The sequence below is a fragment of the Thunnus albacares genome, chromosome 9, assembly GCF_914725855.1.
Source record: "Thunnus albacares chromosome 9, fThuAlb1.1, whole genome shotgun sequence".
Taxonomy (NCBI): Eukaryota; Metazoa; Chordata; class Actinopteri; order Scombriformes; family Scombridae; genus Thunnus; species Thunnus albacares.
This window is the reverse complement of record NC_058114.1, coordinates 27,148,124-27,220,212: the sequence shown is the minus strand read 5'-3', so window position 1 is coordinate 27,220,212 and position 72,089 is coordinate 27,148,124. Positions and strand designations below refer to the sequence as shown.

The 72,089-nt window shown below is 40.6% G+C and overlaps 1 protein-coding gene and 2 long non-coding RNA genes across 9 annotated transcripts in view; 2 read left to right on the top strand and 1 right to left on the bottom strand.

Annotated features, from left to right (window-relative positions):
* The window catches only part of LOC122988353, a 10,619-nt gene extending 180 nt beyond the window's left edge, over positions 1-10,439 (top strand). For both annotated transcript variants that reach the window (XR_006404778.1, XR_006404777.1), the window contains exons 2-4: positions 673-746; positions 1,712-1,879; positions 10,115-10,439. This is a non-coding gene — a long non-coding RNA (uncharacterized LOC122988353). The remainder of the gene's footprint in view (positions 1-672; positions 747-1,711; positions 1,880-10,114) is intronic.
* A 17,433-nt stretch (positions 10,440-27,872) lies between these two features.
* On the top strand, positions 27,873-31,477 carry LOC122989119. Its single transcript, XR_006404944.1, has 3 exons — positions 27,873-28,255; positions 28,610-28,681; positions 30,882-31,477. It is a non-coding gene; the product is annotated as an uncharacterized LOC122989119 (long non-coding RNA).
* Positions 31,478-34,007: 2,530 nt separating this feature from the next.
* On the bottom strand, positions 34,008-70,809 carry prdm5 (PR domain containing 5). 6 transcript variants are annotated; one of them, XM_044362267.1, is made up of 21 exons: positions 69,696-70,809; positions 68,996-69,080; positions 68,763-68,806; positions 66,365-67,980; positions 65,470-66,192; positions 63,567-63,915; positions 62,712-62,795; positions 61,964-62,086; positions 60,136-60,304; positions 59,326-59,503; positions 58,715-58,807; positions 58,417-58,538; positions 57,536-57,615; positions 55,665-55,749; positions 55,405-55,562; positions 54,849-54,942; positions 53,068-53,228; positions 50,001-50,094; positions 42,537-42,622; positions 37,551-37,655; positions 34,008-35,675 (listed from the first exon to the last, which is right to left on the bottom strand). In XM_044362267.1, exons 6-21 carry the CDS (start codon positions 63,663-63,665, stop codon positions 35,511-35,513), a joined length of 1,896 nt encoding a protein of 631 aa, XP_044218202.1. In that variant the 5' UTR covers positions 63,666-63,915; positions 65,470-66,192; positions 66,365-67,980; positions 68,763-68,806; positions 68,996-69,080; positions 69,696-70,809; the 3' UTR covers positions 34,008-35,510. The 6 variants fall into 6 exon arrangements, with proteins under 6 accessions (XP_044218202.1, XP_044218205.1, XP_044218204.1 ...); XM_044362270.1 differs by lacking the exon at positions 68,763-68,806; XM_044362269.1 differs by lacking the exons at positions 68,996-69,080; positions 69,696-70,809 and having other exon boundaries at positions 66,365-66,446; positions 67,646-68,953.
* Positions 70,810-72,089: the final 1,280 nt, after the last annotated feature.

Sequence of the window (72,089 nt, the reverse complement as noted above, 5' to 3'; positions counted from 1 at the left end):
TAGATGACTTGCTAAATTGAGGGTTTTGTGAACTGCACAGGTTCAGTGCAAGGATCAAGGCTAAGGTTAAGCTAGCTGTTGATGGTCAGCATCCCCAAAATGAGAGTCTCTGCTGGTAGCTTTGCAACTGTTCAAAGCCAAGAAATAGTCTGGAAAATAACTTGCTTTAAAATGTTATGTTTTTATGTTCTACATAAAGTAGAGTAGAGTTTTACAGGTTGTGGTGTGTGGATTTTGTAACCAGTTTCCAAACCAGTTTCCAGTCTTTGGATAAAGTTAAGCTAGCCAGCTGCTGGCTGTAGCCTTACACTGTATTTTATATATCCCAAACTATCAAATCATATGATGTAGCTTGACTAAGTAACGAAATTGAAGCACTGTAACATAACTAATGTCATGAGTATTTGATTACATTTTTTAAGTAACTTGCCCAGCACTAGTGATGTAATGTTTAAAGTTAAGGTAAGTTTAGGGTTATGTTAAGGTTAGGGTTAGGGGTTATGGTTAGGCATGTGGTGATTATGGTTACGTTAGGATAAGTCTTTAGGAAATGAATGTAAGTCAATGTAATGTCCTCTGAAGTGATGGAAACACCACTGTGTGTGTGTGTGTGTGTGTGTGTGTGTGTGTGTGTGTGTGTGTGTGTGTGTGTGTGTTTGGTGCAAGTGGCAGGACCCCCTGGATTATGTGGAATGTCTGTTCACCTAAGGTAGGAGCTGGAGAGGTTGTCAGGAAGTGAGGACAAGGTTAGCAAGAGGAGCCTGCAAGAAAATGTAGCTGCCATAAAACAAAGCGGTGTCTTAAAATACTTCACTGATGGATTTACAAACTTCAGGTTGAAGAAAAGGAAGTTTGGTGTATTTGAGATGTTTTTTTTTTTTAGTGTGGCCACAATATATACGCAAGAAAAATAATGTTAACTACAGGGTGCCATTGTTAAGTACTCAAAAAGTTGGGGGTGCAAGAAGGTCAGTGAGACTTTCAGGGCTGTAAAGGAGGAAATTATTAACTGAAGGTCATGTGATGAACTGTGAGTGTGTGGTTTGCCCCTTTCTTTTATCTTCTTACACTTTAGCCACAAAACCCCAATCCTCCACCTAGAGCTGTGCATAAAAAATGTATGTGACTCTCCGCACCTTTGATTCTACGAATTACTTCTGTTGAAGTAATAACCTACAACTGTTAAATAAATTCATAGAAATAATGATTCATAAGAGCTTCCAGATTTGCTGCTGAACACCTACAGTATGAAGTGGTTTCTATGTCCTGGGAATCCTAGAATGTGCATAACATTTATGAGATTAGCAATTATAAAAGGCTAGAGGAAACATTTTAAATAAACATTTTCTATCTTTCGTGCCAAAAGTAAGTATAGCTAGTCTCAATTTAAGCATAAGGTTACATTACTCTAAACACACCAGAGTCTGAGCGTGGATGCTGACAGTTTAATCTATTTATGGAAAATTTTTTGTAACTTTAGCCTCATGAATCCAATGAAAGGTTTATTCTGAAGATGTTTATATGGGTGATATACTGTATAGTAAAACGGTAAGCCATTACTATGGTTTATGTTTAGCAATAAAAGCTAGACCTGTTCATGGCGAATATGGAATCAGTTTATGCGGAGGAATGTGGAAAACTCCATTTGGTCACATGGTCTTGTTAGTCCAACACATTTAAACATTTTGTTATTTATGATGTTGGATTCCAGGGTTTCAGCGCTCTCTGGGACCTCACCTGCCGTCTGGGCCAGCAGGAACCCTCAGACCCGACTGGTTAACCTCTGGCAATGTGTGACAGACAGAAAGGAAAGAACGGTCTCGCTGGTGACGACAGCTTGGTTTCGTGTGAAAGCGGGGCGATGGCATGACTTGGGCGTGTAAGTACAGAAAGAAAAAAAAAGCTGACTTTGTAAGAAAAGAGCACTGTGCTTTAGCTTGGGAAGGGTGGTCAGCCTTTCCTCCTACTTCCCCTCACAATAACCGTTCTGGAGAAGTGGCTGCCAAAGCCGCAGCTCTTATAGAGGAAACCGTGACCAGCTGTGACGCAGCTGCCTGCACTTGACACTCCAGCATCACTGAATTATTGCATTCAACATGGTGATCTGACCTGGACATTCAAGCCTTGATACCGTCGATTCATCTGTGGTCTACATGTTCTCAGCTTGGTGTAAAACCCTGTCTATTATCTAACACCCTTTTACCTTGGCACTGCATCACCGCCATGAAACAGTGAACAGCATTGTTTAGCATTATGTGATCCATGCCCACTTACAGCTGTCACCAGAAAACCACATGGAATTCCCCCGTGCTTTGGTAAATGTCATGTCTGAAAAGGGAAAGCTCAGAGACATGACTTTTACTCTTCGGCAGGCTACTGTGTAGATATAATCCGTTTGTTGTTGCGTCCTTATAGTCTGTGGCCTGTTGGTCAACACTGCACAGGATATGATGTGTATTTTTGTCAACCAGTGATCAGTGACCAACCTAATTACACACTAATCAATCAAGTGTAATGAGTCTGTGCCTGGCCGGGTGTGGCCTGCTCCACCCCTAATCCGCTGCATCTGTTTAAGGGTAATTCCACAACCCCACTTGTTTAACTTCACACGGCATACTATTTTTTTTTTCAGTGTTTCCCATACGACCTTTCTATCATGTATGCCCTGTGTTTTGGCAGGGAGGAAATTGAGGGTTTTGATCAGCTTTTGATGGAGGACAATCTTGGGGTAACACAGGAACACAGAACAGAGCTACACAGTTTATTACAACTGCACTACATGCATAATCTTCTTTAGTTGAGCTTTTATTTCTGGACTACAAAGCCTACAGACATTCTTTCCCACGGTGCTTTTAAAAAACTGATCTGTGTCTTTACTGTGAACTTGAGGGCCATCCCTCAGTGAAATGATTCGTGAAAAAATATATGACATTCTTACTAACGTTTTTAAGCTGCAGCACAGCAAGGTACATCTTAGAACAATGAATGCATTAACCTCATGAAACATCTCAGTTTGGGGTCATAAAGAAAGACAATAAGAACTGAGAGGCGGTTTCCTCCATTTCCAATCATATATCCCAGATCTTTTCCTACATTCTACAAATCTCCATGAGACAACCTCTGTAAGGTTCTCTTATGTGCTCTTTTATTTTCCCTTTTCTTTCAACTCCACTGTGCTAGTGTGGTTCTTTCATGACATTTCTGTAATTAAAGCCAAATGGCATATCCCTCGATTAGCCCCGCAGCTGCTTGCATTTAATTCCATACAATCAAAGTGTCCTGTTCAGCTGCTCGCTGTCACAGCTACCAAAGCTATTTGTCACAACAGAGATAAAAGAAACATTTGTGACCCGTAAAGATATTGCTCATATTGTTTTACTGAGTAAAGGCATATTTAAAAAGGAAAGAAAGACATATAACATTTCAAAAATAGTGGTAGTTGTAGATAATACTATTGTACCCGCAGAAACCACCTTTCAAATAAATTTCTACCGTGTGGTGCTGGTGGAGCCACAGAGTGAAGTGTTAAGAGTCAAAGACAACCCTGTTGGCGACTTAAGAAATGAAACCCTGTCAGACACATATGCACATACAAGAGCTTAACATTTCCAAAGTTGACACTTGTGGAAAAAATACAACCTAAGTGTTACCTGATATTCTGCACCCCTGTGTCATAGGTTCCTCCAGATGGGCTTTTTTTCCAAAACCTCGTGACCTTTAGAAAGCGGCAATGGTGTGTGATCCCATGAACACCCCCAAAAGTCAGAGCACAGGCTTGTTTTTGTTTTTGGGCCAGTTTCCTTATGTTTTGACTGGTTTGCATGTGCACCAACTATGGAGTGAGCTCATACTTTAACATAAATGAACTCATCAGTGAAGCTTATTAAGCCACAGAAAGTGCAGAGTAACTTAATTGTTTAAGAGGAAATGCCTCTCTTCTATACCATGATTGTCTTTTGCATCTGCTGAATCACATCTGGTGGTTTCAAACACCATGTTCTCTGCATAAGGAAGGGTTGCATAACATTGTAAGAATATTTTTTGCTCTGTTTCTCTCTTTATTTCTTTTTTCTAAAACCTCCTGGCCTTGTTACATATGAGAAATAGTGGAATACAGGGGTTATAGGATAGAGAAGCACATCACAGAAGGCCTGTCTCTCAGAATGAAATACATTTGTTTTCATAAAAAGTAATATAAAACTTTCCAGCCTCTTAAAACTGTCTCGTCTTTTCTAGACTGTGGGCAGTTATATTCCACAGGGAAAATTATTTCATTTTTTGGATGCAATTCTTGATTTTAAATGCCATGAGTAAAAGAAAGCCAAACTGATCCTATTTCTGGAAAACAAAAATGTCATCCTGCATTTTGGCATTTAATGAAAATAAATATGCATTAGCATTTATATAATTTGTTAAATTCTGTTTTTACTGATCATTTCCAATAGTGAAGACATGAGCTGATTGTCAGCCCATTGTGTTGGATGCAGTGGGGAAACTCTCCCACTCCAACGCCAGGCCTGCTCTGTATCCCAGAGACAAGAGGCCTAAACACTTCAGCTTGAATTTAGTGCAATCATTATACTACTATACTGAAGTGATTATGAGCCATTAAATGAAGAGTGGGATTGCCCTGTCGCCAGTGGAGCAAAAAGTCACTCCACATGAAGGTGATTTCAGAAGACACAAGGGCCTGTGTGCCCTGGCTGCAGGCCGAAGAGAGGTCTCCAAGCCTGCGGACCTCACACACACACTGTGGAACTCTGAAGGCTAATGACATGAATGTTCACCAAGGCTGCTTAACATTCAAGCATTCATACATGTTCAAGTATACACACAACGACACGATCAAACACACATCGCCCATCCTTCTCTAAGAGGACAACTATATCATCTCATCAGAATTCGCGAAGCATGATGATTTAGTTCAGTGTCACATTAAGTGAACTTGCTCATCTTTCAGTCTGAATGAGGCCATTAGGCAGCAGCCCAAACACACCACTCAGGCTTTTAAACTCATCACACTTCTTAGCGGGTCACATAGCCCTGAGATTGCAAATATTACACTATATATTCAGATATACATTGTACAGATAATACATCACAGTATTTATAATCACCGAGGAGACTACATAGGTATTTTATTATACGCCTTTGAGATGTGGCTTCTATAATTAAAATAACAACAAGAGACAGATGCAAGAAAAGACCCAGCTAGAAAAGTTAAAAATACTATTTAATTTTTTTCCCATGTAACCAGAGAAATATGAATTGGAGATAGATCAGTCAGAAGGTTAAAAATATGCGATTAAAATACAGAGTAAAATTGATGATAATCACAAGAACAGCTACCAAGAGGGCTGGGAAAGAGAAAGCCACCAGGGTAGATTCACTTACCACACCACTACACATTCCCAAGGTCCTGCTCCTTAACACACACACACACACACACACACACACACACACACACACACACACACACACACACACACACACACACATTCGCTATACAGAAAAGTGCTGTTAGGTGCTAGAGTAATGCATGGCTCCATGCAAGTGAAAGGGAGTAGAAAGGAAAGCTACAGCCAGCAAAACCTGCAGTATGACCACACCCTTGTTCCATAGCCTGATTCTTTAAAAATGGATCCTTTTTAAAGCTGCTGTAATCATTTTCTTAAAAAATATCAACAATGGATCAAATGACTATGTGCATGTAAAAGATATGACAAACCCACCTGACTCTGCAGTTCTGCTCAGCTCTATGAAGTTTTCTAGTGTTTTTTTAAGCACATTGTTTTGGTTTTCCAGCTTGCAACTTTACTGTTTTGGTTCGCTCTCATAGCTCTCATCAGTGTTGTTTTTGGTAGCAGGAGGCAGCTGTTGTCATTGAAAAAACTCCCATGAGGCACTAGCACTACCTGCCAAACACCAAATGACTGACAGACAAAGTTAGCAACTATCTAGCGAACATAGTGGAGCATTTAGCAGTTTAAGAGCCAGATTATTTCCCTCAGGAGTTGATGGAGAACAAAAAAAGAGCTGAGAGCAGAGGGAATATTTCATTTACATGACTCAGATGGCCAGAAACACAACCCTGAAAATAATAATGATAATAATAATAATAATGATAACTTTATTTGTATACCACCTTTCATGCAAAGATGCAGCCCAAAGTGCTAAACAAAACAAGATCAGATGAAAATAAACAATAACAACAGGTAAAAAAAAAAAGTTTGATTATAAACAATGGCAATAAGTTAGAGACAAACAAAGAAACAAAAACAGTTAAAGCACAATACAATAAAACAATGATACCAGAAAAGCTAACCTAAATTAAATGCCAAATTAAAAAGATAGGTCTTTAATTTCTTTTTTTAAATTCTGGTGGAGTTTGCTGTTCTAAGATCCAAGAGGAGGCTGTTCCACAGTTTAGGGCCATAAAAACAGAAAGCCGCCTCACAAGATTTGTTGTGGGATTATTTAGGAACTTCTAAAAGAAAGGCAGAGGAAGATCTGAAAGTTCTTGTTGGGACATAAAATGTAAGGCAGTCGCTGATATATGAAGGTGCTAGATTATGTAAGGCTTTGTAGATAAGTAAGGACTTTAAAATCAGTTCTAAAAGATACAGGGAGCCAGTGTAATGATGAGAGCAGTTATGTGATCTCTCTTTTTGTATTGGTCAAAATCCTGGCCGCAGGGAGGCATTAACTATAATTTTCTTAAAGACTTTTTAGGGAGACTAGTAAAAAGAGAGTTGCAATCATCTAAGTGGCTTGTAATAAAAACATGTATCAGCATTTAAGCATTGTTCGAGTTAAAAAAGTCCAATCTTGGCAATGTCCTTCAGATGAAAAAATGATGTATTTGCAACCCTGTTAAAATGTCAAATAAAATTAAGAACAGAGTCTAAAATCACTCCCAGATCTGTAAACACTGGCAAACACTGACTGTAGTCTCTGCCTTTCAGCTTTTGAACAAGTAGAATTTGTTTTCTCCTCATTTCTTTTGAAAAAATGTTTTACTCATCCAAATGTTGATATCAGTGAGATAGGTAAAACAAGCTTTTAAAGAACTGGGATTGTCTGGTGAAACAGAGATATATAGTTGTGTATCATCAGCGTAACAGTGATATTTGACATTAGGGTAACTAATTATGTTGCCCAGAGGGGGCATGTATAAAGAAAAAAGAATGGTACCTAGAATGCTTCCTTGGGGAACCCCGTATTCAGTGTCAAATGTCTGTGACACTAATAAGCACAGAAGCACTCAAATGTACTACCTTTAACAAAGCAGTTTCAGTGCTATGGTTGGTCTGATAGTTAGACTGGAATTTATCAGAAATATTATTAGTATTCAAATGATCATGTTGTTGGTCAAATACAATCTTCTGGAGAAGTTATCTGGGAAACGCAAAATTTGAGACAGGCCTGTAATTAGCAAGGTCACTAATAACTGTTCATGTTGCACTGTATCTGTTGGATGTGGAAATAGGCTAGTGTTTGCTAGTGAGTTTGTGATGTCAGCTGATAATATGTTTGTGTTGTGTTTACAGCTTGTTGTCCACTTTATTATTATTGTAGTTTAATGTAAAGTACAGTTGGCTCAAGATACATGTTTGCAGAAGGAATGTCACACATATACACTCAAAGAAATAAAGTTGAAGCGGTGTTGAAGGTGACAAAGTGGTCAAACTCACAACAACTTGACACTGACTGACTGCATGTTTTAATTCATGTTTAAGCCAAGAGAGAAAGTGAAAACTCATAACTCGATCCCATCCTGCGGTTCATGTAGAGCAGCAGCAGCTAGGCCTCTCAATTAAAACGTCAGAGTCGCTCAACCTCAGTGACATCTTATCTGATTTCCTCCTCGCCCCTAGTGTCAGACGTATAGGGATAAGCACTCATTCTGCTTCACCACTCAGAAATGTCTTCTTCTCCCTATGGAGACGGGGTTGGGAGTTGGAGTTGGAGCTGCTAGTGCGATCAGTGAGTCCCCATGCTTACACGGCGCTGACCGCAGAGAAGCCGGTGCAGACTACCGGACAGATGTGTTTCATTTGGCTTTATCTGTTGACACATCCTGTCTGCGTTGCATGCGAGGGCAGCATTACACAGCGGCACCAAGGGCAGAGGCAGAGACACCAGACTGAAACCTGAACTCAGCAGGGAACATTTCTCTCTGTACTGCTGTCTTACACCACAGTCATCTAACATCCCTACACTTAGTCCACATGAGGAAAAATATATCATTTGGACTAAGTTTTTTCTTATAAAGAAGAAACATTTAGCTTCAAAAGTCTTTCCTCCTCTGCCAGGTCTGTGTTTTAGGTTAACACTGAGCTAAATTTGTTTGAAAAGAGACCTTTTTTTTTTTTTTACCACTCTAGCAGTGTGTCTCTAGGGATGGCAATGCTGGTCTGTTGATCCGTCCACCATTTTAGTCCAGACTGAAGTATCTCGACACCTATTGGATGGATTACCATGAAATTTATGTACAGACAGTCATGGTCTGTACTTTTCATCTGGGCAAGGCAAGTTTATTTGTGTAGCACATTTCAACAAGGCAATTCGAAGTGCTATATGTAAAACATAAAAGCCATCTAGACAGAATATAAAAGCAACAGAAGACTATATAAAAAAACATTCAAATACAATTAAAATTAAAGCTAGTTCCCCCAGCAGGTCAAAGTTTTCACTTATCAAGTGAAATGCCTCAACAGTGGATGGACTGGCACTCATGGCTCTCAGATGATTTATCCTAATGACTTTGGTGATTCTTTTTTTGCCATGAAATTTGGTTCAGATATACACTCACCAGGCCACTTCGTTAGGTACACCTGTGCAATCTAATGCAATCCAATACAACAGCTCTGCCATAAATTCTACTTTTACGAAGCTTCTACATTTTCAGATTTTGTTGACATTGGCAGAAATTTGATAATTCTACTTTATGTTTTTTATTTAGGTCGTAGTGGGTGGTGGTGGTGTACTGGAGTGCATTATATTGAAAAATGTTCCTAATATTTTGCCCTCCTCATGTATGTTAATAGAGTGGACAAAATATTAGGAACACTTTTCAATAATAAAAGTGGCCAGTGTATATTCATTCATATTTTGGTGATTCCCTGAATTTTCATCTAATGCCATCATTAATTTGTGCAAAACTTTGGTTTATGACTAATGATTTTCTCATCAACATCAACATCACTGTGCAGTGCTGATTAGCAAATGTTAGCATACTAACATGCTAAACTAAGTGAACATAGATAACAGTATACCTGTTAAACATCAGCACTGACATTGTGATTATGTTAGCATGCTGACATTAGTATACAATATAGCTCAAAGCACATCTGTTCCAAAGCCACAGCCTCACAGAGTTGCTAGCATGGCCGTAGACTCTCAAGGTGTGTTCAGACAAAAAGCAAATCAAATTTTTAGCCTTGCGTCATTTGCCCAAACTTGACCTCTGGGCCGTTTGTGTTTATGTGCCCCAAGCAACCAGTGTACCAACTATAGCTTTAATTTAGCTAGTGACGGATGCACAGAATGTTTATGTGTGTGTTCAGCTCAGCCTCTGACTGAACTCAGATCTCAACACAGACTCCACTTCTTTTTTTGTTTTTATTTTGAATTTGCATATGATTACGTCTCTCCATTGACTTTGTATACAATTGCACCACCGCTTCTTTAGACCTCAAGGTTACACATTACCATTCTTTCAACAGCATTTCAAGAACTATATTTCAGTGTGTGGGATCAGATTTATATTGAAATACAGTATATGAAATTATCTTTAAACAACATTGACAGTCTAAAAAGAACTTTTACTTTTTCACCAATAGCCTGAACAAAGCTAGACCTTGAGCTACAAATTTCCAAATCATTATTTGGCCTAGTAGTCTAAAATGTTCACTGCCGATAATCAAATTCAGATACAGTACTTTATTACATAGGAAATATCAAACAACAGTGGTATCTTTTCTCACGGTGAAAATCCTGCTGGCTCTGTGCTTTGTTTTGATTTCATGTTCTTCAATTACATCCTTTAATCTATATTTATCATAAACTCTGCATGATCCTTTGCTTCTCACTGTTCTGTTCTTTTCAACAGAGACAGTGGTTACCTCGCATATGCATGGAAGTCTTGGCTGAACAAGAGCCAACCTAAAGTTCTCTGATGTGGTGTCGGGAAGTGACCTGCCCTCCCACACGCATGCCTCCCCTGCTGGTCACTCATGAATATGGCTCTAATTGAATTCACTGGAGACAAACGAGTGTTAATTGGGAGGATAACGATAACCGCAGCCAACTATTCAGAGGCCAGCCTTCAGAAAGGGGAGACCTCCTGCCCACCACAGGCCTGTTCTTCACAGCAGGAGGGGGTCTGTGGGGGGCTGAGGGGAGGTCGGGGAGGGAGGCTCTACAGTCCTTTGTGCTCCTTTTCTTTAGGAGGAAGCAATAAAGCAATAAAAGAGCTTGGTAGATGAGTCCTCTGTGCTCTGACTCCCCCTACGCTCCAGTATGAAAGAGGGGGCCCTGTGACAGATCATAACCACTAACAACTAGGTCTGTGTGTGTGTGTGTGTGTGTGTGTGTGTGTGCGTGTGTTTAGTGTTTGATTTACTTCTGTTTGCGCTGCCATTATAAACATTATCACATTCCCGGAGCAATTCTTCAATATAAAGTTTTTATTCTTATCAGGTTGCAAATGCAGAGCAGGTATTGTATAAACATATCCATTATTAAACAGTTAGGCTCATTTGTCTGTTTTCTTATCACCATGAGCCAACACACACACACACACACACACACACACACATGCACAAACACAAACACAGGCATGAATGGCTGACTACGGATATCAGTTTTCATTTCATACAGAATTTGAATTGGCCTGCAGGCCAGTTGCGTTAAATTACTGCCGTTTCCTTTATTGCAATCCAACAGTAGTCTGTCAATATTAAGAAAGTATGAAGGCAAAAGTCTTTACACTCACTTGGCATCTTCATATTTTATATTGCTTTATTATAAATTCTTTATGAGGTAATATGATCATAAATGCTAAAACACATATGGAGATAAACAACTACTGGAAGTGTTTATTCTTTTCTGGCACCACACTCTAAGGCCTAAAATCAAGATTTATTCAAAAAACAAAAGCAACATTTATTAGATACTTGCAAGACCAAAACCTGTGCCTTTGTAGCAGTGGGATCAGTGGAGACCACTTTGGTCCAGACTGAAATATCTCAACATCTGGATTAATTGCCATGAAGAATGAATCCAAATGACTTTGGTAATTTCCTGACTTTTCATCTAGAGCCATCATCAGGTCTAAATTTAAGTTTGGCTACTTTGGTTAATGACCAAAACCTGCAAAACGGATGGCATTCCCATTGGCCTTAGCTTTACTTTTTGCTTTGTGCTAATTAACGAATGTTAGCATGTTAACAAGCTAAACTAAGATAATGACTGTGAAAATGCTGCTTAAGATCTCCTCCAGACATATTTTAAGACACAGTAGCCTCTTAACAGCCACCCCTTTTTTTTTTTTTTTTTTAGAATTTTTGCCCATTTGGCATACCCAAATGGAAAAGCTTATAACAGAAGAACTGTGAGGCCAAAATGCATATATTAGACTTCATTTGAAAGGTAACATCTTCTAGTTTCTGGAAATGTGCTGTTGTTTAGCATGTGGCTAAAACACAACCAAAACTACATCAGTTCAAACATGACTCAAAAAAGTGTTTTTGGTTCTCTTCTACGATGAGTCATATTTGAACAACAATAACTAGGACGTCCTTTATGCCAGAACTATGCAAATCACCACATACCCTCTACATCTTGTCAACCACACCTGTATAAAATTCCAGACCTTTAGACCTAACCTTATCAGATCTAGGGAGTTTTTAATTTGTGGTGTCACTGGTGTCCCCGAACCTCTCCAAAATGTCTCCAAGTGGCCAAATTGTGCCAATTGCTCTGTGATGCTAAACTGTTTAAGCATGTTGCCGGCGACCCGGTGGAGGATTAAAAAATCCAGAATCAATGAATATGCCAATGTGTTTTCATTTAAGAAAAAGATTGACTGTCCTCTACTTCAATGAAAAGTCCACTCTCAGTGTATGTGCGCTGGAGGCTTCACATTTCCACATCACACTTGTGTAATTTGCATACTGGACCAGGATTGGCTCTGAACTGCATAGTTGCATTGTCAGAAATACTGTTGGCAGGTACATGCCCTTAAGCTCTGATTTGAGGTAAACTCTGCACATACATCATATCATTCTGCACAGTGAAGCTCAAACATTCAACTGTAGTACTGTAATAAAGAAAACAAAATTTTGACTAGAGCGAACTTTAAACTGTACAGAAATGCTTAAATGTTAAAAAAGACTATTTGTTACATCTCTCTATCTTGTTTTTCGTGTCACCCAACACTACATATGATGTCACAGAATCTCACAAGGTACTTCAAATGTCGGCATTTCTGCTTACACTATGCTGACACTAACAAATTATGTAATACTATACTGCCCGGCACATCCTTCACACTCATGCTCACAACATAATAAACCCTCTTGTTTTACGCTGCCAAGAACTTATTCTGACACCACCCTCTGGTCAATTATTATTACATTTACTTCACTACAACAGCCAAACATCAAAAACACATTTTGGACCTAAACTCTAGTCCATTAAACAGCTTGATTTCCTTCACAATGAGCGATACACACCTTTCCATTTCTTGTTTATTACCTAGACATAACTTTTATTACTGTCTCAATTTTATGAATGCTTCAACTTTGCAACAGGGACACTGTGGTACAACTTTACACAAGCTGTACTGTTAGTGTGCTAGGTGGTTTTTCCGTGACTCAAGGCAGTTGCATTTTTTGAAGTGGAGGCTGATGTCCGAGTGTATTGCAGCAACCTTGGCTTGAGGTATGGCCATTAAGATCGTCGACTTCCAGTTGGCTCACTGAAAATAAGTTCTCATCCCTTTCCCCTCCTATGGGAGCGCAGCAGCACTCAATCACCCCCAACGTGACCCTGGACTGTGGCATGAGTTCAAAACTACACTTGGCCTCTGCATCACCCAGAAGAATCTGTCCAATCACCTCTGTGTCCCACTGCCTCCCTCGCTGGCATCTGTCTTCTTTCCATATATCACAGGTGAGCGTGGGCCATAAAGGAGATTACTCCGCGGGGAGACTGTGCATCCATTTCCACCATTAAACTGGATTCAGGTGCTGCCTCTTCTGCTCTCCATAGGCATCCAGTGAGTAATGGATACCCTAGTGCCTCTTGCTGCCCTTTCTTATCTGCTGTATAGCCTGGAGACGCTCACTGACTCACACAGACAGAAAGACACAAGCACACACTCACTTTCTCAAACAGGAACTCTTAGTCACTTATTTCTCGTCTGGCGGCTTTCAGGAGTTTTATAATATCAGTGTTCAAAAGAGGAATTTTGGATCTTGACAGATTGGCCTCCGCACTGTAGCACGTCCTTCATCCCCTGTCCTCGAGAGGACGTAATGTACTCTCCAGAATCTTGCCAAAAAGTCTCTCTGTGTTTAATCTGTTTTATTTTACTGATCACATTCAAGAAGGAACAGAGTTGATTTTACTCTTTTCAAAAAAGAACTGGGGTCTTAACATTGCTACTGGCGTCTGTGTATTGAGTAGCTGTGAACTCTAAGACCATGCTGGACAGCTGATAACGCTTCATTGATCTCACAGTGCTAAAAGCCCATGTCACAGGCCTGTATCTAAACACAGGAATGATTTTCACGGCTGAGAGGATGACGCTCCAAAGCAACTTTAGTGGTGGAAGACGAGATGAAGGAATTGCTTTGTTTTGTTGGGTTTGTTTACAACTCACAGTGAGCAGAGAGAGGATGGGAAAAGATACAAATAGGAAGGATACAATGACATCAGGTTTCAACTGTCAGGACTGAAGAAAACATAGTGAATAAAGTCTTCTGCCACATTGCTGAATCTGAAAGTAGATTAAAGTGAAAAGTGTTTCTTGAGTATTTTCCGGGAAAAAAACTGCTAATTAGCCTTAAATGCAATTGCCTTTTAAATAAAGCTTTGGATATTCTTATATTCTTATTTCTGTCTTTAACCCACTCATTTAGTCTGTTTTTCTCTTTGGAATGACTTTGAAATGTCTTCAAATGGGATTACGTATTGCCAACTCTATTCCATTTCCTCATCGTCCTAACATCTGCATAAATTAAGCAATTACTTTGTATTTTTCCAAAATGTGATGTTAACCATTTCAAAAGTAAAAATCCCAAACTTAGAAGTACTACTCCAACTTTTCTGAGACCTGTATTTTTAGCCATGCAATGTCAGTCTATCTGTCCAACACTTTGGTCCAGACTAAATTATCTCAACAGCTATGGGATGGATTGCCATGACATTTGGTACAAATATTCATGTTCCCTAGAGGATTAAACCTACTGACTTACCTCTTACATACCTCTTATTTTGTTCAATACTGTGGTTTATGACCAAATACCTGCAAAACAAATGATATCCCCATCAGCCACAGCTGTACTTTGTGTTTTAAGCTAATTAGTAAGATGTTCAACATTATACCGGCTAAACATTGGCATGTTAAAATTGTCAATGTGCGCATGTTAGCATGCTCATCTCAGCATTTAGCTCAAAGCACTGCAGTACCTTAGTACAGCCTCACAGAAGCAGCTGTAGACTCTTATTCTTGTTAAATACTGTGATTTGCTCTTCCATGGTTAGAAAAAAGTGAATGGCAGTTATATGTTGTGGCTCATCATACTGAGCAGGCTGTGATAGCAGGTATGGAAAATGCTGATGGCAATGACATAACTGTCTAAAAGGAACATTAAGTAAAACCTTTGCATAGGCAATAACTCAGTATGTTGAACCTTTGACAGGTCTCTTCCTGTATTGGCTGTACAGTGGCAGTGCGCCTCTCATCCCTCCACTCCACTCTCCGTGTCTGCAGTGCTTTGAACACAATCCTCCTGTGTTCAGTCACTGGTGCTGAGAGCTCGATTTCAACAATTCGTGTTGAGCTGATCCAAAACTCAGGTGATGTGAAAGGCACTTGGCTGAGATGTAATGTTGTCATGAAGTGTGGCCTGTTACATGCATCCATCTGTTGCATGATGTCATGTCTGTGAGGATCAACACTGTAGTCCCCAGCATGTCAAAAGCAAATTGAACCTGTGGTGTGTGTAGTGACATTGCGGTGAGAGTGGGGAAATTTTGATGGCAGAGCTTTGAGCAAAGGTACAGGGCAGTGAAATAAAACTCTCCCCTGGAGGAGTGCAGTCCAGGCCATGTGTTTGGCGATGTTTCAGGAGTGTTAAATTATTCCTGCACGAAACTCGATCTATTCCTCTATCCCCTATTGTCACTCCGGTTTGGTCACGTTTGATCCTGCCACCTCAGTTTTAAGTGGTTCTTTTTGGAGGGCTGCTGTTTTTTCCACTGTATCCTCCTGTATTACAAGTAAACAGCCATAATAATCTATCTCTCCTGCTTCTGGAGCAGAAAATCTTTGATGACTGAAGCAAAGTTTCTCTCAGGGGCTCAGATTATCCATCAAAGACCTCCAGCAGAACCATTACCTTGCTTGAACAATACACAAACAAAGTTGTGGAAAAAGCTTCTGAGATATTCCATATAAAAGCTTGCCTGAACACCTGAAGGAGCAGGCAGCACACACATATGGGAAATTCCCATCTCGTTAGAAATGCATGGTGATGTATCCCGAGGGTTGCAGGGAGCACCTCCTAGTGTGTAATTACTGGACTGAAATACTTGGTTCATTATACTCCTCAGACCCCACACACTGTATCAGTGTCACCACAGAGATGAGAAAATTAGACATTTATTGTGAATGACAAATGAAGGAAGTATTTGTAAAATAGCTGCTTACAGTGAAGACAAATGGATCTGACAGTTTGTTAAATTCATGAGTGTGCTTTACTTTTGTAAGAGCAATGTTTCCTTAGTCAATGTGTAATACAAACCATATGTACACTGCAGTAATTACATTTTTAACATTTACTTACTTTAGTCTTTCTTAATACACATGGCAATGAATCAAGCTTGAAATGAATTTGTCTAATTAATAATTGTTATTATTAGAATTAGAGTAATTTATATATTTGTTTTCTAATTTATTTAAATTGAACAGAATTCAAAATTAATTTTCGCAAAGAAATCAGCATAAAATATCCTTGTATTTGTTAAAACTTGTGTACTTATTTGGTCATAGTTGTAATTACTTCCTAAGAGATACATTTTTTTTTAATTTATTTTTCTGCAGTGACAGTGCCCCCTGTATTAATGTCCTAAATAATGTTCTCCAGTGGGCATGAATTTTTGGTGCAGACCATGGATGAAATGGATACTGGAAGGTGACCCAAGAGGGTGCCAATGGTGTAATCTCACTTAACTTCCTGTCTAAAGCTGCCTGTAGACTGTGTGACAACAAAGAACATGTAAGATTATTGCACATCACATTGTGTGACACGGCTTTAATTTGCCGTTTAACACAATTTTGTTTGCAATCTGTGTCAGACTGCACTTAATTAATTTGTGGGATTTCACATTGTACGATAAATGTGTGGCAAATCATACTGCTACAATGTAAATAGAGAAAAGTATATGAAAGCAGAGGTATGCCATCAGTCATACCTGACCTCATGTCATATATGCACTAAAAATGCAGCAAAGTCACACAAACTTCTTTTTAATTTCAACTCTATTGTTGCGGATCATGTGTGTGTTTTTCCCCCATACTTGATCTAAAAATGTCACTTACGAAATGTCACGCCAGCCAATGTATTCTGTGTCACTTCATATCATATTCTGATTGGTTGGTTTGTAGATGTGGGTCGTGGCAGCAGTCACACTGTGAGAATTTGGTCCTAAATTTCTGACACAGTCAGAGTTTTGCCTCAAGCTGTCTTTGGACACCAAAGCTCCAAATCACAGTGTGATCCAGGACCACTGTTTTGGATTGACAACCAAAGATTTTACCATAGTTTCTTTCATGATTGTCAACTTTCATCTCAGATAGCCCAAACTTGTACAGTGTAAAGGGGTAAAGGGGCCTTAATGGGCAGTAAGGGAGAGGTGAGTTCACAGGACTACCCCTTGCTATGAGTTTTGACAGTCTGGTCAAGGAAGTACATCTCAGTTGCCAGTCAATCAATGCCAGGGGAAATGCCACCTTAGAGACTTGAAGCTTAGATGATGTTCCCTCAAATATGTTTGTCTGTTTTGAAAAATGTAAAACTCTGCACAGTAGATGTAATTTACTGTGTATGATGAAATTTCAGTTCAACTTTGAATGTGTATGTAGTGTACATTCAGTGTCTTGAAAGTTGGGATTTGGGCATAAAGGGGACAACTGAACAAAACTAAGGTATATATTGTGTGTTTGCTGTTAAGGTTCATGAGGTTCATAAAAAGTCTGTTGAGGTTTTCCATATTGTCAAGAACAAATTGTGATAAACGGCCTTTGTGAAAGTGAGGAAAACAGGCAAACTTGTCTTCAACAATGTACAACACAATGTTCAACGTACACAATGTTATTGCTTTTGACTTTAAGAACACGTGGAAGTTTAGTTGGCGACGACAGAAGCTGCGTTTGTGGATCTTGCTCTGACTCAGTGCCAGACAGCAGGGACAGAGGGCACCTCATGACATGTATGAGAGGTGACTGGATGACAGACGCTAACGGCGGGACCTTGTGTAAACACGCTCATTGAAGACAGTGTCAATCAACACCCCAGATTAGGGCTCAGGCTATTAGTCAAGTCAGACATCCTTCATCTCTCCTTGAATAGAACTTCAGCAGAATAGCGCGCTAATTGAAGTGCCGGCGGACTGAATTGACCTGCAGACAACAAAGTGATAACTCTGAATTATGACAGATTAGAGACTCTGGTGATGTAAAGCCGAAATAACTTTGAGATAAAAGTTTTACCAAGAAAGTACTCAGTAGAAAGCAAACCAAGGCCAAATAATCTAGCCATGACTTTCACAGCCATTATCCAAGGAGCCATAGTCTGGGTTGATGGTGGCACTACAGGAAACATCACAGGGTCACCAATACCATTAGTTTTCAAGATATGTTGATGACATACACACAGTCATAAACCAAAGTATTTGGACAAATTAAGGATTTGACCTGCTGGTGGCACAGATGTAAAGTCAGGGGATCTCCAAAGTCATTATGATTCATCCTCCTGGGACCATGAATGTCTGTAAAAATTCAATGCCAATCTAATGTTTATTGAGATATTTCAGTACTGGCTAAAATGGTGGACAGGCCAACTGCAATCCATGGAGCCATGCTGCTAAGATAGCTAAATAACACTAAGAGCCTACAGCCACAGTACCAGCTCTGTGAGACTGTATTTTGCTACAGCAGTGCTTTGAGCTAAATGCTAACATGCTAAAATGCCAGAGTGTCACCAAAGTCATCAGAATTCATCATCTGGGAACCACGAATACGTGCACCAACTTTGGTGGCAATCCATCCAGTAGTTGTTGAGATATTCCAGTCTGGTTCAAAGTGGTGGGCAGACTGACTGCCTGACAAACATTGTTATTCCTAAAAAAGTACCTCTATTGTGCAAAAATCCCAGTTACAGGAAACTCTTGTTTATTCTGTGTTCAACAATGACATTTGGGTTTATTACTGCATCCTGGGTAAAATCAAGGTAGTGTAATTGGTGTTTAAAGCATCTGGTCTGTGTGCAGCGCATGAAGTCGGACTGACTGACTGTCTTGAGCAATTCTCCTGAGACTCTCACATTGAGATCTACGCTGCTGTTTGTTTAGAGGTGCCTAGACTTTCCTCTCTTAAGATTCTGGCAGCCATGGAAGAAAGACTGAATGAATGAATGAATTACCATTCAGTACCTTTGTAGAGCAGTCATGGTTGTCTGTGATCATAAAAGAAGATGAAGCCTACAGCTTGGAACGGTTCTGCTGTCTTGTTACTGAATCAGAGGAGTGAGAAAGAGATACAGAGAGAAAGTGGGGGTGATGTCATCTGACAGAAGAGGTCATTCTCTCATCTTGTCACACATCACATCCACCAAGGTTTATAAAACCTGCATGCTTTTATTTTTTCCCTCTTTGTGAGTGTTACGCTGCATTTCAGCCCTTATTTTTGTTTCAGTAGATTAATCTGACTGCTAGATTAGACGGTTTGAATGTTGTGCTGTGAAATCATGCTGGTGGTTGTAAAAAGCCTTTGTCTTGCTTGTGTCAAAGTAAAGTGATGTTCACATCCTCTGCAATTGTCAGCAGGTTTGAGTTCGTTTGTTAGGAAGAGCGACTCAAAACATTACGTGGATGTTGTCACAGCAACCACACCAACCACAAAAAACATATCTGTGCCCACATGACAGTAAACTAAATGATATCAAAAGGCTACTGTAATCAGATTTGGCTGGATATTTTATTTTCACTGTAAACAAAGGTGACTTAGCAACATAAAGTTAGATTGACCATGAATAGGTATGTAAGACACACACACACACACAAATACAGTACAGTGTAGTGTCAGAGGCTAAAAGTGCACATATGATTCCTATTTCCTTGCACAGAGTTTTGTTTTACAGATGCTTTTTCACTTGCGAACCTACAGCTGGACTCTGGGTGCATTTTCACAGAAAGTGAAATCATCCATTTTATGCATTTCTAGATCGCACTCCAGCGACACTTGTAAATGCAACCTCTCTCTGTGGAGGTTTTTATTGTGTAACCTGATGATTTGCTAGAGGAGCCAAAACAGATTTGAGATCTTCCCTAATAGCTTCATCTGAGACGGAAAGATTGAAACGCTGTGTGAAGGTGCTGAATTGTTGAGTATGATTCGAGATGGAAACAGGAACACAGTTGGAAATCCGCTTATTTGTGTTCTTTGCTGAGAGTTCTCATGTCACTACTGAAAAAATGAACTTGGTACAAAGTGTATTATTTGGTACAAATCACTACAAAATACCTATTGCGTTCATACGAATACAACTGACTTTCTGAAATTCTATTTGACATTGTCTTATTACTTGCCAATTTGACACCAGTAACATTTGTCTTATTAGAGAGTAATGACTGCTGAAGATGTATACCCATTTCCAAGATGCACAGTCATTTGCTTTATATATATCTTTCAGTTAATATGCTGAAATTTATAACTGTCAGTGTTGTCGTCCTTTCTGTGGAACCAATGACCCGATCAGTTCCCCTTCCGACAGTGAGAGCACATCCGTGGAGGAGATGGTGCACAGGTTTCATGCAAGTCAGAGTCAAATGCTATGTTTCAATTATGGCAACACTCTGTTTCTCATTCACACACATCCTATTCCAGTTGTAGGCTGAGTGCCTTGCTCAAGAGCACCTCATCAGCAGTTACTGAGGGAGGGGAGAAAGTTACTCATTCACTTTCTGCAGCCAAATATTCCCAGCCAGAGTCAATTATAGTGCCAGCTCCTCAGTGCAGCAGTGCTGGCATACGACCATGTACATTCATACACAAACACTGACATTCCTGAGCCTCTGGAGGCTCCTCTCGCCTCCTCTACACACTGAACTGGGATATATGATCCACCGCTTATTAAACTGAGCTTACTTGTAATTAAGCCTCCCAGATGGGTTTTGCTTGAGGTTCACTTTAAGCCTCTCTCTCCTGCTGTCTTCCTAAAAGCGATGAGTGAAGAGTAATATGTTTCATAATGTGCCATAGAAAAATGACAGACTGTTGAAAAATGAGCCGTGAGAGCGTGTGCTCAACAAATTCAAGTAAACCAAACACATCTTGGTTAGTCCTCAACTAGTGTTTTGAAGTGCGATCATCGCTGTCCTGAACTTACCCCTCCAGTTGCATTGTATGCATAGAGACACTAAAGTGCTGCTTCAAAATGATTACACAATATGATCATTGCACTGTCTGCACAATAAAGACTGAAAGGGGAAAAAATACTTTTCCGTGTGTTTCTTTTTAACCACACAGGAACATTTGCAGACAAGGTCTCTGTATAAATCACTAAAAGGCAAAGACATTATGTAATGACTTATTGCTGTTTTTTGTTTGACTCAACCACAAAAAGCAGTTCTGCACGATATGCTTGTTTAACAGTAAACAAAATCTGACAACACGCAACATGAAGAACAAGATGGGCAGTCTGAATATGATGTAGCATGGTGCGGTGCACAGCTGTGCAGGGAGGCAGGAAGCCAGGTGTCCAGCAGCAGCGGTCCAGGATCCTGACGGCTCCCTCTGATGCATGTGTAGGCCTCCAACACCTCGCTATGGACCTGCGCCACGCTAACGGCTTTTACAGAAACATCTGGCAGACGACAGGTCTTATGCTCCACTTTCTTGCCAATTAGTGTTCCTCTGCCCTCCTCTCAATCCTATGTAGCGTGCACACACACACACAGACACACACATGCACACACACATTCTCACGTCTCTGTTTTCAACCTGCCAGCTCCTGCCAGGTCGGACACACGGCGACGCAAAAAAACATGAAAAGAAACCAATTTAAAAGGGCTAATCTACCCATTTTTGAACATGAAGTTTACTTTTACAGTCTCCAGCTGGTGCTGCTTGGAGTGTGTGGAAGCAATCAGGAAAAACAGAAAGAGGGAGAGAGAGAAATTATGTTCGCAGATTCAAATGCCACTAAGCCTGGAGGATAAACTGCAGAAATGTATAAAGGCCCCATTGAAACGAGTTCTGATCTGACTGCTTGGGCAATTGCCTCCAAATAGATGTCGCATTTTGTTTTTATTTGCTAAATAGGAGGTCACTTTGCAAAAAATAGAAACGTTTGGCTCGCGAGACCGATCATTAGCCCTCAAAAGCCACATCAAAGCGTGCTGGTGTGTGAGTCGCTGAGTGGGGAAACACAAGAAAAAGCGCTGATGGTTTTCACGTCTCTGTGTCCGTTTGTTTTCATTTATCAGGCCTATAAGTATTGTCTCGCCACCATGTGCCTGGAATTATCTGGCCTTGCTGTGAGCATTTATATATTTTAATGGTGTTGTTGCTTGAGCAATGATGTTTTTATTGTCTGAATGATCTCTCTGTTGCGTGTCTTCAGGTGTTTGAGGAATCAGGGACCAAAAAGAGAGGTTTTGTCAGAGATTTACACAAAAGAGGAACCAAACTATCTGTGTTCTGCCTACTATGTTATTTAATAATCACTGCTTTTTTTGTAGAACCTCATAGATTTTCCTGCTAATACATAAATACATAAACGTCACAGGCCACTGCTGAGGTGTTTGTGAAGCCCAAACCCTTCCTTCGCCCCGTGGATGACTCTCCTCTGGCCTCGCCGTTTGACATGTTGCTCCTCTGATGGATGTGCGCCGTCTGGACAAGGTGGCCCTGTGCTTTCATCAGGCCCTCAGCAGCCAGATAGGCCGAGGGAGCGGGACGAGCATCCCATGCCTCCACATGGGAGATAAAACAACCGTCCCATGTCACCACGCTGGAGATAAAACAAGGCTCCTCTTCACAGATCGTACATCAACATTATACTGTCTGACGCCAGGAAGCGGCAAAGCATGCTGGGTAGACAACACACCTACACAGAAAGATGGATCTCTCTAATCTGAGCAGTAAACACATAAATTATCAAGGGATATTCTTAACCGTTTGCAAGGGAAGTTGGTTTCAATTTAGCTGAGACGTATGCAGCCTGCAAGATTCTTGTCTGATGGTTGAAACAGATATTTTGAATTTATTTCATGTTGTCAGAGAATCTTTTAACCTTGCTGAAATTCATTACAGTGTGTGTGACAGTGACATGTCACTACCTCGCTATCCTGCTGGGACTGGAAAGCCTGACAAATAGCATCTATAGCAGCTTTCCTCGTCACACTCTTCATCTGGGAATCAAAACACATCATCCTCACGTCTGTCCGGAGTGCTGCATGGCTCTGCAGGGGCGCATCTCTTTAAGATCGACCGAGACCATGATGATCTGTGAAGAGAAGACAGAAGAATGATTGTAAGTGTATTCATCTCTCACCCCAGCATAGATCAGTCTTTCTTGATAGATTCTGTATTTTTTCTTTGCATGGTGATGCCTCTCATCTGAACTTTTTCTTCATCTTTTCCACAGTTGCATTGAGTGTGACGCAGTTTGATCCTTCACCTAGCCAAAGCAGTTTTCAGTTGAGGTCTGACAAACACTTGACATCAGAATCTCATTGTATCACTCACTCAGTTCCTCCTCTGTTCTCAGCCTTTCAAACCCGATTACATGTGATTGTTGTGTTATCCTCCAAACACGGTCGAGCCACCTGTCATCCTTCTTTCCACTTAACTAAATGTGGTTTTCATCTCTCTAGCATGGTTTAGATTTCTCCTCGGAGCTGCGCCGCCTTCTATTCTTTCCATGACCGTGATTTGGCCCGTTTGGTTTATGGCGTTCAGATGCCCATTGGCTTGCAGGGGACTGTTTATTTGGAGAACTGGCACTCACACTGTCTCAACAACCTCCCAGACAAGTGCACCGCAAGCTTTAATTACTGGAGTTTGAAATGAGGCTCCATTAAAATGAATGACCTTCATTAAAGCGGTATTAAGGGACAGATGCCTTCACTGGTGGGGTGAACATGTAGAGGAAAGGGAAAAGGGGGGTGGGGACCACTTGACCAGACGTACAAGTGCCTGAATAAACAGCTCAGCAGGTTTTTCTTTCTTTTGCTCTATTTCAGCGAAGCCCCGCTGCGACTGCCATCGAGATTACAACCACCTGGCCATGCGTCCTGCTCGCCCCCTACCCCAAACATTTTAATCATGGATAAAATTCATTTATATGTTGCGATAATTGTGCCTAATTGTTTCTTTGAAGGGGAGTGAGGCCAGCAGCATCTGGCCGACATATGGCTCCATGTTTGTGAGAGTGATTTTGTGCCCAGCAGGAAACTGTGGGCCTGATCGACTCTGTTGCCCATTGAGCCAGAATGGCCTGGTCCAATGAAGCCGATCTGGTGACTGAGTTGGACGAGGTATTTAAGCACTCAGCCTCCTTCCACATGTTTTTGAGCCTCAGTGAAGGTGTATCACCGCCAGAATTTGGCTGGACATGTTCTTCTCTTTAGGAATTCAGCAGCAGCTTCAACTTCCACAGCTGGGTTTCCCCTTTCTGGTTGTACAGTACATTCCAGATGGCCCACAGACCCTGTGATGGTATGCACAAACACATACTGCACTTAAGTGTATCTGTGTAGTAATGAACACACAAGGATGAACACATTGACCAGACACATGCTGTCACAGGCCAGAATCCTAGAAAATAGGTTCATCATGGACGATTCTGCACCTTGTGTCCAGATCTGAATGTCGGGGTGGTGGAAGGTGTGTAGCATGTCCAGCTTTCATCCCGGAGACCTCCTGTCACCGACCTTTCAGGTTTCAGTCCTGTTTGTCAGAAATACAACAGAAGAGCAACTGGTGTATCTGTTTACAGTGCAGCCAAACAAAAGAATGATGTTGTAATCGGTAAGTAATAATTGCAACAGTGATCTGATTTCATGCTGTTCACAACAGCAGGGCACAGCAAAGTTGGCTACCTTGCTGAGGAGTTGGAGGTGCTCTTCATCCAACTGTGGCTGCTGCTTCTTGCTCCATTACTCCCTTGCAAAAAATAAAAAATGACCTGCTGACGAATGACCATGTCTTGTTTCGTAGATGCATTTTTGATGAACAGTCTCTGCAAAATACATTGCATTGCCTGTGAATGCTTCACAATTAAAGCCACTCCGTGTTTCGCCAGTCGAATATTTTTAATGATAACTAGCAGCTTTGGGAAATGCTCAGTTTGCAGCAGCAGTAACTTTATACAGCTCTGTTATGGTGTTGAGAGAGTAACACTAACAATAAAAACTACTAAATAGAGAGGTCATTATAGAATTTACATACATTGAATGACTATTTCTAAAAAAAATGCAGACCACATAATATAAAGCATAACAGGAGTTGATTTGGTGAAAATCTTAAGGATTATAATGTCTGAATTTTTATTAAGCATAATAAAAAAACATGATCTTTTCCAAACCTTAACCATATAGTAGTTGTCTTGCACAAATACTGCAGAATACCAGAGTTTTAAAAACATTGTGATTGGACATAAAAATGTTTGTATTGAATGTAATCTGGGGTTTTGAAGAATGGTCCAATATTGACGTTCTTGTCTGGCGACGCGGTTGATTCTCAACATGCAGAGGCAAGCTCATAAATGCAGAGTGGCACCAGCTCTTCTGTGATTAAAGGATGCATATGTATGTGTGTGAGGGAGACGAGCACACACACACACTCTCATTTCAGCTACAAGGCATATGTTGTCACTGACACATGCACGCAAACCTGAGTGCAGTCAATTCACATATAAACATAACCTTCCTCAAAAACAATCTGGAGATACAAACACGGGTTACCATTGAAAAGAAGATTATTTTTTCTTTCTGTCCCTGAGTGATATTCTCATTCACACTGAGAGGCTGTCAGTCAGTCACCCATCCCACGTCCCACCCCCCCACATACACACACCTATTCCCACCTCGTCATTGAGTGTCGTTGATGCTGACATGTCACATCTGGAAGCTCTTCCCTACATGTGCTGCTTAGACATTTCTCTGCTCACTCTCCCTTTCCCAGGAGGCCTGATTGTGAAGCTCCTGTAATGATGTGAAAAAGGAGACTGAGATTTCAACACAACAGCTTTGAGCTATTGAATGCATTCTGGACACATTCCTCCCCCGACGTTACAGGATCAGTTTTCTCAATAGGTGGAGAATAAAGGGAGATCAAAATGGTAGCAATTTGCTGCGAGTCCCAGATTCTGTGCCAAGTCTTTAACACCTTGTTTGTTCTGAGGGGTTCTTTGTGTAAGGTCAGAAAAGTGAAACCTATTTTTAAGTTGACAAGGATGAGATACTTTGTGGCATGTGTGATATAGCACGCTAGCATCTACTGTAAGTAAAGCATGAAATTCGAAAGATGTTTGTTGGACACTTGACACTTGTTAGCTTTGTGGGCGGCAACAAAGCCACTTCAAGCCTCTGTTTCCTGTGGAAAATCTATGCTAAGTGTGCTGCTGTGTTACAGGCGGGGTGTTTCCTTGGCAGCAGGAGAGAATGAAATAATCATTAATATGTCTGAAGGGTAAATGATGTCATTCACAGTGAATAAATGTTGCTGTCAGACCCTGCAAGCCATTTATAGAGAAAGTGACACTTTGGGCTATAGTGTTTCACAAGCACAGTTATGTTACACAATGTAACATACACTGCACCCACACACCACACACACACTCAAACACACATACACGTGTAGCCCAGTCCATTGATGAAGGGTAGGATGATCTGCTTCCAGTTAGGTTGCACAGTGTTCCTGTTCGGCGAGTGTACAAAGAGATGGATCCAATTTCAAGACATGCTTTTAATGAAACTCAAACTGAAACACGTTTCTGATTGGAGAACAAAAACGGAGAATCAAAAGCTGTTGCAGAGGTGACCTGGGCTAAAGCGTGCTCACAGCTCTAAACACCAGCTCTTCACAAAAGACCCAAACTCCAAACAAGGCCCCTCCGAAGCATCCTGTTCCCGCAACACCGCAAAGCAGCCTGACGAATGTAGCCAGACTTTATACCTTTGCTATCTAGAATTACAATTTGTTTTGAAAACTCTATGACATATGGATAAACTACAATTTAGGTTGCTTATGACTTCCAGAGATGTAAGGGCCAACAGCTCAGGCTACTGAAAGCTTGGAAGGCTTTGAAGACAAGAAACATTTTGAAAATCAGTCGAATGAACTGAAATTTCAAACATATGTTGTCATATGCAGCACACACATGAAAAATGTACATAGGTAATAAAAACAAAAAGTACTTTCTCAGACAAGAAATTGTTTAACTGGATAAACAGAAAGAAAAGTTCCATCTTGAACATAATTTTATTCCTGTGTAAGTTATGAAGTGAAATTGGCTATGTTTGAGGCAATAGTTTGACATTTTTGGAAATACGCCTTTTCGTTTTCCTGCCAAGAGTTCCATGAGTAGATTAATACCACTTTTATTTTTGTCTGGTAAATATACGGATATGGCCAGCAGTAGTTTAGCATTAAGACTGGAAACACGGGGAAACAGCTAACCTAGGTCTGTCCGAAGGTAACAAAATCTGCCTACCACCACTTCGAAAGCTCACTACTTAACATGTAATACCTTGTTTGTTTAATTCGTAAAAATACGAAGTGTAAATATGTAAGGGACTATTTCTTGGCTGGTCGCAGTAACTTCCTGAAGAATTGTTGTCTGCTGCCAAGAAATATCATTGTGCATAACCCTCCATAAAACTTGTCACAAAGCCAGACTAGCTCCAGTCTTTGTGCTTAGCTAAGCTAACTAGTTCTTGGCTGTAGCCTTACATTTAAGGACAGATATGAGGGTGGTTCCTATACTATGGGCTACTATTCTTTTTAACTTTAAAACCCAGACATCTCTTTTAATGAGTACAGTGGGAAAAAAGTAGAGTAATTGTAAAAAAGTAAATTCTCCTTTGCTCTAATACTGCCATTTATGAAATTAAAACCAATTACTTAATCCTTTGAACCTCAACTTAGCACACAAGACTACATTTACAACACAAATCCCGTTCAAATGATCCATATCAGCTCAGGGAGTGAAAACCTCCAAGCGTTGATCTTAAATCCATTCTTCCAGTCAGACCACGAGGAAGGTCCATTATTTTCCCCACAGGGACTACTGTGTTTGGTGGTCCACTGCCCCGAGGTCTCTGAGCTCAGCCTGCACCTGTGGCTGGTCGTGTCCAGAGCTGAAGAAAAGAAAACAAATACAGTAAATAACTCTGCCTAATGGAGCTTAAGAGTGGCCTCGCTCATTTGCCGTGAAGAACATATCGGTCTGAAATGACTTTGAATGAGCACAATGCTAGTGCTTCGCGGTGTGAGCAGCCTCCTGTTCTGCTGTGCTTGAGTAACCTTGTGATGGTATCAGTTTAAACCGTGTGCTAGGAAAAAAGGGGGAGATGTGAGATCAACGACCGTAGGTTTGGTGCAGAGGTTAAATATACGGGTTGCCCACATTTGCCAGGAGAAACAAGCGGAAAGTCCTACACAAACATCATTGTCTGCTACTGAGGCACAAAGACTGAGGGGTAGTGCATCAAAGACTCATTCAAGGACATGGAGGTAAACTGTCTCAGACCACAACACAAGCTGAAACCTGAGACAGTAAATGAGGTCTTTCTCCATTTACTATCTGGTTATTTTCATTTTAAAAGAAAAAAGCAGCATTTCTCTCTTTTATGTGTAGTTTTTACAGGTATTATCTCGAAACGTTAGTACTATTGCACAGTATCTGTAGACAAAAGCATTATTCTCTGTACTATGTATTACATCCATTTTCACGGTGGCGAGCAGAAGCAGGATTTTACCTCTTCTTTGCTCTGCAGACAGGATTTTATTTATAACAAGGGTGTAATTTATGAGAATCTGAAGGCCCTGACTACTCCATAACCCGAGTCTGACTCACTCATTCTTCAGTGTGACAGGGCTGGGCTCCTGGAGTTATGAGATCAAGGCTGATGTCTTACAGAGCACCGCTCGGGGGAACAGGTATCTGCACTTCCTTATTTTATCAGCTCTCCAACAAGTGAACATGAACACGGGCCTCTATAAATCATTTGCTTCTGATGACAGCCTAGAGGCAGCAAAGCGGAGCATTGTCTGATGTTGTACATGTGTGCTGTCTTTTTTTTTTTTTTTTTTTGTAGCTTCGTAGCAATGTTGCATGACAGGCTCCTCATGCATCTGTATGTGTGTAATACACCTGCAGATTTTGAGGACTAAATGATGGCACTGTAGTTGTGCTACATCAATGATTAGGAGCCATTTTAGCTTTAGTGCGTACCGCCACCTTAAATGGGCACTAGCATCAACAGCTATTATCATCACCTGATATATGATGGGCTCTTTTTTTTTTTACACATTTCACAACACTGCCTGTATGCATGCACGTACATACAGTATTGCATGTGTTCATACAAGCTACTGACAGCTTTTGTTGATAGAGTGCCAAAACTGAATGGGTGTGGGAGTGAACCAGGCTGCTTTTATGCAAGAGGTCCATGACCTTGATTCTCTTTCCGCTCTACTGTTTCTGTTAGAGAGAGTGAGGAGGAGAAAGTGAACACACAAACATGCATGCATGTTTTTCAGCGTATGTATATCGTCTGGGCTGAGTGGGTTGTGTGTGTGTGACAGATATGGTCACGGTCAACAAGACAAGAACAACAGATTCATTACATTTGTTTGACTGATAACTTCCTGTGGAAGATAGATGTGTTTTGGCCCAGGCAGCTGTTCACTCTGACAACAGTCACTCCCCTCGCATGATGTCCCTGTATGGTGGGGGAATTATCATTCAGTGCACGTACGTGAGTATGTTTATGTGTGTGTGTGTGTGTGTGTGTGTGTGTGTGTGTGTGTGTGGTCTGGGTTAACAGGTTCAGCGTGGCTAATTCAGAGGGCCCAGACAGAAACCTTGTCCCACCTCACACTTTTCAGGAGGGCCACAGACACTGGAGGCCTTTCTCCATGAAGTTAGCATCCATGTACATGTTTGTCTGTGTGTGTGTCTCAATATGTGTGTGTGTGTGTGTGTGTGTGTGTGTGTGTGTGTGTGTGTGTTCGGCTGTTCATTGGAGCAAAACCTAAATCAGCACATGAAAGGTGTGTATCTCAGTGTTACTTCTCTTGCTGCTCTGACAGGAAACAGACCCTTACTGTGGTGTTTGGTTTCTCCAAACTCACACAGGACTCCATTTCAAGCATGGTGCAAAATTTGAAACAGAAATGTAGCATGAGACATTAAGGCCAATATTATGTCACTAGTTAAGTTTAATTCCACTGATTGCTCACTGCTGTTCCAAATATATAAATTTGGCAAGAATAAAAAATAAAAAAAAAAGATAATTTGCATGTATTGAAATTTGCTTTTTCTTTCATCCAATGCACCAATGTTTCACATTTACTTCAAATGTTCTTAAGCAGAGTTTAATAATTTCATTTCACAGCGCTGCGGTCTGTTTGGAATGAATGAATCCTCCTCTCAGTGTTGTCTCTGTGTGTGTTCCTGCAGTGAAACATTTGCAGTCATTAGCCCTGGCCTCTCTTGTCCTAACTGGTTCGCCAGCCCAGCGGGAGTTCTGTTATTTGTGTTGGGCCGTGTGTGTAACGCTGGTCTCCCAAAACGGCAAGATTATGGGGGCTGAGACAATAACAGTGCAGGGAGGGGGAGGATGAGCAGCAGTCTGACCAAAGAGAAAAGCGAGGAATTATGGAGTATCTCTCATCACATTTGCGCAAATGTTTTGGCTAGACCAGTTGAGTCTTCTCTGTCATCACTAATCACCTAACAAGAAATCCCTGAGCAGCACTTCGGTGGGAAGGAGAGAACCAGCAAGACGAGTGTGGTTGCAGGAGAGGCTGCCTTTTCACGCAGCAGTTTCAAATATTCACAGACTAATAAAAAAGAATGGGTTGAATTTGGTTTCTGGCAGCTCATCATAGACATTTTCCCCTTTGTGGCTCACACTGAACCTTGGCAAAGGTCAAAATCTTATTGGATTTTCTATTTTGTTGTATGTTTTCTGCCAAGTTGAATTTCTGCTTTGACAGCTGAACTTGAGCACAACATCAGCATCGTTTCTTTCACCCCTGCAGGCTGCTGTTGTCGTTTGTGGTCCATTTTGTAAGATCACACTTTATAAATGGCCGACCTTGTTTGACTTTGAAATCGGTTCTGTTGCTGCAGAGCATGGCCACGTAACAGAGACACGAGACATCCACCCAGCGTGTATGAAGTGAGGACAGCCCCGTAGTTCCTAATGAGACTGAGGAGTGATGGCACACAGCAACAATGTGCTGACAGAACTGACCAACACTAAAGCTCCAGAGGTGGATCAGCGCACTGACTGATGTCATCAACCCTCCAGCTTTTCAGAATGAGCCTCTATGTCCTGTAACTCACTGCAGTGGCCTTTCATCTCCTGTATTTCTTCACAGTTAGAAAAAGTCAACATTCTTGTTTATTGAAGTAAGCAGCTATACACTGCAACCACTGAGCCATTCTTAGATGTTATTATCTCCTGAGGAGGACAAAACTGGGAAAAGGAGACAATTCTCCATCATTCTTCTGGAGCGTTTCCTGGCCAGCTTTTCACCTCTGTATATTGTCGAGTTCTTGTCTCTCTCACGAGTCTGTGTCCAAGGCACCATTGTGCTCCAATGTTTCAAATGTGGTTCCATTTCCTGCAGGCAGTTTAAACATAAACAATCAGAGCACGCTGTTTCACCATCAATATACATCTACTCTCATTTTTACAGGGTCTTTCTGCATGGAAAATAAAATTTGATGTAGAATGACAGGACATGTTCCCAATCTTTGTTTACTCTAGAGGTGAAACAATTTTTCACGTTGAGTCGTAATAATTTAAAGACTAGATTAACTGATTTTTTGGCCACTTGGGGGCAGCGGAAACAAGCTGTACACACAACATTGATTTATTATTAATTAGCATCTTATGAAGTCATTAGTAAATAGTTGCCACCACAAGGCACAAAGCAACATTCATTAGGAGTACTGTTTCTGTCCACATGATGAATGTAAGTCCAATATTTATTCTCTTTTAACTCTGTTTGGCTCTCCACCAACTTCTGAGAAAATATCTGTCTCTATCCGTTAAATACTGCTAGTTATTAACTTTGTCTGCAGTTTGGTGCAAGAGAAGTAATGTACAGAAAGTTCAGAGCTTTTCACTGAGAACAGCTGCCTGCTACATGTGGAAACATTGATGAGAGCAGTGAGAGTGAACCAAAACAGTAAGGTTTGGTGCTGCACAACCAAAACAATGAGCTGAAAGATCCTAAACCCTTCAGTACAGCTATATATATATTTCTCTGTGGGTTTGTTACTACAAGCGACACCCTTCACATACACACAGTCATTTGATCATTATCAATATAAAGTATTGATTATCGCAGCTTTAAAAATTTAATTGTCAAACTCTGTAATGCATGACTAACAAAAAATCTTCAATTTCACAGACAATTTTGTGGTGTCTTGCTAAAATGAAGGTTTTGAGTATGGTGGGGGTGGGCATGTTAATGACAGTTCCTCTCCCAATTTCCTCCTAATGAAATAATTCCCGTCTACCTGAGCTGATACACCCCTCTCTTGCCTGGAGTGGAGTCTGAAGATTAAATTAGAAACATCTTGTAATTCAACAAGCAAGACAGAGATACCATGAGAATGTTGTGTGTATGTGTGTATGTGTTTTCTTCAGGCTAGATTTCGGCTCAAGCCCTATGGCTTGTGTCAAGCATTTGACCTTTTGCTGGTTTTCAGTATCAAGGCTTTTTAGGTACTCAAGTGCCCCAGTCTGTTTCCATAGAAATGTGGCTTTAAGGGAATGTCCATCACTGCTGAAAGGGTGACCCAGAATACCCAAACACACCCTGCCTGATCGTATTAAAATTCTTTTGGATGGCACTCTTCTCTGGGCACACATTCCACCTTCATTGGTCAAGCGAACTGGAAGGGAACGCTACCTATTGCTATGGCAACAAAGGCCAAACAGAGAGGTCAGACAAGCGTGTCCGTGTCATTCCTAACGTGACAGTGGTCTGCCATAAACCCAAGCCGGCGTGGTAATGATACTCCTGCGCAGTGGGCAGGGCTGGCGTTCGGCTTTGTGGAAACTGGTCGGGGCCCAGTCTGGCCACACTCACAAATGGGGAGGCAACACAGGAAACCGGGGCTTCCAGTAAAAACATGTAATTAGAAACACATTGACTGGGAGCTTTGGCATGATACACCCAGCAGGAAGGGAGAGACACATGCAGTAAGGGATGCACGCGGCGGAAAAAAAAAGGGGTTTGATTGAAGTGGAGGACAAGATCACTGGGGTATTGGGTCACTGGAAAGTCCCATGAGAAAATCATATGTTGTGAGGCAAAACTGGAAAACATGGACCTAGACATGGACAGTGACAGGCAAGACACATCATTACAGACACTGATCAATGAAAACCAGGAATATCTCAACACACAAGTCAGACATCTCAGACCTGTCAGTTTAGGACAGACAAGACATGTGGCAGACAATAATATCCCACTGTTGGAAATCCCTACTACTACTACTGTTTACAAGACGCAATATAAGTGCCACTGTATTTGAGAGTGCGTCAGTATGGCCTGGAGGCCTCACCACTAAAGAGCAGGCGGCGGGCAGCACGAGCCCAGTGGGCAGCGTGGCCGTGTGGCAGGAGCCACGCCCTGCATGGCCATGCGGTGAACCAAGCTCCAGAGGGAGAGCAGGTCAACCTGGCCACATGTGATCTGAGGACCAGAGTCATCACTGACCACACTCTTCAGGAAGCCTGACAGAGACTGATAGGAGTGCGGAAACATGCAGATTTTGACTGAGCAACAGAGATGAAATGTAATCTAACACGAGCAATAGTAATTAGTTAATTGTTCTACAAACGGTGCACACTCAAAGATGTGAAGACAGACATATTGCAATAGTTATGTGTTTTTAGGAAGCCAAAGCCACACGACACAAGATTTATTGAGTTTGAACAGCAGCCCATTTGACAAACTTCACAGAGCGCCGATGAGAACGACTCACAGTTCTCCCACTTTCAGTTCACCACACATCGGATTCTCACAGAGTTAAATCCTGAGATACCGGAGAGCGTCTGCAGGGGATGGACGTGAGAAATAGTCCCCGCATCCACAGAAGAGAAACCATCAGAGGGACTCTTTAGTGTGTGGCTTTACAGATCAGGCGAGTGTTGACTGTGGCCTCAGCAAAAAAGAAAGGGCCTTAATTAGCCTTCGCTCCCAGCAGACTGCCAACCCAAGAATAGAGGTTAGATTAACAACAAGAAGTGAACACTTTTAATCAACTCTCAAAGCGTTTCCTTGTACCTCTAATGTCAACAGTTCACAAACACGTAATTAGAGCAACCAGAGGAAATGGATGTTTGGTAGGTGATGATGAGGTTTTATACATTTCAAAATACAAACGTGTGAAGTGACAATTCACAGTCTACAGATGCAGAATGAACAGCTGGGAAATGTGGAAAGCAAATGAATCTGGATACAAAACAGGACAGAAATGCACTTCTATGGAAATACATGACATACTGTATTGAACAAAGATGAATGAAGAACTATGTAAACACATACTGTAAGGAACAATATCCCTGGGCCATTCATATGAAAACATGCAACAATTCATTACAAAAGTCAACACGCACAGTACTTTGGATTTGCTTTTCATCCCTTCTTTTGGGGACACAGCAACAGTAACATATGTTAAGCACCACTGGTCTTCACGCAACAGGTCATGGGAAAACACTTGAACCTATATTTTTTAGAGCTCATACACTAACAGGGATCCTGTAGGGGGTTCTTAACAAAATAAAAAATAGCCAAACTTATTCTTAAATTAATGATGTGGGTCAGTATTCCACGGGTTGTTGAACCAACAACAGTTTGAAGTTGTCCACCAAATTATGTCTAAAAACAAAAATCTTCATTCCATGGTGCAACAAACACCATTCATTTTTCTCAGCTGGTTCTCTTGGGGTCATTCATATCTCTTCAAAAGTGAAGGCTCTAGTAAATCTGACAAAGAGGCATGAGAGATATGTTTACACTCTCTGGATTTCACATAAATAAAACCTTTCTGTGTGTGCTGTTTCAGATTTGGTTAGGTTGCTGTTTTCTGAGGCCCACCTCTCCTCAACCATTCTGTTTTAATACTTTAAGATGGTGAAATTTGAAATAAAAAAGGACTTACAGTATGCTCAGTTTGGACACCAAAGAACAGGTGTTCAATGTATCAGAAAGGTGTAAACATGCAAAATGCAGTTAAAACAAAAAAGTGCACTTAAAGGTCTTTGGTCGCAAGTTTTCTTTAACACTTGGCAACTGGCCACAAATGTACAGTAAGGTATTGGTCAGTAAATAGTACAGTGGAAGAGGTCAGGCTGTAACAGTATGAACAGTAACACTGGTTAAAGGACTACAAGTGAAATGTCACAACATTTAATTTCCTCCGTGCCCTCTGAGCAGACCCAGCGGCTCTGGAGGCAGATCAAACAGATCTGGAATTTTGTTTGTTTGAAATATCCAAAACAATATCTAAACAATATGACAAAAAAATTACAAATGTACAGTCTATATTTCAATTTCAAAATACTCGCCCTAATGTTTTCCATATTCTATGTGTGTATTTTTAATAGCAACATTTCTGCTATCTATCCATCTGTGTATACAGTATGTATAGGCCAGACTGGCTGCATGAAGCACGAGACTGAACTTTATCTGAGGAATCAGATATCATTTTCAGTCAGTGCTTCCATAATTGGCTCTAGCTCTCTGTTTCCCCGTGGACGTTCTCCATATGTACTTTGAGGTAGTCGTTCCTGGTGAACTTCTTGTGGCAGAGCTGGCACTCTGCCATGGGCCGGTTAGGGTTGTGTGTCAGCTTATGCCTGCTGAGCATCTTCTTCAAGCTGAATGACAGATCACACACCTACAAATCAAAAAACATGAAGCATTTGAATCATTATACTTAAAGCGCACACACATTTTCCTGTTTACCAAAATCATCTGCTTAATATATAGTTGTATAGTTTTCATTTCAAGCTGTGAAGCCTTATCGCAAGCACAGCCGGAGACACAGAATGATTTGTAAATCACACGTGGCGGACCTTGGCGACAGAAATCCCGTTTTTCTTTTTTTTTTTTTCCACCAGTAGCGAGAGGGAATGCATGAAACTTAACATCCATCATAAATGAGCCATTTTACACTGTACAAATGACTCCATCGTCCTCTATCAATCATGGTAATCCGCCACTGGCTGGTGTTCAGCTGCAGTTCAACACACTGCTCTGAGAATCACAGCATGTGTCCTCCTCACTCCATCTGTGAAGACCTTCAGTGCAATGAATTACATACAGAAAATTTATATCTGTGGGCGAAAAATAGAAAGTATCAATGGAGGCGTTTTGAGATTCCTGTCAGATTATAATGCAGAAAGAATTTCTGATTTCAAACCACTATGTGGCTCAAAGTTGGCTCATTTCACTGCAGCCTATCTAGCATTACGAATACAACTAGAATCTATCATATTATCCATACTCTTATGGATGTGCTATCATGTTCTGGCTTTACTATCCAAGTGGAATTAAATGTATTTCAAACAACCTACAAATCTGATCCAGTGTCAGTAAAATATTGCACGGAGTGAAACGGTGACAGGAGTTGATGAGAGAGGGGCCTCCTCGTCTCATCGTAACCCAGATGTTACTGGATGCTTCTACAACATTTTTAATGCTGTTATGACAGACGCAGCTTATAGAGCCCTGTAGCCTGCTGGAAAACGTTCCTGGAACTGTGCAATCCTTTTGTATGACTTAAAATCCACCCAAAAATAAAATCCACATGTTATTTCTATTATCTTTAATAGTTTTGTGTAGAATTATTTACATGAAAATGTCTCTTCCAAAGCTGGGGAAAAAGAATCCAGATGAATGTTAAATGTTGCTGGAAGACACGTTCTGGTGATGCTTCGCTGACGATGAATAGGATACTGATTTTGTGGTCTTAAACAACAAATATAGACGATTCCCTGAGCACAGCCCAAACGAGTATCTGAGAATCCACATTTGGGTGATGGATTAGACCTATGATTGTTTTTTGATGTTCATCAAAGAATTAAAAGATATTTGGAATCTTGAGCTATGATCTAAAAATATTGTTCATGACTTAACTGTCAAGTATAATACAAACAATATAATGTTAATTCTGTTAGAAAGGTGTCTTGCTGCCCAGAATCCTTTGTAGAAGCTTCAGATACAACAATCTGGGAACTGATCTTTTGGCTTCATATTTATCCATCAAATTAAAAAGTTTTGAGAGTTAGATAGGATTTGGGATTTAAGAGATTCCTAAGATACTGTTGCGGCTTTCCAGATAAAAAAAAAGAAAATATAAGGAGCTGCCTTATGTTTCCAATTTTTCAAAAATGGCGATTAAACACAGCATTGAAAAAGTTTGTTCTAAACATGGACAACATCTTCTGCCGCGTGTTCCCTCCCCAGTCTCTGAGAATAATTATTACTCCTGCAGTATTATAAGCAGAGGGTAATTTCTTCCTCTGATCCTCTCAATGTGTTTACGTGAGATCAGCCCACTCTGCCCCTCCAGAGAAGCAAGATCACTATCTGCCTCTAACTGAGCGCCCCCCCCTTCCAACTTCTTCCCCACATCTGGCCTGGTGCCACAGCGCCATCACACACACACACGTACATACACACACACACACAGGCAAATACATGTAAGAATCAAGAGAGTGAGGACAGTTGCTGGCTGATCCTTTAGAGGTAGAGGTGGTTGGATACTCACATCACACTGGAAAGGTTTCTCTCCTGTGTGGGTCCTCATGTGCTCGTCCAGTCCTCTTTTCTGACTGAAGGCCTTGTTACACTCGCTGCATTTATACGGCTTCTCCTGCAGCGACACACAGACACACACTGCATTTAGAGAGGGCACTTCATCTGTCAGTGTGCGGCGGAACAATATATAAAGCAATACTTCCCCAGTTTGTTCACATATGGACACAACCTGGTGGAGGATTTGTGTCCATAATGCACCAAGGTGCACACAAGTGTAGTGACACACGTATGTGCGCACGCACGCTACGGGAGAAAAGCAAACAGACACGCACGGCACAGTGGAAAACACAAGATGTGGAAATATTCCTGTTACACACACACTTTTACACACTGATACCCTCTCACCTCGCACCCCTGTGTTCTCCCTGTGAGTTTATGAAGATATGAAATGAAAGACTGTACAGCCCCTGCAGTAGGGAGGAAATGACCGGCATAGGGGCCATCAAAAACACATGGATTCCTCAAAAGAGTAAGGAAAACACACCAGAGAAAATCCCTTTGAACGTATATCAGCGCACTGGCACTGTGGGGCTGTAGAATATCACTCCTCTGTCTCCACACCTCATCAGTTTACCAAAGAACATTTCCTCTGCGCCTTTTGGAGGACTGTCTCAGTGTCAGTCAAAGCGGCTATCTCACTGTGGGTGCGTTTTCACAAAAACTCCAAGTATGCATATGTGTGCGTGCATGTACATGTGTTCAAATGGGCGGACGACCTTGAAAAGTAGGTGTGACCTAAAATCTGAGGGGAAAAAGCGGTGACACCTAAAAGACTTGAGGAGAAATAAGAAGCATGGAGATAGTGGGAGTTGGCTCCCAGTGTCACTCTTTGGGAAGCTGTTTTTGACAAGACTGGCTGATAGCGAAGGCTCAACCCATTTAAAGCTTAGTTGTCATGGGAACGGGGTGAATGCAGGAAGTGAGGGTCCTGGGAAAGGCGCTATCATGTGGGCGGGGCAAGGAGTGCCCAGTGACAACAGGATACAAAAGGAGGTAAAGATCAGGTTCACTGCATGTGCGCGTGTGAGCGGGCACATGTGTGTGAGGGGATTTAAGTATGCAACTGTTTGTGCGCATGTGACAGAATAAAGGGGAGCATTGGGAAAAAAGCTTTGTGTGTGTGTGTGAGAGAGAGAGAGAGAGAGAGAGAGAAACCGGCCTCAAGGAAACACACTCAGTGGTGATCTGTGTGATGCAAATTTCCACTAACGAGGATCACTTCTCCCAGTAAAGAATTCTTTCTCCATAAGGGAAGAATGGTTCTTGTATGACAAAGAAAAAAAAAATCTATGAGGGGTCAAAGTTCAAAGGTCAGGAAACACATGGATGGACTTAGGTGATGTGGTGTACCCAGAATGCATCGCTATGACCCCGGTAACATCGAACATCTGTACCTGGTGACCTTCACTCTGCAGCAGCTGTTCACCCTTCGACCTTTAACCTGATCTTTCCTCTGAATCTGACCACTCTCCACAGACAGCAAATGTATAAAGGCATGGATGGAGTCTTGTTTATTTACTCCATGAAAGCCTCACTTCTCATGTGTCGTGTTAAATATGTGGATATTTGTAAAGCAGCATGCCAACAGGAAGTTGTTATGCTCTCATAGGCTTTAGGGTGCAGTTGTTGTGCAGTTGTCAGGATGTGTTTTCATATACTGAAAGATACTGACTGTTGCTAACTGATTGTCTAAGAGTGCTCATTTCCTTGCTGTAGGTGCTGAATGAAGACTGAGGAAACACATCCAGGTTTTCAGTACAGAGGATATTCTCATGTGATAGTATATTTATAACATTTCAATGATAGGAATCAGAGAAGTTGCAATAATAGAGCTACTACAGTTGCTCATGTCTGATCATGAGACAGTGTTTGTGGGTAGAACTGAAGCCATGGTGCAAGCTCTTTGCTTTGTATGAGTGTGTGACTTTAAATAAAATTATAATGATAATGATATACATATGTAATTTTGGTCATCCTGAACTGATTTTACAGGAAATGGTTGCCATGACGCGTAGTTTCCTCTTTCCTGGCTGCTTCTTTGATTCATGTGTTTCTATTATTCTGCGTATGTCAGTGATTGTTGAGTTTAAAATGCAATAAACAAATGTGATAATGAAAGAAAGACTTGTACTGTAATTGGGTTATTACTTAAATCCACAGTAACTGTCGTCTATTTTTTGCCCTTTTGCTCTCAGTATGTTAGCTTCTTATTCTCTTGTGATCGTTGCACAAAACAAAGGAAACTAGCGAGCCCTGCTGAATAGATAACAAAGCATCTGAAGTAGGTGTTAGAGATGATACGAGTTTCCTTTTAAAAATGCGAATGTGATGTAACAACATTACCACAAGTCTCCTGTTGTTGCTCTTCACCAGAGATAAATGGCACCAACACCAAAAGCAAAATGTAAGATTGAGATATGTAGAGATTGTTTAAATGAATTCCAACAAATAATGTTAGTTCTTATTCATACAGACTGATTTTTTTTTAAATGACAACCCTAACATAAATTATTTCATTATGAAAACAGTGAAAGCCTCTCTAAGTTTTAAAATTTACAGTACTCAAGCAGCCTGGCTTCATGCCCAAGAGCAAAATATGGAACCTTTCAGATAAAAAGTGTGTTTCTTATTAGACAACACACAGCCACATCCATTTGCATCCGAGATCAAAACAACATTATTAAAAATCTCCTTATTTTCAAAATGCCAGCAGTTCAGATTCAGCATTAAATGTGTTTCATTCTAGTTGCTGATGATGTGGTTTGTGGTATAAACACACAAACTACAAACGCATCCATCTCATGTCATCTGTACATTAACAGTGAGCTTCAGCTCCTTCAGCCAAATGACATTAGTTTCGCCGAACAGTGACTTCATCTGGCTCTGCTGTTTGTAACTGTTCAGCCCATATTTCAGAGCGCTGTGAGCAAAGGCAGATCTGGGAACATTAGGAACAAAACATCAGTCAGTTTAATCAGCAGCTCACTAGGAAATTATACCTGCCTGTTTCTACTGAGAGACGTCAACCTGGGCAGGATACCTCCATTATCGACACGATGTAACAGCAGAGCGCTGTGCTCTGGACAGCATTAAGGGGGAACAAATCTTTGATATTAACAGTGCTGACAGGACCCTACTGTCACACTCATAGCTGTATAAATTGATGATGGAAATCTATGATGAAATACATATTAAGTCTCATTCGTCAAACGTGACGCCGACACACACACACACACATCCAGATGCACAAAACGAGCTCATGGAAAGTGTCGCTTTTTTGGAGAACTTCAATGCGTCGAGGAGTGACGCAGGGAAATGAGCGACGTCCCGACCAAGGATATGACCTCATGACGTCCAGTACCACAAGCCTGTGACTCACTCTACACATTTCCAGGCCTTTAAAATAATGTTTGCTATGTCTTCTGAATGTAAGCAGTTGTCCAGAGAGTCAGCTGTTCTCCGTTTATAAAGCAGTAAAAGAGGGAATGTGAGTAACCAACACAGTGTGAATGAAGTGTATTTTCTTTTTGACTGTATTTACAATGTCTTTTGTGTCAGTATGCATTACTAGTTGCTGCTTCATGAAAGAACCTGTGAGTGTGGGAATTACCTCATGATTAAATGGGTTGGGAGTGTCACATAGACAAAAGACAAAGAAATGACAAGACTTTTCTCGCTAGGTGAGGTGTGTGAGAATTTCTTTATGCACACTCTGCAAAAAAAACAAAAGCTAAACAGAAAGTCTGAAGCGTAGCATCCAGATAAAAAGATAAAGTCGGTAGGACACCTGGGACTGAGTCGCTTTTTCATTTTCTGTCTCTACACCTATTCACCATCTTGTCTTTTTTTTCTCTCATCTCTCTGCATCCTGCATGAAAGTTTATATATGCATCATCGCTCACTACTATCTAGTAGACATCATGCATGTTGCTCTCACGGATTCTATTTACGTTTTGTGGTTATAAAAAAATGTATATTGGACAGCTGGTTGGCTGGGTAATCCCCACTCTAGATTTCTGAAGGAGATTTAGATTTACAGAGCACAGACTTATACACTTATAGTCAGAGTTATTTGGTGTTGCTTCACACTCAAACAAAGATTAACACAGGCAAACACAAAGAAAAGCCCAGAATGTAAAAGGAACATACAGTTAACTTCATTGCGTCAAACAGAACCAAATACAAACATACTTGTTTTTGAATGTCATGAATAAGGATCAAAATAAGGCAAAACTACTGCTGTGAAAGGGAAGACAATAAAACATTAAAAGCAGTACAGTTAGGTTTTCAAAGGCTTTTTTCACAGCAGACATTTTGATTTGTCACAGCAGGGGAAACACAGGTGTTACTAATAACATTAACGATTGCTCCGTTCTATTCAAGTGGCCCAATAATAATACAATATAGTGTGACAGTGAGCCAACATGCACAACCAGGACTCTGAAACTGAAGCAGCTAAATGGAATTCAGCCATCATTAAGTTTATTATTTACACCTGTGCTTTTCCTTCTGTGAGATGTCAAAATGTCTTTCATGAAAAAGGCCTACGGTGCATTTGGTGATGCTTTGACTGGATAACCATGCCAATGCTTTTATCACTTCAGTAAATATATGATAATGCCACCACAGCATGCGGCAGAAATAAAAACACAAAGGCACATAGTTACACTTGAAGGTTACTGTGTAGTAAAAACACTGTTGAGTACAACCACAACTGTGTCACAGTCAGCAGCACTTGATGCACCAGAGTAGATACTCTATACATCCAAAATATCTATATTGTATCCAATCAAGTTTATTAATTGTGAAATCTAAAATTATGACCGGTAACGTGAGAAAACTAATGGTGTTTGTACATAGTGGAGTAGCAATTAATAGCAATGGAGAGTACACAACATCTACCCTTAAAGGAAAATGAGAGATGGTGAAAACTTACTCGAGTGTGTGTGCGGATGTGCATCTTCAGGCCATCGTTCTTGCTAAATGCTTTGTCACAATAGGGGCACTGGTACGGACGCTCACCTAGGGAACAAAACACCATCAGTGTGCATGAGACCACATCATTCATATATAAAACTGATACTGTACCATACAGATTTAAGTTCAACCTTCAACTCTATCAAACAGGAAGACATTCGCAGGAAGAATCTTACTGATCACAAACACACATTCACAGAAACAAAGATGTTCTCCAACATGACCATCTTAAAGACGTGAAAAATGTGTATATTTAAGTATCTTGGCCATGCTAAAAAGTGTGACGTCCTGCCTCACGGATAGTTTAGGTGTGTGTGCTGCTACAATACCTCTGTCCTGTGCCTTCCTGTAGGTGCTGTTCCTGACATGCTCTAACACAGATCTGACCGGGCTACTGGTACAACAGATATTATTCACTTTGAACCAGTCATTTCACTATTCACTCCAGAGCAAACATTTGTGTTGGCTTGAATTCACGGCTTGCTGTCTGAGCAACAACTGGCCAGTAGTTTAGGAGCACATCAGAGGCAATGCGGCTTATCCTAGCTGGATCAAAAGCAGTTCAGCCGAACTCCTACAGATCCTATCTGAGCGCACACCGATGATGACAAAGAGAAAGTGACAGGCTGTCAGTCAAACAGTCCATGGACACATGGATCTGTTTACCCTGTGCTGATCCATGGGCCAGATAGGAGCACCACAGTTGATTACTAATCTATAAAAAGGATATGAGGTAACCTATAGAAGTGCACTGAAATGAAAATCTCAGACAGGAAAATACAGTATAAAACTGACAAGAAAAAAACCTGGGTTGAATAATTGCTTAATTTATTGCATAGCTGTACTCTTAATCAGGAAACTAGTACAATCTAAATCAACCTCCTGTGTTCAGGAAACTAAAACGAGATCAAGGAATCAAACAATAAAAAGGTATTGACCTTTTTTTTTCTTAAGTCTCCTTCCTTATGATATAAAGACTACTCTCCTCTGAATTCATCTATATTCCTGCAAGTGTATTCAGTGCACTTAAATGATACGCTAAAATTAGACATCACTGCAGCACAACGATCTAATGTCTTAATAGTAACGTAATCTCTCTTCAGTGACTAATTGTTGAATAGGCAAGTGAGTCATTTTATTGATGGGGGAGATGTTTTGCCCCTTTAAGTAATAAGGTTAATTAGCTGTGTTTCCTTGGGATTCAAAATGCAAAGATGCTTATTAAATCAGAAAATCCATCTGGGGAATATATGAGAGGAGTAATATTATCCCACTGCTATAAACACAAGTGTTGGAGGGATATTTCTCTTCTGTTTCTTGCAGTAGGTCCAAGTCTGGTTATGCAGCCAAGATGTGAAATATTGATTGAGGTATACAGTAAATATTTAAGACAATTTTTATGTTTATTACATTAAATATTAAGTAGAGAGGACAAATGTTAAAGGATTGATTAATATGGTGGCAGAAGCAAATGTGTTTGTATATGTGGAAATTATACATTTGAATGATTTCATTTGAATATTGCTGCTGGTTTTTCATGTTATTTTTTTCTGACTTGATGAGATAAACTCATATAACTATTTGTGGAGTATGACCACTAATTTGACTCCATCTTTTTTTTTAGACTTGATCTTTCAAATGATTCACATCTCATGACGTCTATCTTCCAGCAGAGAAGATACGACAGCGGTCATGTAGCAGATACACAAGTGGGGGTCTAAATCCACCATAAATCCCCCACAAGAGGGCTTCAGAGGAGCACAAGGATAAGCGCTGTGACGCAAAGTAATAAAACGTGTAACCTCACGTTGGTGTGGAAAGGGTTAACGTGACATGTGGACTGATTACACATACCAAAACATGTGCACAGGGCAGCTCACAATTCTGTCCCAAAATCCCCTCCTGCACAATTTCAGCCTCTAGGAGGCCTTTTGTTGACAAACAGGAAAATCTGAATGCCAGATGTGTTTTGAGACAGAGGAGAGTAAATCCTATGTCTTATGTAGCATGTGTGGTATCGGGTTAAGGCCCCGCACTAGCCTTGGGGAGTCCTGGGGAAGGCATTAGTGTGCTAATAGCACCGGAGCACAGTGTGCCAGTGTACTCTGCGCCTTGGATCATATCCCTCCCAGGAGCTGGCTATTGTCAGTGAATACACAGCACAGACAACCACACCCTGCAAACACAGGGGCTCGCAATAAGTGCACGCCAATTCACCTACTTAACCTATACACTCTCTGGTTCTGGACATGTGTGCCTCATCTGGAAAACAGAAAATGATGGTATTCGATATTCTAAAAGAGGTCATTCATAGATAGATTTGCTCACTTGCAGATCCCATGTCTTACTCAATCTTAATAACAAACACTGCTTTCATTTCTTTTCCAATAGTCCAACCTGCTTGGAATAAAATAAGAGCAACTCAATCTCTTAGTGAAACAGGAAATAAACAAATGCTACTAGGAAACCTAAGTAGTAACATTCTTGCAACATTCGTCTCTGTTATTCGTGCGAGAGGCTTTGTGTCTGTTCCGCTGAGTGTTACTGTAACTAGAAACCCTCCACTTATTCTCCAGATTGAGCCAGATTGTTTGGGGATTATGAGGGGTGGCTGCAGCACTGAGCCAGGGCTTTATGTGTGTGGAGATGGTAACTGATTTAGCATGTGCTGAAACAGTACACCATCTCTTTGACCCCGGGTGTCTCCCCCGCCCCCTGCTGTGGCCCTCACACTCCTTGTCTGCTAATCGATCCGTTTGGCACCCCTCGTGTGTTGTATATGTGTGCATACGGCCGTGTGTCTGGTTAGCAGATGGTCGGCTTTGTCGTTTGCCTGCCGCACAGCGTTCGTGTTATGGAGAACGCTTTGTAGCTTCGGGCTCTGGTCTGAAAGACATTAGTGCTGTCCATCAGAAATTAATTCCTGGCTTCCTCCAGTTCAGCCAGACAGTGGCCCTCCACTGTCCTTCTCTCTGCCCTGTGCCACATGCCGACAGGGGCCACGGAGGTAATGTGATATTGGTGTGTTGGAGATGATAAGAGATTGCCTTTGATGAGCTGTAGGAACGCCCGACAACTTTTACACTTGACCTTTCCATTATAGCTGGGGTCTCGGTAGATTTCTCCACTTCCTCAAACAATTCTCCATGTGAAGATACCTGTATCAGACAAGTCCATGCCCGAGCCTAACCACAGACTCGCCTTACCACACATGCAGCAGATCTGAACTCCTGACACGTGTCCCAAAACACAATCCTCAATCCAAATAAAGCATCTGCCCAGCACCAAAAAGGAGTTAAAGCTATATATAGCATTATAGCGAAGCACTATTCATCATAGGGACAGACAATCATTCAGTACATGGTGATTTTACTTTACAAGATTGTAACCATGACCACAGTCAAGACAAACAAAATCATCTGTGCGTTAATAGGTTCAGTGATTCCAGAGTTCTACCAGATGTCCATTTGAGGGCAGTTGTTCTGTTTTGAAATCACTTAAAGCTGCAATGTGTAGCTTTTTAAAACATCAAAATATGGCTGTGTATAATTACCATAAAAAAATGAAACCATGATCAAAACAATTAGTATCCTCTGTCTCGTGCCAGTGGTATAGCTAGTGCGTGTTTAAGAAATTAAGACGGCATTTTTCAAGAACAAAATACTTTAGTGGAGTGTGCTGTATACTGACATGAATATTAATAGTTGTCTCATTGACAAATGCCTATTTGCACACAAAAAAAGCAGCCTTCTGATCTTGTGCCAAAGAGCAATCTGAATCCCAGCAATCCAAAGTAAATTACACAACAGAAAATGCACATAGAATCTAAATTTAAGTAGCAGCAATTTTCTGATGTTAAAATGTTTCATGTAGCACACAACTGTAACACAAGCCTTTAGTACAGTGAGGGAGATCTACTTCACTAGTCATCTGTGGTGCAAAAGTTACAGAACCATACTCTTACTCTACGTCTCTGAGGAAAACCAGACACTGAGTTTTGGCCCATATGTATATCATCTACTGTATATAATCTGATAATAACAGACTATAGGCTTTGACAATGACAGTTCCCCTGTGTCCTGGATCTGTGAGAACTTGGACTTGTTAATTTGTTGACTTGCCACTGGCTCCTTCTATTGTGCCTTCATTTGATTACTGACTGATTAGTACATCAAAGAGGTATGCCACTGATTTTACACATTTACACAGGTCGTATCATGTCTGCTGTGACTCTGAATGTAGCTCTCTATAAGCTGAGAAAATAACCCTGATCATGTCATGCATTATGGGATATTTTGGGAGCATGACCTACAGTATACTTGAGTCAAACAGTCAGTTTCTGCTGCTTCAATTTTGACCATAAATCTAAAAACTTCACAGAAGTGCAATAACAAATTGCTGGGATGCTGCCTTAAAGCCATGTGTGAATTTTTATAGCAACTTTAAATCATTCTGATGATTTTTGTTTGTAGTAAAATGAGACAATTCCAGTGAATTCTCAGCATGGCGTCTCTGTTTTGCTTTTAACTCAGTCATGTCAGTGTCCTAGTTAAATTCAACAGTGTAGAGTCGACACTTTGTAGTGGTGGCTATTCTTCGTTTTATTCTGTCTCATGTTTCTGTCTGTTACATTTGCAGTGTGTTACAATGTTGATGGTCATGAACAACTCACTTGAACTATTGATGTGTTTCATAGTCAAGGTTTTTTTTTGTCTGCTGAACCTGTGCAAACACACTAGAGACATCCTCGCCTGACTAGACATGTGGAAAATCTGTATTTACAACATGGACACTAAATCATGATTTTTAAGGGTTAAAATGCATATAACACTGATTTGTTGCAACACAGCTCATGGTCTAACACTAGGGATTGTGCCCAAACATGACATGTCCTATGATGTCAGTATGACACCGAGGCACTGGGTTCTGTCAACATCTCCCTTGACATTAATATTTTTCATGACCCCACTTTGGTTATTTACCACATCATGGCACACATGTTGGGAAAATCTACTCACACTGAGCTCTGATGTGGAGAAGGACACATTTGCATCATGATGGGGCCAAAAAGAATAATTTAGAAAATGACAGAAACATCCATCATGACTACTGAGTTCCACAACGTCTTCAACATCCACGTCCAAGTTTTTGACAGCTCACACTTTATGGGTTGTTGGTGATCTCATAAAGGCTGTTCTATGAGACGCCTGCCTCTGTCGCGCTACAACTAATTTGTCTGAGCTCAGCATGATGTTCAAACCAAATTAAACTGAAACATAACCCAAGCCAAATATGCAGTATAAATATACAAATATACAGAGATTTATGTTTCCAATTTTTTTATTTAAAGCTGTTTCTCACTTTGCCCATTTCTCTCATAATTCTCTTCAGTGTTGGTAAAATGATCGGGGAAGGAAATCTCCAAGGAATCCTCCTCAAAACAAAGTCCTCTGTGTTTAGCAGGTAAATAATCAATGCTGACTTGTTCCTGTGAAGCAGGAAGACAAACAAGATCAAGCTTTCCTGTCTGCCATCCAGAGAAGCTGTCGATTTAAAGGTCTTCACCTCAGCTGGTGGCCTTTTTTAAGAGATTACTGACAGAATAACTAGCCATCTCTAAAGTTTTACTTACATTAACGGGGTTGTTTTATGATTTACACATTCCACATTTATCACACAATTTACATACCCAAGGATGAGTTACATGAGCCATGTGTGCCAACGAAATTACCCTTCACTGTTTGAAAACAAGATGAGTCTTGTCAGGATTGTCGCTCAGGGAACGACTCACACTTTTCACCAAAGCTTTTTTCCCCCATCACAAAAAAACACAACAAACAAAAAAATCCCAGTCTATAGAATGAGGGGACAGATTTACAGCCAGTCAGGGTCAAGGGTCATCCTGCTGGATGCTTTCTTGGAGTGGTCTTTTCTCTCTTTACTCCTTTCTTTCTTTGAGGTGTCCCCTCGGCTCCCACCCCTCCCCCAGCATTCCTCTCTTTTGTTTATTCTATATAAATACAATCAGACTGGGCTGCGGCCCACACTGGTTTACATTCTCCCTTTCTGTTGGTTTGTCCTTCACACATACACATGTATGAAAACACACACATAAACAGCTCGCACACACACTGATACAAAGGAGGCTGTTGACAGAGTGTGGTAGACTTGTCAAAGGACCATCGTCCTGCTACCACACTGCTTTACCGACGCTCAATTACATACACACTTTGAACAATACACACTAACCTTAACAACACCTGAAGAGAGGCTACACATATATGATTTGGGCTGAAATAACTGTTAATATGATAAGAGCTGTGGAATCCAAAGGTAAAAAGGTGTGAAGCTAATGAAGCTGACTAAGACATTTATGTGGGCTGGTAATGATGCCATTCCTGCACCTGGATTCAATGGGAAGATCAGAAAACATTCCGCAGACAGGAAGACTGGTATGCTTTACAGAAAATTGCCATTTTTGACAAACCTATTCAGCTTAAAAGGCCATCAGCAGCTGTGTCTTGTTCCAGAAGGTAAACAAAGTAAAATGGCATATTCAATCCCAAAAAGACAGTAGCACTGTGTAACAATGGGGAGGGAACATGGCAAGGACAGAGAGATGAAGTTTAAGTGTTAGAAAGGAAAAGAGGGAGACAGCCAGGAGCGGGCAGAGAGACAGAGTGAGTGAAGGAGTTTAGAGGCCAAGAAGTGTGTGTGTGGCCGTGCCAGGTCTCTGCACCAGTCTGTTGGTAAGGAAACGCACAGGAATGTGTAGCTTTCCAGTTTAAGGCAGTTTAATGAACATCCAGGGCTCTATTTTTGTGGCGGTGCAAAGGCTGGTGCAGGCATTGAATTTTAATGTTAGAACATTTTTACATGTTGGAAGTGACCTCGCCACACTGACTACAAGTTGACTTTTGGAAGTAACAACTCTTAAATCAACATATTTACTGACTGTCATGAAAATCCAAAAGTTTGGCCACCACTGCTTCTTCTGTGTAACTTTAAAATGATGTCAGCAGGTGGGTTCATCACTCTGTACTGTTTGGTTGCTGCAAAACAAAACAATATAGCCCTCTCTCCCTATAAGAAATCCTCTATTCAGTCTGAATATCAGGCTTGGTATTTATGTGGTCTCTCATGTTGGAGGACCAGGTCTGTTTCTAATGCAACATGATACAGTTGATAATTTGGTCATTGACTGGACCAACACATTTAGAGCAACATACAGAATCCAAGTTCAATTTGATTATAGCAAGAATGCCAGTGGAGAATTTTGTACTGAGCTAACGATTGAAATATGACTTACAGCTCTATGGACATGTGTAGATACGACAGCATGACTAGCACTGATACTCCAGTGATGGTAATGGCAGCTGACTGAAGGTCGACTTAAAGCATTGAACTATGGAGGGCCACTGACCTGTGTGGCTGCGGATGTGGACCCTTAGCGTGCCGTTGCTGGCAAACTTTTGTCCACAGTACGGGCAGATCTTCTCCTTTTCCCCCGTGTGTGTCTGGGAGGGAAATGATAAAACAGACATATGGATGATGTTAAGAAAAACATTTGTAACATTCATCCTCACATCCTTCCTGCATTACAAACTAAAATGTGATCTACTGTGATAGCTGGGATTCAATGTCAGGACGTATCAGATACTCATCAGAACATTCTAAAAAATAGAGAATTAAGCTTTATCATACTGTATCTTTAAACAACTGTACATACAAACATAATTTGATTTTGGTACTTTTTGTTTGGTGAAAGCAACTCCGGGATCTAGATTCCACTTTAAATGCTCTCTTCAGAGCATTTTCTTAACTGACCTGTCAGATTGGGTTAAAAAAAAAACTAAATTTCAGTATCCCCCATACTGCAGCACTAACAAATGAATGGAGGTGCACATGTTCACATGACAATGGATCCACTGAGCTGCCCTGAGGGCAGGATCAAAGAACACAGATGATGCACGTATGTATTCATCTCCCCTTCCTCTTTGCTCTTCTTCCTCTCCCTTCACCTCCCAGCAGTCCACTATGTTGAGCTCTGTGGACTCATAAGGGCTGCACATGCAAACAGGGAAGAAGGGCATGTGGAAAGGGTGTACTACCTCCTGTACCTTTCCCTTCACCCCTTCCCCCTCGTTCCTCTCCTTCCCTCTTTCCTTGTTGAAAAGTACGCTCTGAATTCCTCTCCTGGCCTGTTGTAAATTCCCCGAGAATAATCGTGAGTTTGAAAGGCTCAAACTCAGAGCGACAGTTTCAACAGCAGTACAACAATACAGGAACACCTCCTCTCTGGGCCCCCATCCTTTCCTCCATCACCCCACTGTGTCCCTCTGACACCTCGGGTGTTTCGTTACAAAGGCTCCATCCACACACACACACACAGAAACACACACACATGCTCACACAGACACACACATACACATGCATACATCCATGTGAGTTTCCAAACATGCACACACACTCACACACAATCATGCACAAACAAATCCACATATACGAACACATGTGTCCCAGATGGAGCCGTGCTGCATTATTTAGTTAGTTGTTTGTACAACAGAGAAAACATTTTCCACCTTCATAAACAGATAGCCGAAGGGAACGCAAGCAATTGCACTGGAGAACATCAGGTTCTAAATCATAAGTGTGGAATTTACGGGGGGTTGTAGGTAATCATCAAAAGTTTTTATATTTAAATGGCCCATATGTCTGTAACTACTCAAAAACCAACCCTGTAATTTTCAGTGATTCGTGCATTCTTGCAGCCCAGCATTGACAGAGATGAGACTATCTTGTACAATGTGCAAAATATACAATACATGCACATACATGCTGACACACACACACCCTCTCATATAACACAACTCCAGGCTCACTGAGGAGAGAGCATTTACTGTAACACAAGAGTGCTCCATGAATTACTTGGGCCTGTTCTGCCAGAAATGTACTGTACAGCATTACTGTTCAATTACACGAGCAACTGCTGCAACGACATATTCACACGTGATGAGAGTTCAGGGAAACATGCAGACATAAACTCAAGGATCAATTCTGTCCTGTGTTGAGTAGGGAAGAAAGAAAGCGGATGATTCTGTAGCACAATTTCCACGGCAAAAACGTCACTTTTAGCAAGTCATTCAGTGCTATCATCAACCTTTTCATAAAACTTCAAACTTAAGTAATTGCATTTGCCACATAAAATGTCAGATAGGCCTTTCCATCACTATCAGAATTGACATTTGATTAAGTACAACTCTTAAAGCTACTAAATTTCAAATTATCTGACAGATTCACTTGTTTAAATCAGTCAATCCACTCAAGCTTAGTGGCTACATCTGTAAGGGCTTGGAGAGGAGTTATCTAGTAATTCAAAAGCAGCCTTTCTCTTAGAATAATGGAGGTAAGCTCATAGTGGGAAACCTGGATCAGATGTTTTGCTTTCATGATGTTACTTTTGATTTTCATCATATGTGTAAAATCAGACATGGTGCACAGAGCTGCGGTTCGATTTTGATGCTAACAAAGCATGGCTGTGATAACTATTTGTAATTATTTGGGAGGCACAGTTTGCTCAAAGTGTACATTCAATAAGACCTCAACAATAGTATGGTTAAACGCCGGGTTACTCTGCACACATAAACACAGCCAGTAAGTTGTTGTCTCCTCGGCAACCTGACTTTGATCAAGGCCAGATCTCTCAGCAGCCTCCAGAGCCGCCTGTAAGCAGTGAGACAGTTCATAGGCCTGTCTTCAGCCCTACTGTTCTGAGACAACCTCCGAGACATTTTCTTTTGCTGTGTGCCAAGAAGCTGTTTGGTTTCAATCTTGATCCATAACCACACCGGACATTGTCAGATTTAGGGCTCATAATCTGCAGCGAGATCTGTTTGGGGCTTTGAATCCCTGCGGAGCTAATGGACTAACTGCCATTTCTAATCAACATAGGAATTGATTCCAAGCTTTTATGGGTAGCAACGGTCAAGATGGATGTTTGGTTTGACAGTCCAAGATATTAGTACAGTTAGCTGCATCACTTTCTAGAGACGAGGAGTAAGACTGGATGTGAAACAATGGAAACATTTTGGTTAAGTAGATGGCTGGGCTGTCATCTCTTTCCTTTTAAATTCAGTTTGATAGATGAAGATTGATGATGGAAAACCAGATTTAATACTGCAATTTAGAGGAATGCTTCCATTACTTTGCCTTTGACTCAAAATGCACGCAAGGTACAGTTTATTCTTAGAAACTTAGCAATTCAAAGAATTTGTGACACAATCACAATTAATCTGAAGTTTAAAGCAGTATTTCAAGATGATTTGGCAAGTTTTCGTAAGTAATTTTCAAACTGTTATTTTTCACCTCTTTGCATTTCAAATAAACAACAATTTCAGTTGAAGTCAATTTCGTGACAAAGCGACAGCCCCAGCCGACATGCAATCACTGTCTATGATTGAGGTTGTCTGGCTCAAGCTCTTTTCATTCACCTTCTTGTGGCTCTTGAGGACTGAAGGAGTGACAAAGGCCTTCTCACACAGGTCGCACTTATACTTCTTATGGCCGTCGTGCACCACCTGGATGTGAACATTGAGCGTGTCTTTCCTCTTGAAGGTGGCATCGCACTGGTCACACTTGAATGTCCTCTCACCTGTAGAGATAAGGATAAAGGTGCGGGAACATTTGTAAGAGCCATTTCCAGTCATCTATTGTTGTGCCTCTAAACACACAGTCATCACGCACAGCAAGAGGGGACCCAATTTCACCGGGGCGATTGTGTTGGCAGAAAACTACAAAGAGGGGTGTTTCATTGCGCCAGACAACCCCAAACAATGGTCTTTAGAACGGTCTGGTTCTGTGTTTTTTTCCTTCACTTTTTAACAGAAGTTGTCTTTTATTGTGTATCTGTTGCTGAACACATCCCAGGGGAAACAGTAAAACAAACTGCCCGACCATATGTTTTGCCTGAACGTCAAATGGTTCTGTTTTTTTTTTTTTTTACAGTGTGAAAAACATGCCCTATTTTACTAATCATTCCACTGAAAAGCACTAGAACGCCAGACAGACAGGCAGGACTCAGACAGTCTCAGCTGTTGTGAAGCCTGATGTTTTTCTTCACGCCTCTGCTCTCTGCCTCCATACAACAGCCTCTATTGTTGGAGAGTAGTTGTTTCCATTATATGGAGATCATTCAATTACCAGAGTAGTTTGGAGAGAGTGTGCGTGTGTGTTTGGCAGGGCAAGTGGTTACAAGCTTGAGCTCATTCTCCTATTACCAAGGCCGATGATGGTCAGCTCAATAAAATGGAACACCAGTGGAAGCTGAGGTCCATTGTGTTTTTAATCAAATCGAAACGTTCACTTGATGATAATTAATGTCAATGACATCCTTACATGAAGATTTAATTATTACTTGGAACAGGGCTGCAGTCTGGTATAAAACCATGCATGCGCCTACACAGTCACTAATTTCCACACACATGCAAACACAGGATTATTCTCACAGTTCTAAACTGGCAAGAAGTCCAAAACTGACACTGACCATTTGACTGAATTTGAAAAACAACTTGATTTCAGGAGAAAACACTATGACAGCTGTGCTTCATTTTCTCACTGTGGGCCAATTATTGTGGAGCCTCTAACATTAACTCACAAAGACAGACACATTTATTCACTAGCATGTCTATTCTCTCACCTACAGTGAAACTGCACACTCGAGCCTCCCGCCCCACATACTGTCTAGAACTTGATACATAATACAAGTGCTAGTATTATATAGCCTGGCTCCTGAGACAGCGGCAGGAAATGCCTTGAGCTTTGCAATCTCTTTGTATCTGTCTCAATTTGAGGGCCAGCGCTGCATCCTGCCAAGGCTCGACTGCAGCTCAACTGTCCAGGGAGAAAGTTTCTGTTGAGCCACAGCATCCAGGGACAACCAGATCGCCTGTATACTTTCTGATGTCACCTCAGTGAGATGTTTGACAGAGTTATGATGTCTGTTGTTAATGGAAATATCCACAGGGGTGAGGTTTAGTTGAGGGCCAATGAAAATATAAGACTATCAACTAAAGAACACACCTTTACTGGTTTTAACTTAACCAGTGATTTGATAAATGATGATGATGTTGATGATGAATGTTGAAGATTTGTTTAGCAGGTAACTTCTAAATATTCAGCATATATATATACATATAATTTTGACATTTTGATCCTGTTATACTTGTGGGTATATGAATTCATTGTGGCCAGGCAAGAGCACACTCATACTTACTATTGTGGATGAGTAGGTGACGCTGTAGAGAGAAGGGGGTGCGGAACAGGGCTTTGCACTCCTCACACTGGAAGGGCCTTTCCTCAGAGTGGGTCTGCAGAGAGAGCCGAGCAGCATCAGCATGTTTATAATGTGTAAAGGGGGGCCGTCTCCTGTCTCATTGTGAATGTTGTTGAAAATGATGTGAGGGGATCATACGCAAGGCTCCATAGCCGATTTGGTTTGTTGACTTGATGAAGACAAGCAGCTTGAGGGGCTTTAGGTTCAAAGTGCTTCTGTTTTTCTGCTCCCCCCTTTCTGTCCCCCATCTATCTGTCTGAGTGACACCTCAATCCCAAAAGTAAACATGGGGGAAGCTCAGGGGTGAAGCAAACCAGAGACCCCACAGACAACAGCCACCAACGAGACCCTGATTGATGACAGCCTCACTAATAATTCTAGCTTTAGAAGGGACTTGGACTGCCTTTTACTTAATATCTCTTCTCAGCAAGCTCCTAATTAATAGTTAACTCCATAGCTTTGAATTAGTAAGATATGTGATACCGCATCTTCTCACCTTTTTGTGATTTTTGTAGACGTTGCGGTGTGCAAACTCTTTCCCACACAGCTTACATTTGTACGGTTTGTCCTCGCTGTGGATGATCTTATGAGCCGTCACCTGGTCCAGACGCTTAAACGAACGACTGCAGATCTCGCAGGTATACGGTCGCTTCTCTATGCGACGAATGATCAAGAGAGATGTATTCTGATAAATACTTTCAGTGGATTAAAGAAAAAAGTGAAGAACTGATGTTTTTAAGTGAAGCATTTTCTCACCTGAGTGTGTGATCATGTGGCGTTTGAGCTGATTGGTAGAGATGAACTTCTTGTCACACGCGTGGCAGTCAAATATTTCGTGTACCTATCGGGCAGGAAAAGAGAGAGCATTCAAGTTTTGTTCTTGCTGAACAATCACAGTTGATGCGATGGTCAACATAAGCTAAAGCATGTCCATTTTCATTACACACAGACAAAAAAGCAATTAAAGTGATGAAAAGTTTCAATCCTTTTTCTGCTTCAGAGCATAGCTCCAATAATTGCATATTCAATAGTTCCCTGGCGTACAGCTACAATAGCATATGCTAATGCAAAACAGCTCCTCTTGTCACAGCTGCTACTGCGAAAGCTTGTTCAGCTAAATGATGATAATGGCAGTTTTAAGCTGCTTTGGAGCTAACTTGCCATTATGGAAAGTTTGATTGCTCTTCTGCGAGAATAATACTTACTAGCCTAGTGTCTCTGATGGAAGCTATAAGAATGCACCGGATATTTTTTTCCCCAGAAATGTGTCATATTTATAATAACACATTTTGTTTAAGCAGGATTCGATTCTTCTGAACATCTTCATTGAATATCGCTGGGGAAAAAAAAGCCATTTATCAAAATCTAATGTAATGCTGACCTAAATCTGAAGAAGCACATTCTGCATTACAGATGACAATGAGGAGAACATTCAGGTTCAGGCAACAGTGAATGATCAAAGCATCGGTCTAACAACATTTCTGCTATCATGAGCCACATAATGGGAGAACTGGCACATAGACACATGAGAAGGTCCCATAGGAATATTACACATGCCTATTTTAAAATACCCCAGAGATTTGAAATGGGAGAATACTGACTCATAGGCTGGTGAAGTAGGTTAAATGATGCTCTGCAGAACTATGTCACAACTTCCAGGTGACTTTAAATGTTGAGCAGATTGCTAATTTCTTGATGATGAATAAGCTGATGGGGATGGATTAAAGTCTGTTGATTAATTTAGATGATCGATGTTGACAAGAGAAAATGAAATTACACCAGCTGTGTCAGGTTAATGAATAACAACAAATAAGACAAATTATTAGACACATCTTGCATAATAATCTATTTCCTAACATCATCAAAACTGCTGTCCTGACCGGAAGCAGAAAACAGCATCTGGGTAAACTGAAGGACAGCAATTTTTGATTAATCCATGATAAAGAAAAAAGTTTCAAGCACCAATCAGTTCATTGCAAATACTGGACTGAGAGCAGCTCACATACTCAATCAACATATTTCAACCTGTAACTAATTCTAACTCAAGCAGCTTCAAATTGCACAGAGCAACTTATCATCTTTGACTTTCCTTACACCATGACATCAACGTCAAAACACAGCAACAAAACAAATATTTACATGAAAACATTTTAAAATAGTTCTTTAACAGCACTGTTTAAATCTGTAATCCATCAATATGAGGAAGACTCCTGACGCCAAAGTTAAAACCTTATTGTCTGCCAACAGAGCCTCTTAAATTTCACAAGACCTGTGGGACGAGCTAGTGAAAAAGAAACCAACCCTCTGCTCTGTGTCACCCAGAATAAGTTTGTAACAACTCGATCATAAAGACACCCTCACGTGTAGAGGGAATAACCCGAACAAAGTGAACTCAGAGGCTCAGGAAGCAAGAGACAAATGTGAGATTAAGAGGTTAGACTAGGTTATAGCAACAGTGGGGTGTGACGGTTTCCACTGTGCAGAGAGAAACGGCAAAAAAAAAGAGACACATCGCTGTAAAAATGGATCATGCGAAACTACATAAGCCGGCTAAATCCTCTCAGATCCAATGCAAAGTATCTGGTTGTGATCATTTGAGCTGTACAGCAGATGTTTTGGAGCCTCACCTTTCGATGTTCTTGTAGATTCAGAGAGGAGGAACATTTTCTGTTGCAAATGGTGCATGTGAGTTTCCTTCGCGCACTCCCTAGAAAACAAAAGAACAGCTGAATGAAAACATAAATTACCAAAATTAACCTATTTAACTGATAACATGATTGGACTGAACTCAAAGTAGACACAACAATGTGTTATCACTTGAAAAGCTGATCACGATCACGACGTTTTGTTGAGACACTGAGCAACAATTTCATGACAATCATGACACAGCAACAGAAAAATACCAAAAGTTTTACTGGACAATGAAATCTCCTTTTATTGTAGGCCCACTATCTCACATTTTGGGATCTCTGGCACCCTCCTCTTATCCCCATCTAAATCACATGACCCACATCTGTCGAGTCTGATCCACTTCCCCCTCGCCCACACACACACACACACACCCCTTGTCCTGACCACATTGGTAAAACACAAACGCCCGGATCTCAACTCCATCAGCCTCTGAGATGAACGTCTTAATCTTGGGTTGATACTTGATTCACGTGTAAGGCTGCGCAGATCCCCCCTGCCCTACATCCCATCATAAATAGCTATGAAAGACCAATTATCTGCAAGTGTGAGTCGCCCCAGAACACGCAGGTCAGCAATTATGTAGCGCAAGTAATTAGAGATGTGTCTCAACATTGCAGAGATTTGAACTGATCGAGGTCAAGTACTGTTGTTGCAGTTCCTTGAGTGCTGAGGCTGCTAATGGACAACTAACTTCATTACGTGATGTTTAGAAAATAGACAAATGCTAGGCATGTGAATATGTGTATAACAGAGTGAGAGACAGAGACGCACAGAAAATCACAGTGAGACATACAGAAAGAAAGACAGACATGCCAACCTGTGTGAACATTTCCTTTATGCTTCTTCAGAGCGTCCTTGCTCTTGAATCTTTTGCCACAGCTCTCTGCTTTACAGATAAACCTGGCATCTCCTTTACAGGCTTCCTTATGCTGTTCAAAACTGTACAGACAGGATATGGAAGAAGAAGAAAGAGGAGCAAAGACCTTTATGGATTACAGAATAAAACAGTTTTTTTTTAATGGTACAACAGTGTGCCTTAGGAAACAAATACCACATGTCCATTGTACAGTGTACTGCATACAGGCTATAAATTCACGTAGGACAATGTATGTTACCTGGATTCTGAGCTGAATGTGTTGTGGCAGAGGGAGCACTGATGAGCTTTAGAGTTCCCTGATGGATCCAGGGACTCAGAACAATGCAAAACACTAAGGAAGAATTCAAAATAAAAACAAATTAGTCACAAAAAAGGAAATTAAACAAATTAGGGTGATTAGGCACCAAATAGGAAATTAAACAAATTAGGGCAATGGCTTCTCGGTATGAAGGTTAAAAGCTACGCTAAGCTACGCTAACTCGCTGCTGACTCCAGTCTCATATTGAGGAAAATATAGTATTTGTCAAAATGTCAACTATTCCTTTATCTACTAACCTTTTCTTTAATTTTATTTTTACTTCTATTTTTTTTTTTGACAGGACCAGCAACTTCCTCATTCTGAATAAATGAATGCTTTTATGTTGTATTAAAAGCAAATGGACCAATACTCTTAAAAATGAACTTCTTTAACTTCACACATAATCTGAATTAAGACCTAAATGTATACTGAACTGATTAAATACATTTTCAGACTTCTTAATGACCTGCAGATGCTGTGTCATTTGAGAGAGGATGAACATTAAATAAAACTACACTTCAACTCTTTAAGTGATGAAACAGTAAACCCACTGGCGCTGCAGAGCCTGTTTGATGGGGAACTTCTTGCCACAGTTCCTGCATTTGAACTCCTTCTCCTCTGTGCTGGGCCTCTGGTGGAGACTCTGGAGGTGGGCAGCCAGGATCTCCTCGCTGGGAAAACTGCTCTCACACAGCAAGCAGGGGTGGTCCTCCTTCTTTATTACTAGTTCTGTAGAGATGTGGCACACACTCAATGAGCAGAGATCTGAGAGGGAAATGTAACTTTTATGTGTATATGATATATGCAGGCTCAGAAAGAGCTTCTTTGCTGAGGCTGTGACGCTGCTCTAATAGCATCACTGCACTCATTACCGCACTGTTTACAGTACTTTACTGATCATGTAATTTGTACTATTCATATTTTGCACAGTCTGAACCCCCACATTGTTCAAATAATGTTACTGTACATATTACCAACGATACATATGTTGTTTATAATGTACATATTCTGTTCATACTGTACATACAACCTATTCTCTAACTCTGTCCACTTCTCCTCTGTATATATACATATTTAAAACATTTACATATATAATATTTGCATATTGTAACTCTCCACTGTCCATCACTCTACATATTGTAAGATATAGCATCACTTAGGCTGTAGCACTTAGTTTCCTGCACTCAACTGTAAGTAATACTGTATTTTGCACTTCTGGTTGGATGCTAACTGCATTTCATTGGCTTTGTACCTGTACTCTGCACAATGACAATAAAGCTGAATCTAATCTAATCTAATATCAATCATCTATGATTACATTAACATGAGAAAGAAAGTAAGGCAATATGATTCCACTGTACCCATTTCAACTAGATGTTTGGCCTCTTTACTATTTTCATCTTCATCTTTGATGACCTCCTCCTCTTCTTCCTCCTCTTCTTCCTCCATGTCACTGTCAAGGTAGCCTATCAGGAGCTCTGTGTCTGTCTCTATGTCATCCACAGCCAGGTAGAAGATGTTCTCACCATCCTAAGAAACAACAACATGGTTATTGTCGAGCAATCACACAATAATAACAATCCAATAGAGCACCAGCAGATCTACACCTGATATATTTGAGAGTAATGTAATGACAAAGCTTTCTAGCCTATTGCTGAAATACAGCTATAACTGTTTATGGTAATCTGCAGTGAGTAACTATTGACTATATCTGAACGTTGAACTCATTATGCCAAAAAAAACATCTGTTAAGGCCTGATTGAGGCACCAGGTCAAGAGATCAAACCCTTAAGAATGTTATAATTAACTCCACTGTCCTTAAAGGTCATGCTAATAAAATCAAACCATCATTTTGTTTTAACTATGGGATTCTAAATATACATAAATAATGATTAAGAAGAGGAAAGCACTACAATAAATGTCACTGTTGATGGAACACAGAGCTTTAACACACATGGATGACCTTCAAACGACTAATCACTTTGGGCATTGGTGTATTAATGGCAGGAACTTGGCCCTAAGACCTGAAATATTCATCTTCATTCCGCTTCTATTTTTCTTCCAACATGAGAGAACACTCTTTTTTTTTCTAATACAGAATTGTGAGAGGTGAGATTTCCCAGAAACAGTATGCTAGGGTTATGTTCGCTCATGTGTGAATGTGTGTTTGTATGCTTTCAAAAGACGTGTCCTTGAGAATTCTTCATTTTTTGTGGTATTCATAGGCATGGCCACTGTTGTTGACGCGTGATATGTCAATATAACTTTTAAAAATGTTCTTGAAGTCTTTTGGAAATAAAATATTGACACAGAGAATCATTTCCAATGGCTGCAACACTATGAGGAAAAACAATCATAAAACTATCCTTCAGCAAAATCCTAAGAGACACTGTTAAATGCATTACAGCCTCTCTCATTTCAAGCACTTCTCACCTGCATATATAGTCTAACTTCTGGATCTATCACAATACGTTTGCTAAACACACTGATATGAATACCGAGAACAGAAAGAAATGTTTCTCTCCAGTCTCGATGTCCACTTTACATTCAATTTACATGATTGTTCTTACTAAAATAATAGGAAAACAGACATCTGGCTAAGAGAGTTTAAGCCAAAGTGATGCATTAAATTGTTGCTTGTTTATTTTTTTTTTCATTTTCACCTTTAACCAACCTTTTCATAACAAAAAGTATATATAAAATACATTATTTTCAGTCAGAATTCCATCTTAAGTTCAGTTAAAAGATTTGAAGATGTGTAACATTTTCCATTATATAGTCACCAGGTTTATGCTCTCATCATTGATCATTGTTAAGTAACACACCTGACATTTATGTCATCTGTAAATATAGACTCACATGTCATCTGGGATGTCTTACAGAACAATCACAATAAAATGCTGCTTTTCTTGACCTAAGCTACTGTAAAAAAAAAAAAAAAAAAGTGACATTTCAGATCTTTTTAAGTTTTTTAGGCTGAAAAGAGATTTTTTTTCACCTGTTGAGTTTAAATTTGAAAGAGTTTAACTAGATTCCAACTTCTTCTGTCTATGTAGGTCAAAAGATATCTCTCTAGAGGTCATTTTACAGTCATATTTTCCTGAAAGAAGAGTACTGCATATAAAATGTATCATTGTCTTACTTTTAGGTAGGTCTGAGGGATTCATTGTCCATGGAGAGGAAATATACCTGAATGGCTGCCAAGTTCTTCTGCTCTTGTGAAGGCGCCTGATGGACAAACCGCAGCCAGTTGGCATAACGTGGGTTGCTCGCGTCCAGAATATACAGCACATCTCCCTTACTGCCACGGACCTGGAAAAAAAAAACAATAACTGCATGAGTTGTCAGATGTGAACAATTGATTCTTCTTCTCTTGTTTCTCTGATGTTTTGTCAAATTACATCAAAGTACAGAATTGCATATCAACACATAATCACGCGGACAGGCCTGGACCTCACAATGTGGCAGCTACAGATAGCTACATCACAGCATTTACTTCATTGGTTACCATCAATCATTTTCCTACAACATGAAATTACATCAATTTAAACCAGCCAGTATGGCTAATTAATCTGCAACATTGCTAAATGTTTTCTTTATCACAGAAAAACTGAGAACATACTTGGACAGACCCGCAAGCAGCTGTGTCCTTCTTTTTAACAGCCGTCCTATAATAAAGAATGTTTTTGTGGCAAACTGCAATATAAGCTGCAAGGAGATTATTTACTGTTCTCTGTTAATTACGACATTACATATTTAATACAGCTTTTACAAGTGCGAGCCTTGTGTTATGAGGAGAATGCTTTATACATCTCTCAACTAAACAGTGACAAGTGAATGACTACATCCAAACATTGGTTTGACTCAAAAGACAAAGTGTTAATTTATCCTGTGTGTACGGTGCTGTACAAATGAGGCAGGATGTGCGTGCATTCACCTCCCACATCAGCCTGGTGTCCGAACTTTCATCCAGCTCACTAGGCAGCTTTTTCTCACCTGCAAAGGGGCCAAACTTTTCTCCCTTTAAGACAAACAGAGGGATCACTTGTCAAACATGAAGCCATTGTAAAGCTCACTGGCAGGAAAAATGAATTCTATTAAAACACTCTACACCTCAGTGGACTGTCCAAACCATGATTTTTGTACTGTGGATAAATGTTGGATGGCTAGTGGTCACGCCTACTGCTTAATGTGACATGTGAATACATCCCACAGTACTGGACATTTTTCCTTTTGAGTTTCCAGAAGTGCCAAACATCCAGGGGGCGTGTTCATAATGTGTTCTTCGTGAGGCGTTCATGTTCATCCTCAACCTGTACTACAAATTCCAATTAAAATATCCTCCTGAACGTAAATGCATCCCAACTGAACTCATTCATCCTCTGGGACATTTCACAGCTCCATATATCCCTTCTGTGTATCTGACAGCAGTGGGGAAAATGTCTGTAGTTTTGTAAAATGGCGTGAAAAGTTCAAATCTTTCAACTGAATGTAACATTAATGAATATGTGGACACTGTGTTGGTCCACGAGGCAGCTGCGCGAGCCTTCTTTGCCGACATGAATACATTGTTATGTAGTGAACGAGAGAAACAACTGTAGCTACGTGGCACTTCACGTCAGAGCAGCCTTGGGTTCAGACTGAGACTTTGACAGCGACTACAAGGAATAAGGCGAACAAAAAAACGCAACTACAACGTTGACACAACTTTACAAAGTAACATAAAACGCTTTCCGCGTGTTGCCTAAATCTTTGGCTCGGTTACAAAGTTGCCCAGTCAGAAACAACAAACCTTTTTCACTCGCCTCGCCGTGTAAAGACCGATTCCATCCTGGACCTTTGACGATTTCAGGGAAAATCTGTCTGGCACATACATACCCAACATTGTCATTACTCGGAAATACTTCCTTCAATGACTGTTTGTTGGATATCAAATATGTCAGCGGGAGTGAATAAGCATTGTCAGTTTGAATTTAGAGCAGATAGTTTCTTCGTGAAGCGGTCCAGGTTGAACTTCTGTTGCTCCTGCTGCAGGAAAGGAAAGCTGCGTCCTGATTGGTCCAAAGTTTGTAACCAGAAGCTACCTTTTCTGTCGTGCAACTCTCCAGCCTGAGTTTCATTCAAGCCGTCCTGCAGCCAGTCTGTAATGACAAACCGACACATACATATAGTATCAGCACATGTAGGAGATACAGGATCTCCAAAACTTGTCTAAGAGCCAAAACCCGTTGGATGGGATTTAACATACAGTTACTATTTAGTGTATGCAGGGAAATCCCATGCCATAAATATTGACTCAGTGTGTTAGCATAAATGGTAAAGACAGGTTAAAAGAACCACTGATGGATGCTACAGTAATATGATGATGAATAATGTAAATTATATCTCATTGACATACATCCAGTGAGGAAAAATGTTGTTCAAATGTCTTTTTGTCGTTGCTTAAATGTTGCAAAGTGTAAATAATGGATATGTCAGTGATTTTTCCTTGAAAATAACCCTGTGAAGCCTGGCAGGTCACATATTTAATCAATCCTGTCATATCTTACAATACCAACACTACACTGATACTACATGTATTTCACATAGTTGAGGAATAACACTCCACATTTTCTTGTTCGTCATTAACCTCAGAAACCTCAGCATATTGTGATGTGTGTGTGTTTTGGCCTGAATTGATCTGCGCTATGATTCAGAAACCACACTGTACCAACAAGCAACGGACTGGAGGTCCGACTGACCCTTTCAGCTTGTAACGGTCCACTCAGAAAGCCAGAAACCACAATTTACCAACAATCAAAGGCTGCAGGGAGAGATGGTTTTCTGGCCTGAAGCTGCCTGCTCAGAAAATATCTGAACCAAACCTTCTGGGCTGAATGAGCCAATCAAGACTTATATGTAAAAAAAAAAAAAAAAAAAAAGAAGAAGAAATCGGGGTGTGGATGGTGTATGATCATACCTTCAATTTCCTATGATGAATTTTTTCAACTTGTCACTGAAAGCATCTTTAACTATTTTGAAAAGCTCTCCATAAATAAAATGTATTACTATTATTAGTAGAACTATTAGTAGTACAATTATTAGTTAAATGTGCTCAATTTTTATTATAAGAACTTAAAACAAACTCAGAGTAAATGTTATACATGTACTTCTCAGAAAAGAGAACATTATTGGATGGAATCTTTATAACTTCAAAAAGCTGAGAGGATAGAGTTCAAACTAGATTGTTTTGAGAAGGAAGACTTGAAATTTTAAAATAAAAGTTCACAAAGTAAAGCCAGATGACAGTTTTTTTTCTTAGCTGACAAACCGAATGCTCGGCAATAGATGTGGTTTCAACTGTACTGAAAAACAAAACTTATACGCTTGTGTGAAAATGCTGAAACTATCAGACCTCACATGATCTACACCAGTGATTCTCAAAGCGGGGTCCAGGGACCCCCAGGGGTCCTTGAGAGAGTTCCAGGGGGTCCCCAGCAAAAGGGGGAATCATTTATTTTCACTATAATTCCATCCATAAGTAACACAATGACAGCATGTATGACTATTTTGGTCATGGGCTTCATACACGTTCTGTAATAAAATATCTAAAAGCAAAAATCTTATCTAATTTGTGTCAGCTTAGGGGTCCTTGACATGAAAAAGTTTGAGAACAGATGATCTACAGTGTATATATTTTATTTATCTCCACTCACCTTGATTTGTTCCACCCTGCACAGAGAGATTAGATCATCTCTAATCACTGAACACCTCTTCAGCAAACATCTTCCTTCTTTAATCAGGATCGTGTCAGTGTTGTGTTGGTTTTGTTTACAGTGTTTATAGCTTGTGTTTATGCCAGTGGCTTCCTGTTGTGTTGTAGCTCTTTGCTGAACTGCTTCATGATTGGTCCAGATGATTGCATTGGTTGACAATTACAGCAAAGACTGAATCATGATGTACATGTTTACCTCAGAGTCAATGAGCTGATGTGCTCAAGTGTCTTCGTCAGACTTTCCCAACTGCTGTTTTAAAAGGGTTTACACTTTGGGTAAACATGTCCTTCAAATGGGATGTTTTTTTTCCGCTCAGATCACTAATGTACTTGAGATGGTGTCATCAGTGGCCGGGAGTCATGTTCCAGGTGTATTTCAGAGAGCAGAGCAATAGGAGAGGGTTACAGGAAGACTTATAAGGTGACAAGCCTGATCACTGCACTGAGAGGGCCTTTGTGTGTCGCTGCCCCACCCATGTCCTCCTTCGTCCATTTCTGTCTCCCCTGACCTCTCTGTCAGTGCCTTGGCCTGTCAGGGTAGGACGATTACATGTCATGACCCCTTTTTTCCTCTGTGCCCTCTGAGGACCCTCCAACCCATTAACTTTCACTCAGCTTTCACTAAGATCCCTGGGTTATCCAGACCAGCTCTGATCTCCAACACCTGCACAAAAGACACACAGAAACACACACAGGAGTCTTCTCCTAAACCAGGGAACCCATTACAAGGGAAGATGATAATCCTGATTTGGCCTTTGTGAGATCATGGAGAGTCTGTGCAGGTCTAAACAGATAACTCGGGTTCTTTTGTGGTGTATGGAGGTTTAATCTCTTACCTCATGATTGAGACTTGGACAATCTGAACATGATCCTGTAGTTTGAGCTGGTTATCAATGCACGCTTTTCTGTGAATGTAATCTGAGAAAGTCATTCATCAATTGTGTGATGCAAAATATTTTTGAAGTTGAATAAGATCTAAAAAACATAACACACACAAACACAAATGAACACCATATCACATTAAATAGACATTAAAGGCATTCAAATTATTGAGAGTCAGCAGCTATTTTATTGTAAAGTCTGACTAGTAAATATCAAAAGAATTGCTGAAAGAAGCTTCCTCACAAACTTCTTTCAGCACTTCTGACCAATATAGATGTATGAGTGAAAGAAGCTTTCCATGAATAGCCTTACAAAGCGCTGACAAACCCTACACATGGACAAACCAGCACTAGCAGACAATGATGTATTGAGGACTTAAAAATCTACAATTATGAAGATTTCTTTTATCAAACAAAGACATTTAGATGATCAGTCCCCCCAGACCAAGACTTTGAACCTGAAAGTACCCAGCTATGGAACTGAGCCACTCAGTGGCTGGACTGCCAGTTGAGTCTCTGAGGGCCAAAAACTACAGAAACCACATTTAGGACATGGTGAAGGAAAGGATTGCATTGAAATAAATACTTTCAGAGTTTCTTTTTTTCTAAGTAAATATTTTCACTGGAAGAAAACCTCAGTTTGGCAAACATACAAATGGTTCCATACAAGATTTTCCAAATGGATATGTGCATTTTTCTGAAATCTCCCAAACCTGATACTGCAGATTGAGGGGCCAGACCACCTTTTGTTTCATGTTTCACAAACCCCCGCAGTCCCTCACCACAGCTCCCTATTTCAAGGCTGTCGCTGAATAGCCCCAGCAAACCATTTCCTGAAGCTCCGAGGTCACTGGATAAATGATGTTTTCATTTGACAACCCCAGGTCGCCACTAAAGGAGGGTCTTCAGAGGGAGCCTTTTGAAATTACAGTACTGATGAAGCATGAAAAATTACAGGCACTTAGAAGTGATTTCATGAACACAAGAGAGTAGGGGGACCACCCCTATGCAGCTCGGGTGAGAGGCAGCACTGGCAGTTAGTACACAAACACACAAACACACAAGGTTTTACATGTACACATGGCTAATACATAAACACTCATAGACACCCACACACTCACACACAGAAATCTGAAGCTCAGATGTATTAGCACCACATCATCCTCATCCAGAGATCCTCAAATGTATATCATGTGTACAGTATTCTTCATATCTGTGCATGATAATAAAACTGACCTTAGAGTTAAATGTACAGTAGGATTGAATGAAAGTCATATTCAGGAGGCAGTCATTGTCTTTTTTCCACTGCTCGAGTTATCCTAATGGAGATCGGCTGAGACGGGCAATGCCCAAGGGCCACTGGTCCCTCTCCACCCTTCCTGGGAATGGGCTCTTGGTCAGGATTGGTTTGGAAAAAAGCCTCCGATTTCTGCCTGGCCCTCTGCTAAATCAGAGCTATGTAGAGCTGGTTTGGACCCGAGCCTCAACAATGATCTATCCCCGGAGCCACTGAAGGGGAATCATTTTCATCACAGTCTACTCCTCTTTGCTTCCCAGCCGGGGCTCCCTCTCTGTGTGCGTGTGTGAGATTTCAAAGCGTCATAATTTCATTTCACACTGTTGACTTTGGAGATTTCTAAGACACTGGCACCAGTGTAAGGCTGAATCATTTAATTTAACCGCTCTTTAGTATAGTATAGTACCAACCCCGTTGATGGCAGGAGCCCTTCATTCAGTACTGAATTTTTTTACACACAGCAGTGTTTCAGTGCTTTTCTCTGCCACAGGAGTAACACTCAAAGCCCTCCCAGTGTGTCTGTCTGTTTGCTGTCTGTCTCTGTTTGGATTCTGTTCGAGCCTCTGCTCCCTTTTCACGATGTCTATCCAAAAGTGTCACTCAGCTCTAAGTTGAGCAGCAAGTGCATTCACGCACACATACACAAAACATGCTCACAAATGCCAACTCCTAAAGCCCTTCTTAAAGGGAGGGTGTAGTGGAGGTCCAACTTCTGCTACAAATTACAACTGCTGCATGTCTACGAAGCACATCTGTGACATTATTTTGAAACATCAGTTTCACCAAAAGCTTTTTTTCCTAGACCACGTCTGCTTAAATAAAACTGGCTTTGTGAGAGTCATTAACTTGAAGGAAAAGTTTGGCATTTTGAGAAATACACTTATTTTCTTTCTTTGCCAAGAGTTAGATGAGATGACTGATATCACTCTAATATCTGTTCGTTGACTATCAGGCTCCAGCCAGAGACAATTAGCTTAGCTAGCTGAGCTTAAAGACTGGAAAGTGTGGAAAAAAGCTAGTTTATCTTTGTCTGAAGGTTAAAAAAAATCTGCTTACCAGCACATCCAAAGCTCATTAGTTAGCACAAAATGTTGAAAAACCTAAGTGTAGAAATGACAGGATTAAACAAATTAGCTATATCATGTTAATTAGTGGGGTTCAGACTGCTGGTTACCAGGTGTTTTTTACTTTTGCATAGAGCCAGGCGAACAGTTTCCCCCTGCTGCATGTTTTTATGCTAAGCTAAGCTAATCTGCTCCTAGCATACAGATAGAGTGTAGCATCCCCACCTGAATCATGGTCTAACTGTTCTTCCTCTTGAGCACCTACAGCATACTGTAGCTCCATGATAACCGTGAACACACCTTGAACACACTGTAAGAGTTATGAAAGGAAACAAAAGTATACACAAGTATTACCATCTTTTCACATTCTGATGATAGGCTTACTGCACTATAGCCTTACAATATTCAACAAAACTAAAATCATGTATTAACATCTGACTGGAAATAAATCACAATTTATATTCCAGTCATGAAATATCACCTTTTTAACCCGTTAGCTTAATGACAACCTCCAATAGAGTGTTATAGGTAAGCATATTTAACTTAAAATGAAATATTTAAACATTTTTATGTCACATATGCAGCTAAAACCTTATATTGCAGTTACTGCAAAATACAAATAATGCTGCATTTCTTTATAATAATAATAACTTTATTTATACAGCACTTTTCAAAACAACTGTTACAAAGAGCTTTTACAAACAAGGATAAATAAAAGAAAGCAGGAAAACAATCAAATACAAAATCATGGTCAACATATGAAATAACATAAAACAGTTAAAAGTTATGATAAAATAATGGATAAAAGTAACACATAAAATTAACAGATAAAATAAGTAACAGGTAAAATAATTAAGCAAAAGCCATATTGTAGAAGTAAGTTTTGAGAGACGATTTAAAAGAAGGCAATGAATTTTACCTGTACCTTTTACCTAAAAGTTCTTCAGGTAAGCTGTTCCAAAGGGCTGGATTCCTAACAGTGAAAGTCCTGTCACCCTTGGTCTTCAGCCTTGACCAGGAAATAGTTAACGGGGCCTTATCAGAAGATCTCAAGCTATGGGCTGGTGAGTAATAATTTAGAAGCACAGCCAGGTAGGTCGGTGCCATTCAGGGCCTTAAAAGTCAAGAGCAAAATTTTAAAATCAATTCTTAAATGGACGGGCAGCCAGTGAAGGGAAGCTAAAATAGGGGAGATATGATCATGCTTTCGTGCTTTGGTTAAAAGTCTGGCGACTGCATTTTGGACACCCTGAAGCTGTGCAATCATGTTTTGGCCAAGGCATGTAAACACTGCAATACAATAATCGAGATGAGAAGTGATAAAACCATGAATCACTCTTAAAGATCATTGAAATAAAAAAAATAAAAGATCTGAGTCTAGAGATATTTCTCAAGTGGAATAAACAAACTGAGCTAACCTTTTAACATGGGACTCGAGAGTGGAGAGTTCTGGTCTAAAATAACTCCAAGGTTTTTACCAGTGGGTACCACATGCTGAGCTAGACAGCCAAGAGTGGGCAGAACTTGGCCATAAGTGTGCCCAGGGCCTATAATAAGGATTTCTGTTTTGGAGGAAGAATCTGGAGAAAATTTTCTGACATCCAATCCATAACCGCAGCTAGGCAATTATGTAGGGAAGACAACTTAGCTGATTCAGATGGTTTGCAGGACAAGTACAGCTGAGTATCATCTGCATAACAACGAAAAGAAATATCATGCTCTTTGATAATGTGGCTCAAATGGAGTAAATAAAGAGAAAATAAAATTGGTCCTAGAATGGAGCCCTGCGGTACCCCATACCTAGACAATGCTTGAGAGGAGGTAAAGCCATCAACAGACACAACAAATTTTCACTGGAGGGCAGTCCCGGAGATACCAACCCATGTTCTCAACCTTTCAATAATAATGCTATGATCCACCGTGTCAAAAATAGCACTAAGATCAAGCAGAACCAGCATTGAGCATTCACCTGCATCAGCCTTCATCAAGATATCATTGATAACTCTCACAAGAGGAGTCTCTGTGCTGAGTTGCTGTGAAAAACCTGATTGAAATTCCACAAAAATATTGTTATTGATCAAGGCTTCCAACAATTGATTTGGCTGGACACTAGCGGTCTTAAAATAATCAGGAAAACATCCAGAAAATAAAGAACAGTTGATGATTGACAGCAGGCATGGGGCTACAGTATCTAGAACCTCTAACAAGGATTTGGTAGGTATTATGCCCAGTGGGCATGATAATGGTGTCATATGTGAAATAGTTTCAGTTAATTCTTGGATAGTAATTTCCTTAAAAACACATAAAGGATCCAGCTGAGGACAAGCTAAGGCAGACACTGAAGTGTGTGTTTGTGTGTGTGTGTGTGTGTGTGTGTGTGTGTGTGTGGGTGGGGGGGGGGGGGGGGGGGGGGGGGGGGCTTAAAACCCTTTCACAGTCTGCATTAGAAGTAATAGGTACACCAGGAGAACCAGGGTTGGCTAATCAATCAATGAGAAAAAAAGAAACTAGGCTTGTGCTGGGTTGGAGGTGATGAGCTCTGAAAAGTATTTTACTCTTGCATTTTGCTCTTAATTAAGTTATAAGACTGTAATAAAAAATTTCATATGCTCATAGTGTACTAAAAGCTTTGATTTCTTCCACTGTCTCAGTCTTCCTACATTCCCTTTTCATGCCACAGATTCTGTCAGTAATCTAAGGTGATACTGTTGATGAATTGGATTTAAATAAACGCTTTAGTGGAGCAACATTATCTAAAGCAGCTGTGCACATATCATTGAAGCAGTTCACTAAGTCATTTGTGTTTGAAAGCAAATTCAAGGACTCATCAGACTCCACAAATAATGAGGAAAATCTTAAAGCACTAGTGTCATTAAAGATGCGTGAGCAAATTCCCCACTTATGAGGATTCCTGTTCACATAAAACACAGAGTTAAAAACAGGACATAGATGATCAGAGATAAATATGTCCCTTGAAACCTAAGATGATAAATCCAGACCCAAAGAAAAAAACTAAGTCAAATGTAATGCTACATTCATGGGTAGGGCCTGACACATGTTGAGTCAAATTAAAAGACTCCATAATGTTTAAAACTTCAGTAGCAAAGCCGTCAGAAATATCAATGTGGATGCTAAAGTCACCAACAATCAAAACTTTGTCATGACAGAACAACTGAGGATAAAAACTCTGACAGTTCAGACAAAATAGAGTATTGGATTTTGGAGGACAATAGATAACAACAAAGAGGACAGGGTCTATGTGCCTGAGTGTGCATGCCTGACCATCTGGGGGGCTGGACCCGGGCAGCAGCAGATGAGG

What these genes read in the sequence shown, in the direction of transcription:
- prdm5 (XM_044362267.1), bottom strand. Translation starts at nt 63,665, where the DNA reads ATGACAATGTTGGGTATGTATGTGCCAGACAGATTTTCCCTGAAATCG. An exon ending in TAAAGGAAATGTTCACACAG is followed by an intron (nt 57,616 to 58,416) that starts GTTGGCATGTCT and finishes TTTGTTTTCTAG; the next exon opens with GGAGTGCGCGAAGGAAACTC. An exon ending in CCACATCCGCAGCCACACAG is followed by an intron (nt 42,623 to 50,000) that starts GTCAGTGGCCCT and finishes TTTGTTCCCTAG; the next exon opens with GTGAGCGTCCGTACCAGTGC.